Raw genomic sequence first — 71,826 nt, forward strand, 5'->3', positions numbered from 1 at the left:
GGGGGCTGGGCTCTCCAAGCTAGAGTAGAGGGATCTAAAATGTTTTTCCCATGCTTCAGGTAGAATAGTATTATTGAACGCCATAGTGGAATTGGTTAAACGGCTCGAGGTCAAGGACCAAAATAAAGATGAGTTTTTATCCCTTATTGCTTGAGTTAGCTGTTGCCAAGCTAACTCCATTGACTCCTTTTTTTTCTTACAGATGAGGGCTTTATAATGAGACTTCAAGCTCTTCATTACCCCCATCAAGGCCTCATTCTCAGTACATCGATATTTAATATAGGTGGCACTAAGGGCCCTCTTGGCTTCCCTGCATTCACTGTCAAACCAGGTTTTGGAGTGTACATTTATCCTCTTTTTACGTATATAGTTAGGCTTAGTGATCACTTTGTATATTTCATCCGTTATCTGTTCATAGCATTCTAGCTGTGTGTCAATGATTTCATCACCTAGTAATCTCTGGGCTAAGGCATTTAGAGGACCTGATTGAAGGAGTTCTTTAATACTTTTATCAGTTCTATCATTCCACCTGACTCTACAGTGTTTTCTCTCGTAAGTAAGGGTCTCTTTGTGTGTGTCTATAATGCGCAGGTTAATATCTGGGGATTCAAACATCATGATAAGTGGTAAGTGATCACTATCATAAAAAGAGGACACCTCAAAGGATTCAACAGCTTGGACAAAGTTGTCAGATACCATAATGTAATCTATAACACTCTTCCTAGTTCCTGAACAATAAGTAAATTCCGCCGGATGGTCGTTAGGGTATGAGCCATTTAGAATTAAAAATTTACAGCTGTTTGCCATCTGTGTCATCCTGTATCCGGCATAATTTGATTTTAAATCTTTGGAGGATCTAGGAAATGGAAGAACTGGATTCCTAATTTCGGGAAAGCAAACCTTGTATTTCATGTGTAAACTATTGTCATCCCTTCCCACTCTGGCATTAAAGTCCCCGCCGATGATCACATAAGTTGTCGAATTGATCTTTATAAGATGTCCTATGTAAGCCTCAAGCCCCGCCCATACAGTCTCAATTTGAGATTTAGTTTTAAAAGGGGGACAGTATATATTGATAATTAAATAAGATATCTGCTTATAAAATATGACCACAGCCATAGCAAGCTTCAAGTAAGGAGCTAAAACTTCAACTCTAATATTCAGGGCTGTGGAAACTAAAATCCCCAGACCCCCTTTTGCTCTACCATGAGGGGAGGGATCAGCTGCTAAATCGTATGATTTAAAACCATTAAGTATTGGAGTATGTAAACACCAGGTCTCTTGTACAAGTATAAAATCAAGTTTAGTTAAAAAATTATATGTATCCTGATCCCTAATCCTTGCCTCCCAACCCATAACATTCCAGGAGGCCAATGAAAGAGTCTGTGGTGCAGTTCCAGAGTTCAGTAGTAATGCCCCATCCAGTCAGTCCGCAGATATCATATCCAGTTGTCCAGACGAGTCTATGTATATTGAACCATTTTTACCAACACACCAGTTCATAACAGCATTTATGGGATGTATCGAAGGTAATTCAATTTCATCCCTCTGCTGAGGCTCAATACATGCCTTTCCCTTATTAAAATGCGGGGAGATGATTGGGAGCACTGGTCGGTAGGAGCACTGCAGGATGTCCTCAGTTGAGTGGAGATCAGTCTGGTTCACAGGCACATCCCCTATTTCCATTAAATTACTCCTAAACTCATCCAGCCCGTTAATGATATCCTCTTGATCAACTCTTGAGAGAGAGGGAAAGATATTGAGTATTTCCTCTTCCATCATGTTGTTAAGCTCCTTACAATCCAGACTGGTATGAGATACTGGTGATTTCTCTTCAATAGAGTTTTTATCCATCTCTGCATGGGTAGTGTGGTTTCTCTCAGCTGGAATAGACACCAAGGCCAAATCTTGCTGAAGCATTCCCATCTCAAAATCCCATTTCTTTCTCCCACAAACAGTCTGCTGGTTTGGGAGGAGGGGAGTAATCAGTAAGTTAGAAAAGGCTCTTACTGGAAAAATTCCTTTACTATTCAGCATATCCTTTTGTCTCAGCAACATTGAGGGAATTCTTGAACTCTTGAAGGTCAGCATAATTCTCTGGGCCTGATTCCAGTTGCTTACAGTTTCAGCCCGAGTAATGTCTATATTGGGGCCACTCATACTGAGCAACTCACTCAGATGTTTGGTGGCCAAGTATTTAGAATTCCATGGTGGCAAGTACCCTCTGTATCTGTAAACTGTTAAGCAAATCTTATGAGGTTGAAGAATCAGTAGTTGTTGGCAATTTTTGCATTGCTGTTTCCTCTCAATTTCTCTCTTTGCTGACTCTTCAGGAGCCCTACTTACAGTTGCTGAGGTAAGGGGTGAAAGCCAAGGATAATTAGAGTGTTCCTTATGTTTTGATAGAGTCTGCATCTTATCAGTTAGAGATTGTACCATTTGCATAAGCTTTTTTAAATCAGCTGTGATGTTACCAAGATGGGCAAAAATAATATCAACTGTTTTAGCAGTTAATTCAGAAAGTTTCAGAATAACTTCGGCCTGTTCCATCTGCTCTTCATTCTTATCTGAATCCTTAAAGGGAACAGCTGAGTTATTTACATCTTCATCTACACCAACACTGTCCTCCTCATTTATGTTGACTTCCAGGGGAGTAAACCGATTCGCAGTAGGCACATTAAAAACTGTAACGTTCCTTGAGGGAAAGTAGTCAGCTATTGTTGTCTGTTTGCTGGCAGGAGGAGAGGATATTTCCTCCTGTTCCCTTGGGCGTTTTCCACCTCCCATATTAAACTCGATAAGAGTTTAAGTCCGTCCAACCAGAACACAAATGCAGAAGCTGTCTAACTCTCCCAGCAGTGTTATGCAGAAATAGTCCAGGTGGCATGAATAGGGATAAGGAGAAAGAAAATATTGTTGTACTTGCGGAGCATAAGACTGCAGCTACTATCCGGTCGCCATCTTGGCTCCTCCTCCCCCTACTGGAATCAAAGTTTGTTCTGCTACTACAGACTGGCATGGTTGCCCACATCAAAATATCTTCCTCTTGTTATTCTCACCATTTTCTTTCCTAACCTTTGTGAGTTTTTAGATTTTAAACTCCTAGGAGCTGGGATCACCACTACTATGATTATTTTAATTGGTAATTTATTAAACAATACAATGGAAACAATGTGTGTGTGTAAAGTGCCGTCAAGTCGCAGCCGACTTATGGCAACCCCTTTTTTGGGGTTTTCATGGCAGGAGACTAACAGAGGTGGTTTGCCAGTGCCTTCCTCTGCACAGAAACCCTGGCATTCCTTGGTGGTCTCCTATCCAAATACTAACCAGGGCTGACCCTGCTTAGCTTCTGAGATCTGATGAGATCAGGCTAGCCTGGGCCATCCAGGTCAGGGCAGAAACAATGTACAACAAAATAAATGTAACAAAAACAACATGTGTAAAATACAGCAAGAACTGGGCCCCAAGATTAGAGAATGCATTGGGAAAACTAAACCAGAACTACAAAACTGAAGCGTAACACAATGAAATGGTACAATCCATAGAATGGGAGTGCTACTACTATTTGTACTACTATTATTTTTTACTATTATTTTTCACTCTGTAAATATGGCACTCTGTAAAATGGCTGGATGGGGGTAGGGAGGAGGAGAAGGAATAGGAAGAAGAATTGGTTTTTATATCATGCTTTTCTCTACCAAAAAGAGTCTCAAAGCAGCTTACAATCACCTTCCCTTTCCCACCCCCCCACCCCCAAATACAGGCTTGGGTCTTTGGGTCAGGAGGGTTTGGGAGCACCAGTCTCTACCAGGCAAGGAGCAGCAACAAGGGAATACACATATGCACCTTCACTAAGACCAGTTCTGCCAACTCCCCACTTGCTAGATGGGGAGAGGCATCCATGTGTCCAACTGGAGCTATGAGTTCAAATCCCACCAAGAGGGATGCTGACACAAAGGCAGAGTTCACTTTTTGGCCAGCTGCAGGCTGATCAGCAGCAACAAATGCTTGGAAGCAGTCCCCTAAACACACACCCAAATGAGCACAAAGGAAGATGACATCATGGAGGATATCAGGATCCCTCCCGCCAACCTGGCATCAATATCAGCCATATATACCAGAAAGACCACGGCTGGCAACAGAGAATGGTATAGTGCAGTGGGGAGACACAAGCACAGCATACTCAAAGCCATAGGTTCAAGTCTCACATGTGCCTAGAAAGAAAGACACAGCCAAACCACTGACATGTCAAATAGGATGGGCCGCTCATGCTAATTGGCTGCACGACATAGACATCATTTTGGCAAACAAGCACCCATGCACCCTCTCTCTCTGCTGCACTTCAGGGGCTCAGAGCTTCCACCTGCTACTGCTCACCTCAGCAAACTTCTATACTTCGTTTCTCCCTGTGCAACCTGCATGGCATCAGATGCTAGCAGTGATTTGGGAGAGCATGCAGCCTTGGGATCCTTCATCTTGCCCTTGTAAGAGCACAGCCGTGTGCACTCTGGATCAGCCTCCCAGTGTGAACTGCATGTTAAAGACAGCTGAAGCCAGCAAGTGGCTAGCTATCAAATCCGAAGAGGAATACTGGTGTACAGCAATGCACACATCTATTGAACACCATCAGGAATACTTTAAACAAGCCAGATGAACAGGGCTGCCCACTCTGCTGTTCCGAAAAGGGTCCTTGAAGGCTGCACTGACAGACCTCAGGACCACAAGTAGAACTGTCCCTATCACTGCACGCTCATGAGAGGGATAACTTTGCTGGCCATACAATTGTCTGTTATGCAACTTGCAACGGTGCAAGAGCTAGGGAACAACAAACGAACTGGCAACCCCACAGCAGGACAGCAGGAAACCTGTTGGTCATGTTCTAGGCTTGCAAGGTAGCTATAAAGATATGTCAGGGTTTCTGGTTCTGGAACCAGGGGTGTGCCCAGGGATGGAAAGGCTAAGGAAGCTAACTAACACTATGAGCATCTTGAGTATTGCCCTTTATAACTCCATAAGGAAAAGGCTACAAGCTTACTTTTTAAAATGAACAAGTGCTAGTAGTTCATGACAATCATTATAATGGTATAAATCTATAGTGGTCTATCAATTCCTGATTTAAAAAAAGATAGAAAAAGCTCTACATGGTGTATAGTATATGTGTATATAGGGAAATGACAGCTACAGGATCCAAGGTAAACAAAATGGTATAGATGTGGTTGGGACCGGAAATAATGCAAACCTTCCCACCCATATGACATTTCATGGCAGGATGAAAAGATGTGTTAAGTTCTCTGAAAAGAGACTGCACCACGGGAATAAAAACAAGTTTATTGTAGCTCCATAAATCAACAACCTTCCAAACAGCAGCAGATGCCTGCAAAAAGGGAAAGAACTCAGGAACCAAAAGTGAGATGGGGAGCACAATGCCCCTTCTTTAAAAGGATAAGCTCTCACACAATTAGGTACAGCAAGCCAGGGAGGCCAATGCATTATAGATGATGCTCCTGAAAACAGTACCGCTGTAAGGCCACTAAGGTAGAGCAAAGCATCCACCTGGGAACAGTCCCGAATTTAGATTGTTGTCCAATCCCAGGGCCCTCATTCCAGGCCACAGCATTAATTCTTCCGTGGGGGGCATAATTCCAGTCCCAGGGGCCATCCCTCCACTCCCACAGACCTAAAGCACTGATGCTATACAAAGGGACCTTATCCTGCATCTGAGGTCCCTTGTTTCTTTTGATCCATTTCCTCATTTCAAACAGGAGAACCTAAGAAAGGCCCTGCTGGGTCAGACCCAGGCCCACCAAGTCCAGCAGTCTGTTCACACAGTGGCCAACCAGGTGCCTCTAGGAAGCCCCCAAACAAGACGCCTGCAGCAGCACCATCCTGCCTGTGTTCCACACCACCCAATTTAATAGGCATGCTCCTCTGATCCTGGAGAGAATCTGCACCGTTGCCATATTTCCGTGGATTTCCAGACAAGTCTTTCCTGCCTCCCATTATACCCGATGAGCATTCTTGTCATTCCTTATAGTACATCCCCCCTTTTAAGGAGCCCTTGTGCAACGGTGTAGTAGTAGGCCACAGACAATAAGGCCCAGAGTCCTTGTTATTGTGCAGGAGCTCTCGAGCACCCAAGAGCTAAGCCGACTGCCTCGGAAGCCCGGGAAATCGGAGCGAAGCCTGGACGGGCGCTGGCGAAAAGGCCCCGCTGCTCCGCAACCGCAGCATCCCGTTATTCCCCGGGCTGCGTCGGCGCGATCCCTCCTCCGCCGACGCTCCTCCGTCCCCTCCCGGGCGCGCCCTGGCCACGCCGCCTCGGCATTGGCGGCGCTCCCTTCGCGCGAGCGGCCCGCCCTGGCGCGCGGGTGCCACCCGCTCCGCCCATCCCCGGCTGGTGGGGGGGAGGGCGGAGGCGAGGCGGGCGAGGGCTGGACGGCGGCTCAGTCACGTCGCTGCGCCCGGCGGGGAGCTCCTCCGCCCGCCCGCCTGACTCGCCAGCGCCGGGCTTGCCGGCGCGCGCTCCCTCGCTCCCTCGCTCGCGCGCGATGCTGGCCTCGGCGCCGGGAAGGTCCGCCCCGCCCGCTGTCACTCACCAGAAGCCCTGCTGCAGCCACGGCAAGGGCCGGGAGAGCGAGGTAAGGCGCGGCGACTCGAGGCGGCCCTTCTCCCCCCACCCCCCGCCGCGACCAGCGAAGGCGGGCGGCTGGAGAGGAAGGGAGCCCGGGGAGAGGGGGGGGGGCTTGGAAGGATGCCAGGGGGCGGCCACGGGGCCCATCCAGCCTCCCCTGCGCCGTGAGACGACTGCAGCAGCAAGGGGGTGGGATGCCGGGCAGAGGCGAGGAGGCGCGGGCTTGCCCTCCAGGGGCGACCTTTGGCGGGCGGCCCTTTCGACTTCAAGGCCGCGCGCGCTGCCTGAGCGGCGCGCCGGAGGGCCCCGGGGCTGCCCGCCCGCCCGCCTCCGTCGGCCACGAGGCCGGGCAGAAGGGAAGCAGCGCCTTCGCGCGTGGCCCCGTCTGGGCGCTGCTTCCTGCAGCCCGGCGTGCCGTCGCCTCTCCCGGGAGGGTTCCCTCCCTCGTTGGCCGCTGGGCACCTATTTTTAGCAGCGCCATCTGTTTGCCTGTCCGTCCCCGCGGGGAAGGGGGGGGCGGCTTTTCCCGGTGGGACCCGCCGCTTCCTTTCCCCGGCCTTCACCTCCACGGAGCTCTCGCCTAAGACCATTTCTGCAGGGGAGGTTCGGCCTTGGGTCTGCCGCTCTCTAGATGCACGTTGTCCCCATCCGAATCCTCAAAACCAAACCATCAGCCCCCGGGCAAGTGCATCTGGAGAGTGGCAGATCCAAGGCAAAAAACCCCCATGAATAAATGGCCTAAGTGACCTTCTCTAAGGGCGAAGCGGGCTTCTTCCTGCCTTCCTTGCGCTCCACGTGCTCCTTCACAGAGGAGGCTTCAAGTGGAGTAGGTACTCTCCTTATGGCTGGCACCCCAACCAAAACCAGCAGGCACAAGGTCGTGCAACCGTGTAGGAATGGGAAGTAGGCCATGGTCTAGGTTCAGCGTGTTGCTTGCTTCCCTACTCCAGTCGCTGGTTATATGTTAGGCTGTAACACACTTCCCCCCCAGCTAATTTCCTTCAGCTTCCTTTGCCCTCCAAATGCCCTTGCTTGTCCTTATATCTCTTAGAAAGAAACCAGTGGTCGAATGGCCAGGCATTGGGACATTTCCCCCACCTAATGTCTGTGGCTTTGTGCATGTTCAGATTGAGCTAGAGAGTTCTGTGGTAAAAGCTATCTGGAAACAAAATACAGAATCCGGGTTTTCAATTAAAATCTAAGAGCATGATCTAGGAAATTGTTCCATTGATTCAAATGGGAGACTTATTTCCCTCTGAAATCATTGGGACTTAGTTTGCTTGGTTTGCTTTGAATTATGCTCTTTTGGTGGTGGACAGTGCTGTCAAGTTATAGTTGATTCATAGCAACCACATAGGGTTTTTTAGGCAAGAGAGGAACAGAGATGGTTTGCCATTGTCTGTCTCTGCAAGTCTAGGTTTCCTTAGTGGTCTCCCATCCAACTATTAATCGGGTCCAACCCTGCTTAGCTTCCAAAATCTGACAACAGCAGGCTAGCCATGGCCATCTAGGTCAGGCCCTTTCAGCTAGGTTGTTTTAAACAGCTGTGTTTCTTCAAGATGCAAGAGACACAACCAATCCAAAGCTAAGTTCTGTTAAGTTCCCTGTGAGTTTAAGATTTTAAGCATGTGGGATGTAAAACTTTGGCTGGATCACACATCTAATGGTCTCTGTTCATACATACATTTTAGACTTTCCGGATGTGATGTGCTTTGTATTAAAATTGTGTGAACAAGAACCATATAGCTGGGACAGTTCAGATGGTGGTGTTGGGGAGTCTCCAGACTCTCCCCACACAGATGACCAATCAATGAAGGATTTCCAGGTTAATGGCATACAAACCATAGTCTGTCATTGCATCCAAACTACAAAGGATGGCCTGCTGTCTCTTCTACAAACCAAGATTCTAAACCATGGCTTAATTATACAAAAGAAGGATGTAAACTATAACTAATAAATATTCCTGCAAATGACTGTGTTGGCTCTCAGTACAAATGAACATAAGAACATAAGAAAGGCCCTGCTGGATCAGACCAAGGCCCATCAAGTCCAGCAGTCTGTTCACACAGTGGCCAACCAGGTGCCTCCAGGAAGCCACAAACAAGACGAGTGCAGCAGTACCATCCTGCCTGCGCTCCACCGCACCCAAAACAATAGGCATGCTCCTCTGATACTAGAGAGAATAGGTATGCAGCATGACTAGTATCTATTCTAACTAATAGCCATGAATACCCCTCTCCTCCATGAATATGTCCACTCCCCTCTTAAAGCCCTCCAAGCTGGCAGCCATCACCACATCCTGGGGCAGGGAGTTCCAAATTTAACTATGTGTTGTGTGAAAAAATACTTCCTTTTATCTGTTTTGAATCTCTCACCCTCCAGCTTTAGCAGATGACCTCGTGTTCTAGTATTATGTGAGAAAAACCTCTCCCTGTCCACTCTCTCCAAACCATGCATAATTTTATAGACCTCTATCATGTCTCCCCTCAGCCGCCTTCTTTCCAAGCTAAACAGCCCTAAGCATCTTAACCCCATAGGACAGTTGCTTTAGTCCCCTAATCATTTTGGTTGCTCTTTTCTGCACCTTCTCAAGCTCTGTAATATCTTTTTTTAGGTGTGGTGACCAGAACCGTACACAGTATTCCAAGTGTGGTCTCACCATAGATTTGTACAAGGGCAGTATGATATCAGCAGTTTTATTCTCTATTCCTCGTCTAATTAAGGCCAGCATGGAATTTGCCTTTTTTACAGCAGCTGCACACTGGGTTGACATCTTCATTGAGCTATCCACTACCACCCCAAGATCCCTTTCTTGGTCTGTTGCTGCCAGCACAGATCCCATCAGTGTATATGTGAAGTTGGGATTTTTTGCCCCAATATGCATCACTGTACACTTACTCACATTGAATCTCATTTGCCATTTTAATGCCCATTCTTCCAGTATGCAGAGATCCTTCTAGAGCTCTTCATAGTCCGATTTTGTTTTAACCACCCTAAATAATTTGGTGTCATCTGCAAACTTGGCTACTTAACTGTTTAACCCCAACTCCAGGTCATTGATGAACAGGTTGAAAAGCACCGGTCCCAACACAGATCCCTGAGGCACCCCACTGCTCACATCCCGCCATTGTGAGAACTGACCATTGATTCCTACTCTGTTTCCTATTTTTCAGCCAGCTCTCAATCCATAAGAGGACTTGTCCTCTTATCCCACGACTATGAAGTTTGGTGGGGGACTTTGTCAAAAGCTTTTTGGAAATCCAAATACACAATATCCACAGGCTCATTCCTGTCCACATGCTTATTGACACTTTCAAAAAACTCGAATAGGTTAGTGAGACAGGACCTACCCTTACAGAAGCCTTGTTGGGTTTTGCCTCGCAGACCTTGCCCTTCTATATGCTTGACAATTCTATCTTGAATAATGCTTTCCACTAATTTACCCGGAACAGACGTTAAGCTAACTGGCCTGTAATTTCCTGGGTCCCCCCTGGAACCTTTTTTATAAATGGTGTTACATTGGCCATTCTCCAGTCCTCTGGTACAGAGGCTGATCGAAGGGACATATTACATATCTTTGTTAGAAATTCAGCAATTTCCCATTTGAGTTCTTGAAGAACTCTAGGATGAATACCGTCTGGTCCCTGTGACTTGTTAGTTTGCTAGACGTTCTAGGACTTCCTGCCTTGTTACCACCATTTGCCTCAGTTCCTCATTTTCCCCTCTCCAAAATCTCTGTTCAGGAGAAGGAATCTGCCCTGTATGTTCAACAGTGAAGACAGATGAGAAGAATTCATTTAGTTTTTCAGCAATCGCTTTATCTTCCCTTAGAGTTCCTTTACTCCCATTGTCATCCAGTGGTCCAACCGCTTCCCTTGCTGGTTTCCTATTCCTAATATACTTATTGTTTGTTTTGATGTGTTTAGGAATATGCCCCTTAAAATCTTTTTTTGCAATCTGAAGCAATTTTCCCTTTGCCGTATGCACTGAGTTTGGCCGAACCGGATGCTTCTCAGCGCCTGTCGGCTTTCCCTCCAGGTTGTTTAAAAGCTGCTCTGCCACCTTTTTTATATTACGCGCCAGCAGTCTGGTTCCATCCTGGTTCAAGTGGAGCCCATCCCTTTTGTATAGGCCCGGCTTGTCCCAAAATGTTGCCCAGTTCCTTATAAATCTAAAGCCTTCTTCCCTGCACCACCGTCTCATCCACGCATTGAGACTCACCAACTGTGCTTGCCTAGCTCGTCCTGCACATAGAACAGGTAGCATTTCTGAGAAAGCTACCTTGGAGGTCCTGGCTTTTAGTCTCCTGCCTAGCAACCTAAATTTGGATTCCAAGACCTCCGGACTACATTTCCCCACATCGTTGGTGCCAATATGCACCACAACCACTGGCTCCTCCCCAGCACTATCTGCCAGACTACCTATATGACAGGTAATGTCCGCAACCTTCGCACCAGGCAGGCAAGTCACCATGTAGTCCATGCATCCGTCAGAAACCCAGCTGTCTACATTCGTAAGGATTGAATCCCCCACTACAAGAAGCCCCCCTCCCCTCTGAGGCATATCCTCGGTACGAGAGGATATCTGTTCATCCACCAAGGAAGAGGTCCCTTCTAAGGTACCACATCCCCCTCCCTCAGTGAGATGGCCTCCTTCCCCAAGGGCTCCATCATCCGTGACTGGCAGGCTGCCGTCACCTTGGGACTGGGATGTGACTATTTCAACCTCGGAGTCCTTAGTCACCTCTCTCTCTGCCTGCCTCAGCTCATCCAGTTGAACTACCTTGGCCTCAAGGAAGTGAACTCGCTTCCTGAAAGCCAGGAGCTCCCTGCACTGAGCACACACCCACGACTTCTGTCCAGCAGGCAGATAATCATACATGTGACACTCCGTGCAGCACATTGGATAGCCCCCCAACCCCTGCTGGCTTTCTACCTTCATAACTGGTATTTTATTAATTAATTATTATATTATTCTTTGGTGTTGTAACCCTGCCCTTTACTCTCTTGCACTCTTCATGTACCAAATAAGAACTGAGTGCCAAAATTCCTTGCCCTGCAGCTATCTGCTGCTAAGTCACATAGATATTCAAGTTGCTCGGTACTCCAACTAGATGGAGAGAGTTACTCTGCCAAGATAATAAGATTTTATACTCACCCTACAGATCCACAGGCTAAGAGCCACAGGGCTTACACCTCTGGTGAGCAGGAGCCTTGGAATTTAAATTCTCACAGCCTCCACCTCTCACACACAAGCTCCAATAACAACAACCCCACTTAAAAGGTAACAATCAAGCTTTCAGGCAGCAATCAACCTTAATCACCCACTGGCAAAACAATCACAACACTCTCCCAGCAAACCTCAATTAAATTCTCAGTTTAGTTAGGCTTCCCAGCGTTTTAAAAAAGGCAAAGTTTAAACTCATCCCTGCCTGTAGTCCCCAGCTCAGCTGAATCAAAATGCAAAATGACGATTCCTAGATGCTTCTCAGAACCAAAATAAACTTATGTGGCAAATCATATATGGTCTTCAAGACACAGCTATTGATTTCTGTGTGAAGTGGCACTGAGGCCTTTGCTGTTCCATCAGGTGTAGCACTGGTGGTAATGATGTGTTTTTGGTGACTGACCATGCAATCCTCTTTATCAGAATCTGCTCCAGAAGGCCTTTGTTAATGCAGATGGCCTTTAAAATGCACCCAAGTAGATCTAGAATCATAGCATTGGAAGGTGACTTATAGGCCATCTACAGAGACCCCCAAATGGTGAGCTTTACCTTTTCCCTAGCTTGGTAAAGTGGAAATATTTAGAATATTACATAATATAAAGGAAGCTGTGGGGTTTATAAGCTCTCTAGAAGCAAATAAGGAGTATTCTAATATAATCTAAACTTTTTAAACCTGGTTAATAAGCCTGTCTTGAAAGAAGAGCCATTCCTTGTGTCCTTCCAATGTGGTCCACTTACAAACGTAAATTCTAGGTGCTCTGTAGAACATGATAATGTCAAGATTCTTGCCCAGTACAGAAGAAGGTGATTTAGGGGATGTTAGGAAAGGTTGTACAAGAGGGAAATCTTAAAGTGAGTGTGGGGGACATGCAAAGGGGCTTGATGGATATGCTCCAGGCATATAATACAATGCAGCTGAATGGGACATCTGCATTTCAGATGGCTGAATGAAACCACATATATTTGAGGAGATAATTTGAGCCACTGCATAAGTCGCTGTCCTTGCATATCATTATGCTCACATTTATGTGTTTTTCAAAAAAGAGACAGGATTTCCTGGGGAAGAAATCCAGCAAATTATTAAACGTTTATCTTGTCATGCTGAGCATTAGAAAGTACTAAGCATATGGATACAATTAGTCAGTATATATTAAGCCAACATATGGAAACCATGTCCCTGAGTGGGACTTATGTAATTTCAGAGCTTCAAAACTGGCCTTAGCAGAATTATGAGGAAGTCCTTCATGCATGTTGATCTGCATGGACAGGGCTTGCACCATGAAAAGCATCAGTCAATATGATCGAGCTGACTGTGTGCACACCAAATGTGGAGCTCCAGTGGACCAGAAAATAACAACAGTTTTTGGTCTCCTGAATCCCATTTGTCTTCATATAGAATCATGGAATCGTATCATAGAGTTGGAAGGGGCCATTCAGGCCATCTTGTCCAACCCCCTGCTTAATGCAGGATCAGCCTAGAGCATCCCTGACAAGTGCTTGTCCAGCCTCTGCTTAAAGACTGCCAGTGAGGGGGAGCTCACCACCCTCCCTAGGTACCTGATTCCACATCTTAAGACGTCTTAACTAATATGCGTGTACAAAGCAGACTGGGCTGTGATCATGAGAACTCTGTGGGCTGCATGACTTAATCTGCATTGCTTTCTATATCTGTTCATCATAGATATAGCTGAATAAGGAACTATTTCAAGTATGTAAACTTCCTGTAAAAGGAGCTGATAACAAAAATGGCAGCGTTATGTACTTTCAGTGGCTGTTTTTCAATAAGCATGACCTCTCTTGTTATGGAAGATCCGCACTTAATTCTTTTAGACAGTTGTATATTCAGGTTGATGGCCATACGGGAAAAGGTTGCAATTAGATTACTGTTTGATCTGGCCATTGGTGGGAATAAACTAGCCTCTTGCTAGCTTGGTAGTAAAGGAAGTTAAATTCTGTAAAGGCGGATGCAGAATTGAACACATGAAGCTGCCTTATACTGAATCAGACCCTTGGTCCATCAAAGTCAGTATTGTCTACTCAGACCGGCAGCGACTTTCCAGGGTCTCAGGCAGAGGTTTATTCACATCACCTACTTGCCTAGTCCCTTTAACTGGAGATGCCGGGGATTGAACCTGGGACCTTCTGTATGCTAAGCAGATGCTCTACCACTGAGCCACAGCCCCTTTCTGTGAAGAAAGTCTTCACATGTGAAAAGTTGTTGTGTGAATGCCCTAAATTCTCAAAATCCTAGTGACTATATTTTATCTTTCTTAAAAGAAACTTGGTTATAGTGAGCAAGTTTTGCAGGTGCTGCCAACCTCCTGGAGAAAAAAGTCCTTCCCTTTAATGAGGATTAATGTGTGGAGATAGGCAGGTGAAACTTGCCATGGCATGGAAGTGAGTAACATCACCTAATCAATAATGTCCCATGAAGGCTGTATTAAAGGGACAGGACACCTTTTCCTAGACCCTATGTGAGAAAATGGCCAGAATGCTTTTATGCATTTTGCCTGCAACTCTCTTATGGGCAGGATCCCAGAACCCATTGTAACTTTTCCATATACTCCATTGTGTTACCTTTTTAATTAAAAAACAACCACCCTGAACATCAAACATTATGGCCAAATCATTCTTGTACTATTTACATTCCTTGGTTACTCACAGTTATAAATTATGATACAGTTATCAGGCTTCTGAGATCAGACTCCTGTGTACTTTGTTGCTCTTAACTTCTTGTTGTATGTGATATAGCATAGCTGCTTGATACGTAATAACCTTCACTTACTCAATGTTCTATATCCTTATGCTAACTATATCGAACTGTAGACATTTCCCTGTACAGTAAGGGGGATATACAGAGCTGTTTTTACAAGTCTAAATAGCATTTTTTAAAAATTAAATGATCGGGCTTCAAGTACTAGTTTTAAGATATGCCTCTGTAGCTGTGCAGTTTCATCTTTATTTTAAAGGGAACTCCTTAAGCCTTTGCATCTTCAAAGCCAAGCTATGTATAGATGACCTTTTCTTATTCAGGGACTTCTAATAGACTGTGAATGGATGAGTAGGTCAGAATTCCTTCAGTTGAGATCACATTGTGTATTTTATCACCTGCTTTGATAAGACAAGATGGTCTAAGATAGGCTTAGACTTTGACTTAGATAACTGTGAAGCTACACATTTTCTGAAATTAATTTCAAGCTAGGTTTTTCCCCCCAACCTTGTTCATGCACTGGACTCTTCTGAGAACAGTCTTGGCTCTTGAATTATGCCTTTAGGCTTTGTCTGCATAGGGGTTCATATTTTTATTCTAATAGTTCCATCTTTGCAAACGTCGTATCCTTTGTAAGTTAGAAAAAATATAGCCATTGCCAAATGGGGGATGGTGAGAGATCCTTGTAGATTACGGTATTCTTTTTAGTGGCAGCATTTACATGTCAGTCACATTAAGGACTGTTTCACATGTTACCCATGGTGAAAACTAGGTTTCCCTCCAAGAGCATACTCAAGGAAGAAACACAGCTAATTCTGGCTCCTCATTCAGTGTGCTTACATTACAGATGTGTTTGTATGATACTGTGATCTATGCACCTATTACATTTTACCTGTACACTTGTCTTCTTAAATTCATACCAAAGGAAATTAAGTTGTGAAGTGGTCTTATGTTTATTTTTATTAGTGGTTTGGACTAAGAGTTCTTTCAGAGTATCAGCGATACTGAGCTATCATACAATCCATCCTATGGACTGAAAACTGCAGCAATGCTAATAGGAAAATGTCAGGGCCCATATTTGCATGCTTTATGCTTCTGTGATCATTTAAAATCTTTACATGGATTTCAGAATCATGAGAGTATACAAGGCTCAGTGAAGCTCTCCATCAGAGTTTACTGTTGCTGTGGCCGGAGCTCTTAGCCCTGACTTGCATTTTGTCCTTCTGTTTCAGTCTTGGTCATCCTTGAACAGGTATTGAGTCATGTGATAGGTTTATCATCTACAAGGCTTGGACGAGGCATTAACATTCAGTTTCACTTGTGACCCAGACAGAGTTCACATCCTGAGTTCACTTGCTTTAGACTCTTCACTTCTGCCCTATTAAAGGCCATTGCATATATTGTTCTTTCAGTTTGAGAAGGCCAGTGGATTTTAGTTTTAGTATTTTTGGGGGCCTAAAGGTGATTGACCAGCACGTGCAAGTAGATTCACATATTTTCTGGGTAATCCATATCAACTAAAGAAAACCAATCACATTTTGCACTGTGCTTTTGAGACTTCTTGATTTCAAGCATTTGGTCTTGGATGATGTTAAGAGAGTTGCCTTTGGACTAGATTCCTGATGAACACTGGCTTGGCTTTTAATGGCTTTCCCCCTAGTTACAGGCATTGCACAAGATGAGATTTAGACATCTGTCATTGTTCAATGTTGCTTATAGTTCAGACTGCTGCATTTATGAGGCATGTCATGGTTGGTTCATCATTCCTCAGCAGCTGAAGTTTCCATGCCATGATAGTTTGCTTGCTAAACATCAGTGCTGAAACTGGAGATTTGGCTTACTTCAGTTCTGTGTGATTTTAGATAGGTTTTACAATTGATTGGATATAACACAGAGTGACTGACTAACTAGCCATAGCAGCAGAGAGGCATTGTTAACAGAGTAAAATGTCTGAGTGGGTGGCTGGCATATAATGCTGGCCTAGAAAAACTAGAGTCTGATTTATATAATCTTTTCTCCGTCTTGCACAAGTCTTCTTTTCTTGCTTCAAGGACATCAGATCAGAAGAGTGGCTGCTCTCAAGTCATCTTGTATGAACTGGAGCTTTTGGTTTCAAAGCACACACAGTTTATCGAAGCTGATGTGTAGTGTTCCGAGTATCCCATCCTCCAATATTATAACAATGTACTTGCAGAAAGATTGCTCATGTGAGTGCTTCACTGCTCCTGGTTAACTTTCAAACATAATTCATAAAGTTACTTTTAGCCTTTCAATCAGGTATGTGTTACTGCTGCAGTTGCAGACTGTAGGATTCTTGGAAAGTCAAAGATAATCCTCCTAGGTGAATGGGTTTGCTTGGCACTTTAGTCAACTCCTTGTCCAATCTGTCCCTTCCTAAAAGAACTGATTAGTTGACAGCATCCATTGTAACCTTACAGAGTGGAGTGAAGCTGATCAGAATGAATACTGTGAAAGAAATAGCCACTGAACAGTCAGTATCTTTGGGTTGTGTCTATCATCTTATGTAGCATCAGGAGCCTTAACTCTGACAGTACCCTAATTTGCTTCTTTGTAGCATGGTTTATATGTCTGCTTGAAGTGAAATTTCAGTCCAAGCCAGGAGTTCTTTACTTAACTCAAAAGCATATACACTGTTTTGTCATTTGGTTGGTCCTAATTAAAGGTATTAAGTGGATTGTGTTATGGTTTATCTAGCTTATCTAACAGTCACATCCAGCTCTGGTATGCAGCTTCTCATTCTAAGTAGTGCTTCAGGCTAGAAATAGTTGTTGGCATCCATGCACTGGTACCTTTAGTGCAGGTGTCCCCAGCATGGTGTCCATGGATGTCATAGTGCCCGCCAACTCCTTTCCTGGTGCCCACCAAGTGTTTTAGGAAGTGGGTGAGGCCAGGTGGGGGTTTTGCCCAGCAAGGCTTCTGATTGGCCATTGGCCATTTGATTGGCTGTGTAGATTTTTTAAAATGTTGCTTTGGCAGCAGCTGTCACTACATTATAAGGATCTTCACTGTGTGACTGAAGGTAAGCAGTGGTGGCTATTTTGTGGCTGGCTGTACCTCCTGTAGAAAGCTATTTTGTGGTAGCCATTTTGTGGCTGTGACCACCACGCTGTGTCAGAATCCCAAAGGTGCCCACAGGCTCAAACAGGTTGGGGCCCCTTGCTTTAGTGTAAGAATAAATTGTGTTCCAGTCTGCAACCAAAACAAGTAGCAATTTAATCACTGATGTTCTCTCCAAAGAGTTTCAGGGTTGCTCAGCACTGAGGTATTGCTATCTGGGTTGCATTTGTTTTGTGAATTAGACATACTTACTTTTAATTTATGGTAATTCATGTCATGAATCAGAAGGCTTCTGGAACCCTCAGCATCTGTTGTGCAAATGGGAGAACAACTTTGGCATAAGAAGGTGTTGTATAAAATGTCTGGCCCACAGGATGGATTTGGTGGACCAACTAGTAGATTTCATGGTCCATGATATAAATTAGGGTGAAATGTTCAGTACTGATCAGTTATCTTGCATTATGTATAATGAACAAGATAAGCTGGTAAGGACCTGTTTCATATTAATTTATCTAAGAAGGGGACTCTGTATGGGGATCTGAGTTGGCCCTTTTCTGCTATTGCATCCCATCTTTAGAACTCATGCCTGTTCCCTCCAATTTTTTTTTGTTCTTTCCCCCCCTGGCAGCTTGGTTCCTGTGGAAGAGCTGGTGATGTTAGCATATAGCCATAAATCAAAGCCACAGAACATTTTATCTCATTTTTTTCCCTTTGGTATTTTCTAATAGTTGCTTTTGATCCAATATTACTAATAATGCCTTTGGCCACAATTCAGCATGGCCGAGTAAGCTTGAGGCCTTTGATTTCAGGTGATTTAAGCAAGCTGAACTCTGTGTTGGATTGTGGGATTTGTCAGTGATATAATATTAAAATATTGTTTTATCCTACTCTGAAGTTAATTGATTGCTGGATTTCTGGCGTTAGGCTTATTGGCAAAAGAAATAATTTGAATGTTTTTCGTTTGGCAGAAAATGGCTGTTCCTCCTGCTTATGCTGACCTAGGAAAATCTGCCCGAGACATCTTTACTAAGGGATATGGTAATTATTGCTGAAGGGAAAGAGATATCTTTCACCTGGGCCTTTGATTTCTAAGATTTTACACAACCGTTACTGTACCTTCTGGGTGTGCTACATACTTTCAATATCTATAGGTCAAACTGTGCCCTTAGAAATAGGTCTTTTTTTTTTTTTTTGCTTGTTGGGCAACACAGTGCTGGTAGCATCTTGCTGAACCTGTATTTAGGATTACAGTCTCAGTGGTAGTTGTTAGGTTCTGAAAACCAGAGCCCAAGACTGCTCCAGAAGTATATCTAATGTCAGACTTAAAAAAAAAATGCTCTCAGAGACAAGAACAAGGAGCATGGAATGATGCATAGTTTTAGGAAGCAATTAATCAGTGTATTACCCCATTTTAAGAGATCCTGTTTAAATTATCAATTTATTTCAGGCTAACAGCCTGAATAAGCAGCCCAGCAACTCACTCTTCATCCTGTGACAGAGAAGAAACATAGGCTACAATCCAGCAAGGCTGTAACTTGTGTACTAGTGATTGTGCTGTGCGTTTGGGATTTTCGTTTTGGATTGTTGCTTCAGCACTGTATTCCCTGCTTCCGTCATGAAAAAACTCTTTACCTGTCTTTCTCTGTTGCATTGATTTAGTATGGGATTCAGCTGTTGTTCATTCATAGAAGAGGGTCTTGATCCTGCTAATAGGGTGAACCTTATCTGGATTCTACCACTCCACTGAGCAAAGTTCATTTATTAAAATACTTATACCTCACCTTACATTTTGGCTCAAGTTTGAAGTCTTCCTCCAGTCTAAGGAGTCTTCCTCTAAATTAAGTAGTTCTTCCATTGGATCCACCCCAGTGACTGCAGATAACTCAATTCATGGGAAGCTTTGTACGTGACTTCCTTGCTTCCATGCTTTAACCCCCACCCCTAATTCACTAAGGCTACAATATCCTAAGAACAATTTCCTGGGAGGAAACACCACGGAGTAAAGTGGGACTTCTGTGTAAACCTACTTAGGCTTGCTCCCTTAGTTTAAGAAGTTAGTTCTAGTGCTTCCTCTTTGTAAGCTTTCTGTAGAGTCATACCTACCTGCCAGTCTTTCACTGCTGTCTGTTTCTTAAGCTTAGACCATGCAGTAAGGAAATTTTCAAACAAGCTAGCATCCTATGTGAGTAAAGGGATGATCTGGTTCCCTTTTAAAAATGCAATAGAAATTTATGTAATTTCCTAAATATAGCCACTATTATCTCTTGAATATTCGCAGAAGACCCAAGTTTATAAAAGAGAAATCAGCTACAGTTGTTTCCCACCCCCCTTGATACTAACAATTCTGTCTTTGTTTTTAATTTCTTAGGATTTGGGTTAGTCAAGTTGGATTTGAAAACGAAATCTGAAAATGGATTGGTAAGTAGACGAAGAACTAGTATGATTTTTCAGCAGTCATTTTCATTGTCACGTCTAGTAATGTAAGGATCTTATTTGTTTTACTGTTTTGAATTGGAACTCAAGAAACCTGTAAGATTTACTGTAGTTATGGCATCTGACTTGCCAAAAAGCCTATCTTCCCTTGTGCTTTACTACCTCCTCTGTCAACAGTATACATGCTGGGGTCCTTGGGCTTTGTGGAGTATCCCTTCAGCTACCTCTCATTAGTCCCTCATTTTTTCCTGCTCTTCTTATATTATTTGTTCTTCTCCCTTTAGCTGCCTCCCTTGCATCATAGCATCCATCTTCTTAGTTTCCTGAATTCCTCGGAAAGCTTGCTATTGAAACTTTCCAGCTTTCAGGGTACCACTCTGACCATTCAGTCCCTAGGGCTGCCAGAGGAACATTTTACTTCAGCTCAAAAAACTAGATGTGAACATTCTGTGGCTGACAACTTTGCTTATCAGATGGAAGGTTCACAACTTTTTCAAGACATTATGTTTGCCCAGCTAATGGAATCTAAAAGTATCAATCCTGCTATAACCACTACAAATGCCACTAAATCCTTTCGTGCACATTATAATACAAGCACTGTCTGCAATTATTTAACAAAGACATTTGGATTTGTATATAAGGGGATCCTTGTATCCAAGGGGATCCTTATATAGGGTCTTTTCTTTACTAAATCAGGTAAAAGTTGAAATACCTGTGTGTAGGTGTGTTATGCTCTGACCTGGATGGCCCAGGCTAGCCTGATCTCGTCAGATCTCAGAAGCTAAGCAGGGTCAGCCCTGGTTAGTATTTGGATGGGAGACCACCAAGGCATACCAGGGTTGCTGTGCAGAGGAAGGCACCTCTGTTAATCTCTTGCCATGAAAACCCCAAAAGGGGTCGCCATAAGTTGGCTGCGACTGGACAGCACTTTACACACACGCAGGTGTGTTATATATGTCATGCTCACTTCATTTCTATCAGTTTCAAAATTAGCAGAACAGGCATGTAAACTTTTGTAGGTGTGCAAACAGGATTTAATATACATATGTACATATTCATATATTTTTTCTTTTAGGAATTTACCAGCTCAGGTTCAGCAAACACGGAAACAAGTAAAGTTACTGGAAGTCTGGAAACCAAGTACAGATGGACAGAATATGGCTTGACTTTCACAGAGAAATGGAATACTGACAACACCCTAGGGACAGAGATAACTGTAGAAGATCAGGTAAGCATTGGGTAAAAAGACTGTAATTTATTAATTGTGAGCAGTCTCCTCTTTAAAACTGTGAATACAACTGGTGAATTTCTTTTTCAGCTTGCACGTGGACTGAAGCTGACCTTTGACTCCTCATTTTCTCCTAACACTGGGTAAGGAGTGAATCACTTTGGATAGTAATCACTTTTTTATTAATTTTCTAGAATGCTATGTAATGCACTTATCCTTTGGAATCTTGAGATATTGTTAGTAGTATTCTTTGCACGTGATCAAATAACGTCCCCTCTAAGGCCTTTGTTTGTTGAGTAAATCAAGTAAAGGCTTTACAGGTAATGCTATTTAGAGTACTCAACATTTGAGCTTGTTTTGTAGTTGTTGCTAATTTTGGCTTGAGCTGCATACACAGCTCTTAAAAGGCCAAAATAGAAATATATGCAGTCTGCAGTGTGTAAGTGCTACTTGTCAGTTAACATTATGCTCTGATGGCTAAGTTGGGCTGTTTTGAATTTCATTTACTTCAAACAAGATTTCTTCTATAAATTATTTCAGGCTGTAACCTGAAATTGGGATTGGTTGGATGTTCCTCTGATAGTTTTCAGCTTTTTACTTGGTGTGGTTTTAAAATACAACTGGGGAGCCAGTGTGGTGTCATGGTTACAGTGTCAAACTAGGATCTGACAGACCTGGGTTCAGATCTCCACTCTACCGTGGAAGCTTGTTGGGTGACCTTGGGCCAGTCACACAGTCCCAGCCTAATTTATCTCTTAGGATTGTTGGGTGGGTAAAATGGTGGAGAGGAGAACAGGGTATGCTGCTCTGGGTCCCCACTGAGGAGAAAGGCAGGATGTAAATGAAGTAAATAAATAAAATTTGAACATTTAGGAGTGTGATCTTCTAATGTAAGAATGCTGTAGTTGGGTTTCAAAACAGTTTAGCTACTGACACAGTACAAAGGCTGATATCTGTAATGATAGCAGGGTGTAGATGCATGAGGTATTTCTCCTTTGTCACTTGAGTAGTAGGGAGGAGAATGTTTGTGCCACCTAAACTGCAGAGATAAATGCTTCCTCCAGGAGTGCTTCTTTGACACCATTTGATCATTCTGTTTAGAAGATATAACATTTCTTTCTTTGGCTGGAATAGATGTCACAAAGGAAAAATGGTACTTCCAAAACAATGCAGGAACAGGCGAGAATCATCTGGCAAGAGCGTACAACCCTATCCCTTCCTCTGATTCCCCCTTTCAGATTCTTTCCCCTCAACCTTTTAAAACACCTTTCCCTTGAGCTGAACTTTAAAACTAGGGTGGGGTAGGGATGGCATGGGAGAGGCACTTGCAGGGGAGAATGTGGGGACACACGAGAGATTAAGCTCCCTTTCCCTCCTACCATTTTTGTCCTGAAAGTGCTACCTTCTTCCACATTATTATTGTTCCTGAAAATGTGGATTTCTTAGCAAATGTTTAGTTCTGCCCAAAAATATCTGAAATATACATAAGCTTCTTAAAAGCTCTGTTCAGTAGCCAGAATGGTTTAGTTGGGTCAGATAAACACACCCTCTTGTTTAATCGCAGGGAAATGGGAGGTAAGCCAACAACCCTTCAATTAAATATGAGGTTAAGTGACATCTTTCACTTACATGGAGTAGTGAGAGTGTTGCTTGATTAGAACTGATAGGGCACACTGTGTGTTACTGATAGCACTTCTGGGTGATGACTTTTGTACTTGGATTTCCGAAGACCGCTCTTAAAGTTTGTCTCTTTTCCAGACTTTTTTTTTTTTTATAAATTTTTTTATTATTTTCATAATAAACACACAAAAATAAAAAATAAAAAATAAAATAAAAATTACATGTACATAAAAAGAAAAACAAAAGTTACATAATCAGGACACAATTTATCCATTATTACAATATTCAAATCATTTTATAAAACATGTGCCCCGAATACAAAACCCCTCCGCCCACCAGTGCCCTCCACCATTGGACTTCCGATGAAGTGTTATGGCATATAAAAAGAAAAAGCTATTATTATATCATATTAAAAATCATCTTATACTATAATTCGTTAACTATACTTTTAAAATCCGTTTTTGCCACTTTATCCCAATATGCGGTGGCCTTTGCCCACGTAGATTTAAATTCCTCCATATCTTTATCATATAGAAATGCTGTAATTTTGGCCATCCGCATATACATCCATAATTTTTCTCGCCACTCTTTAATTGAAGGTTTATTTAACTGCTTCCATTTTTTAGCAATTATAATTCTTGCTGCAGCAAAACTATATTGGCATATGACTCTGTCACCTTTATCCAAATCTTTTTTTGGTATTCCCAATAGACAAAAGGCGGGGTCTTTCCTAATTTTTATTTTAATCAAATCATTCGTTTCGTTCAAAACTAATCTCCAAAACCTCCTTATTTTTTTGCAAAACCACCAAACATGCATAAATGTACCTGTTTCTGTACCACATTTCCAACATATATTTTCCTCATCTTTCTTCATTTTACTTAATAATACAGGAGTTATATGCTCTTTTCCAGACTTGAAGGTGCAACACAGGCTAGTGAGAGGAGGATGTTTCTGTCCTTTTTAGTGTAGATTACTGTAATAATTACCCTTCTGGGCTGAATGTTGCATTGAAATACCAGCTATAATACTAGTGGTTTATATTCTTTACTGTGTTCTTTCTGACTTCAGTCACCTTTGGTCTGGAGATCTTGATCTTTAAAACTTATTTTTTAAAAACAAAATAAGGCTGAAAGAATAAATAAAATGAACAATGTGGTTAATTAGTCACAGATGTAAAGTTTGGAACTTTGACAGTATGTAACTTTTGCAGGGGGAGTGGAAACTGTCCAAGCAATGGTATCACTACTGCACATATTAGTAGAAGCCTGCAGCCCAATAATGACTTGAGTGTTTCCAGTCAATAAGCAAAAGTCAGTATTTCATCATACTTCTGCCTCAAGCATATCAGTTTGCAATGCATGCTGTGATGGTAGAAGTGGTAGAAGGCATAATTTGCATTCCTATGCACTGCTGGAAGGCACAGGGGGTCTCTCAGTTTCCGGCTCTAGACTCCCACGACTGCCTAGCCCACATTCCCCAAAGGCTTTTCCCTTAGCCTTCTGACTCTTCATTCTAACTTGCCCTCAGGCCTAACCAGACGTAGCAGTTTCAACATGAACACTCAGAGAGTAACTCATAAATACAGTATCTGTCCAGTTATTGACTGCTTCCCTCCCGAGTAAGGCAGGTGCCATCGGTTGTGCTGTATGGGCTGCCAGGAAGAAACAAGAGCCATTATTTCCTCGGTGAGGCGATTTTGCTGGTGGAGAAAACCAGCTGTGTGGAGGGGCTTGGAATGTGTGGGCCTGTTGTAGGGAGGCGGGTGAAATTGTGGGGGGGGGGGGTGGAACCGATTTCAGGAGGGTGCAGCTGCTCTGCTTCCATTCACAGGGTGGCCCTGCTGTCATTGTTTCTGCTTCAGCCACCTTGAAGACCCACCATTTTCCTTTCTCCTCAGCACTCAGTGCCATCTGCAGCCCACTGGCTCTTGCAGTTGCCTAGCATTATGTCTTTGCATCACTCTGAAGGGAATCAAACAATTAACCAGACCTAAAAGACACTAGACTTAAGAGTTACCTATAAGTGTACACATGGAAAGTGTAACGTCTGTTTAGGTCCTTAGTCTAGTATAATTTACTCACTTGGTTACCTTTCCCCCTTCAGCTGGGCTCTCAGTTTCGTCCTGGTTTTCCGCTTGTTGATGAAGATTCAAAAACAGTGTAAACCAGGTTCTGGAAAGGCTGACTGATGTGTCCTGGGCCAAACTAGACATAACACTTTGCTTGAATAAGTGAAATTCAGCCACTGGAGGCTACAGAATGACAGGGGGAGGTGCTAAAACCTTTTCCCACAGGCAGTTTTTCTGATAAACTGCCACTCCCATCTGCTTTCCCACACACGAGAGACAAATGCACTGTAGTTTCTTCTCTAATGTTCCTAATTTCTTAACTGTAGTTGCATTTATTTCAAGGATGTGTTTGTTCCACGTGGCAACTGCATTCTACCCGTGGCCTAAAGCAGAATTTAGAACAAAGGGGGTGAAGGGTTTTAAAATGTCAGACCTGCCATAGGAAGGGGTTTCCTGAATTAATGAAATAGAGAATGATGCTGTAGGAATTAGGGTGGAGTTTTTCTCAGTGGGCATAGGAAGCTGTTCGAGGAGGAAAAGGCATGGTTGAAACTGAGAAAGACTTAAGACAGATAATAGCGGGTATGTAGGATTCTGTTTGAGAGTCAAGAATGGAGTGTTGGAAACAAGCTGCACAGGAAACATATTTTGGCTGTGGGGTGGTAGAGTTACTATGTTTAGGGTGCAATGGACATTGCCAATGGGCACTGACAGCAGTATGTATTGGCATCTGGTAAGTGACAGAGCACCATCTATCCATTTACCATCAGTTGTGCTAGTAAAAAAAAGTTTATCTCATCTTTTACAATTGCAGTGTTTTTAAAACAAACAACAGAAGCAGGTGTGCCCTTAAGAGCTGAATGACAACAGATTCAGTTTTCCCCCCGTCATGATTACTATGCCTTGGTGGAAACTGCACCAGTTGAATTTTTTAAACTGACCTGCAGCTGGTAAAGACGCAAGCCTCTGGCAGGAAATTTTTTTTAATACAGGACAGGGAAAAGTAAATTTCTGATTGAAGTAAAGCCTTGTTTTCTTTTTTAGAAAGAAGAATGCTAAAGTTAAGTCTGGATACAAGCGGGAACATATCAACTTGGGATGCGACATGGATTTTGATATTGCAGGTCCATCAATACGTGGTGCCTTTGTCTTGGGCTATGAAGGTTGGCTGGCTGGCTACCAAATGACTTTTGAAACAGCTAAATCCAGAATAACTCAGAGCAACTTTGCCGTAGGCTATAAAACTGATGAATTTCAGCTTCACACCAATGTGTAAGTATTTGTGCTTGAAAATACAGATCTAGCAAGTGTGTGGTTGTGTGTTAAGTGCTGTCAAGTTCCTTCCAACGTACGGCAACCCTATGAATTAATGACCTCCAAAACATCCTATCATTAACGGTCTTGCTCAGATCTTGCAAACTGATGGCCATGGCTTCCTTTATAGTCAATCTATCTTACATTGGATCTTCCTTCCTCATTTCCTGCTGCCTTCAACTTTTCCTAACCTTATTGTCTTTTCCAGTGACTTGTCTTCTCATAATGTATCCAAAGTACAATAGCCTCAATTTAGTCATTTTAGCTTCTAGGGAGACTTCAGACTTGATTTGATCTAGAGCACTCATATTTGTCTTTTGGCAGTCCATAGTATCCATAAAACTCCCCCCCCCAAAAAAAGAACACTACATTTCAAATTAATCAACTTTCTTCCTGACAGCTTTCTTCATTTTTCAACTTTCACACCCATGCATAGTGATAAGGAATACTATGGCATGAATTATCTTGATCGTGGTTGTCAGTGACGCATCATTACACTTAAAAAACTTTTCTAGCTCCTTCGTGGCTGCCCTTCCCAGTCTCAATCTCCTTCTGATTTCTTGGTTGAGGTCTCCCTTTGGTTGATGATGGAGCCAAGGCATAGAAAATCTTCAGTTGCAATTTCAGTAGCAAACATAAAAGACTATTAGAGTAGTGAAAAAAAGAAGGGAAACTATTGAAACCATGAAGTGGTTGGCTTAAATATCAGTATGTGGTTTGTCTTTTGTCCTTGCCCACTGTAACAAGATCTGTATATTCACAGGAACAGATGGGGTTCCTGTGATATACATCTTGAAGGAGCAGGCTTGCATCATGGGAGCGCAGCCTTGCTACCTGAGTCCCCAGTGGCCATGTGTCTTCACTGGTGCTCTCCAGCAGGTACTAATTGTAATAGATCATCCAGAAGCTTCTTCAGTAAGATTCTCGTAAAATGTAACCATTTGTTATCTTTGCAGGAATGATGGTACAGAATTTGGTGGTTCTATTTATCAGAAGGTGAATGATCAATTGGAAACTGCTGTCAATCTCGCTTGGACAGCTGGAAATAGCAACACTCGCTTTGGAATAGCAGCCAAATATCAAATTGACGCAGATGCATCTTTCTCTGTGAGTAATATGTGGATATGTTTTATTAAGAGTAATCCTGTAACTGAAAATGACTTCCTGAACTATGCTCAGTACTTACTCTGCTTGAATTTCAAATTCTGGATTATTTAAAAATACTGATTCTTAGGATATTAACTTGTGGTAATGTACATGCAGGCAGTAACTAATCAGAAAATTGGTACAAATGTGGTTTTTGTTGATATTATAAAATTAATTTGAATTAAAAATTAACATTGTCAGCATTAACAACTCATTTTATTATTGTGGCTTGCTTCTGGTTGAGAGATCAGAAAGGAAGAATAGGAGAGATTTTATTGTGCAGGATAGACTGGGGCTTCTGCCAGCTTGGCCAAGCCTAGACAAGATAGGCAAGGAGTTGATAAAGGCCCCCTCGCCGCCGGCCCCCCCCCCCCAATTCTCTTGGTGCCTCAGATGTTCCATCTGACACATCAGAACTTGTGCATCTTGGTGTACCCTGTGAAATGCAGCCCCAGGATGTCTGGCAGAAAATCCAAAGTGTTGGTGCAGGGGTGGAGAGATTCTTTGCCTGTACTGAAAAAGCTCATTCTGGAATCCGTGTTAGTTTTTAAGGTGCTACTGGACTTTTGTTTTACTTCACTACAGACTAATATGGCTACCCCTCTGGAGCAAACTTACACCCTAGGCTTACCTCTGCTTGTTGTATTTGGACTGCAAGTACAATTACCATTGATGCAGTTATCCTGGAGTAAGCTTACAGGATACTGCTTAGCAGAACCAGGGGAGAAGTAAGAGCTTGGCGAGGATTTCATCCCCAAACTCATGAAGTCAGTGTATTAGATGCCTTTATCTTTTAGAAATCTTTCTATTCTGATGAAGGTGCTTAAATGTCATTAAGGCAGCAAGCATTGCTTGAACTAAGCCTCGCTGAACTCGGTGGATTTTGTTTTGTAAACAAATGTGCACAGGGTCACTCTATACTCTCTGTTTCCTCCCCTACCAAATTAACTGGCAATTCTTTTCGTGCTAAGCAATAAGAATTTTGAAGCATTAATTTTGAAATCTGTTAACTGTTTTGCAGGCTAAAGTGAATAATTCCAGCCTGATTGGTTTAGGATATACTCAGACTTTGAAGCCAGGTAAGTACAGATATCAAGTGAATCAAACAAGATTTTCTTTAAAAATCCAAACATTATTCCCCTCCCACCCCCCACCGTGATTAAATAAGTTGCTTGTGTGCCATGTTGTATGGGAAGCTGATTATTTTCAAGCCTAGTGACCAGCTCTTTCAGGTTTTGATACCTCTAGTTTTGGTAATATATGTTAAAACAAACAAAACTTCAGCTGAGCGCCAGCGTGGCATAGTGATCTCTGTCAGACTAAGGCAAGGGCTCAAATCCTCATTCAGCAATGAAGTGTACTGAGTGAATCTGGACAAGTCACTTACCTCTTGGCCTAACCTACCTCACGGGGTTATTAATGATGATAACATGGAAGAATCATGTTTGCTGCCCTGAGCTCTTTGAAGAGTGTGCAGGTAAAGCATAATGCCACATCACTTAGCATGTTGCGGTGTTACTTGACACCACTGTTGGTACATGGAGGGCTTGCCTCGTATTGAGCAGTCCTAATTGCGCGGATTCCTGACAGATGCTTTGTGTGACTCCACCTTCTGAAGGCCAAAAGGGGCAGCGTGTTTTCTGCAGTGGCACCTCTTCTCTGGAAGCCCCTCCCTGCAGAAATTCAACTAGTGCCTACAGATCTGAGCACTAGGTGAAGACCACACTCCCGGACCTTTAGGACAATTAGTGTTTAACTGGTGTTTTGTTCATTAACAGCTGCTTTTAATGTTCTGGCATTTTAACATTTTAGCTTGTTTATTGCAGTTTATTACCATTTTATTCATGGTTAGAGCTTTATTAATACATATTTTTGTATGACAGATTTTGTCTGTGAACTGCCTGGCAAGTTTACTGAAGTGGCAGTTTATCATTTAAATGTTTCTAATGTTAAATGGTAAATTAACACTTTGTTGATCATCAGTATTCTTTTGATAGTCTTAATGAAATTGTGGGACCCTCTGCATATATCAAGGAAAAATGAATGCCATCTTGAAGGGGGTATGTGAACAAACTGAATTATCCAGCCCCAGCGTCTATCTGCTTTGTAAATAATCATAAGCAAGCTAAATCAATCCAAAAATCTCAAAGTTGTTCATGTCCAAATTGCATAAATTATGTTTGCATTCCTATGAATACTTACCCCCTTTTCTCCTCCTGTTATCTGTACAGGTATCAAATTGACATTGTCTGCTTTGTTGGATGGGAAGAACGTCAATGCAGGTGGCCACAAACTAGGTCTAGGACTGGAATTTGAAGCATAAAAGAAGGAATTGTACCATTGCTAATTCTGAGATGCTTTACAGCATAGATACCTACTGAATTTAGTGTACTTTTCAATGTTTTATGTCTGGGATGCAATTATTGCCATGTGTCAGTCATGTTGAACCTGGTTAAAGATGGCAAAGTCTAAAAATGTGTGTTTCCAGGAAAGGATAATATGTTTTCTGTGGTTCCAGACCTCTTGGGAGTATTTATTGGATATAACTGTTATATGAAGGTTTGCTTCTGTCTTTAACCTTTTCTAAGGATAACAGCTACTATAAAGGAAGACAGTTCGTGCTATGAAAATGTCAATCCACTGCAGCGTCCAGGAAATGCACGTTCCTGACACAGAATGATCAGGCTTTTGTTCTGTAATAGAGAGTGCAAACTGGTTTGAAAAGGGACTGCTTAGGCTGATGCATCATACACTGTTTAAGTCTTACTTAGTTCTCCTTCTTACACCTACAACTCTTTCTACACCAACAGCTTGTCCTTGGAGTGCTTTAGAGTGTTCACTTCGTATAACTTTGGCGTGTAGAAAGTTTGATGTGATTCAGCCAATAAAATTCACATCCTGTGTTGTGGTTCCTTTCCCTTGTAATAATTATGGAAAAGCTTGAACAACAGAGCCAAGAGCAAGGAAGAGTCTTTGTACTGGTAATCACCTAGTGAAATTGCATTAAACAAAATTGACGTTATTTTATCTTTTTTTTAGCAGTAATGAGTACATTTCAGTCTTCCATTTTGTGTGTGTGTGGAACTAGAACCCCCTCCCCCACATGCTGTACTGGACACCACTTAAAACGGAAAAACCCAACTTGAATAAAACATTGAAACTTCATATCTAATTGTGTCTATATTGTTAAATAGCTTAGCCTGCCTGAGTGGGCCCTTATAAAAATACTGTTGGGATATTTTTCTTGGTTATGTGTAGGTTTGGTATTTCCATTTGATTGAAAATTGAACAAGACCAGTTAAAAGATGGATAAACTTTACTGTTGTGGGGCTAGGGGGTATCCAGATGTCATCCCTGGCCCGAGACCCTGTTAAGACTTCAAGGCCTGAGATATGAAGAGGCAAGGGGTTCTTGTCTCAGGATTTGTCTCCTTAGCCTGTATCCTGCAAAGTGTGGAGAGAACTGCTACTGCTCTCCTCACTGGCCCCATAGGAGAAACGGATGAGGCAGCCACACATGCCTAGGTACCACAGGAAGGAAGACAGCAAGAGGGAGGAAAAGGAGGCTAAATGCCATGAGATGTCTGAGCCCCTTTGTGTTCAGATTTTCTTCTCTGTGATGGCCTGTCTGCTTTAGAGGTCTTTCCTGTGCAATACAGTCACAGTGTATAAACTACCTGCATATGACAAAACCTCTTTTATACTCTTATCAGGCAGATTTTTTAAACTTTGAAGGCATTTGCCATTGCTTAACATTACGTACATATAATCTGTCAAGGTTATATTACTGTGATCTGCTCTCTTTGCTGTTTTGCATTTGCCAATATGATTAATATGGTAATCTATGTCCAGATCTTGATTACTGAAAAGAACAGGAATGTTTTGTTCGAATAAGGAAGAAATAGTGATGCATTCAGTATGCACTGTATATTGTGCCATCTCTTTATAAATATGTACATATATTTAAGAATTTCCTTTGGATCATCCTTATCTTTCCTGGTTAATTTTTAGAAGCATAGGTGGTGAAGAAAAAAGGGTTATAGGGGGAGCCTAAAGCACCCCCAATTGGATGGGGGAGAGAGACTTAAGTGATTTGAGTTTGCCATGAGGAGTAATCCCCTCCATGTGAAAAATAAGCAGGTGAGACCTCTTACTTTGAAAAATGTATTAGACCCTTATATCTACTTGTAGGATTAAGGGGCCTGCTCTATATGGCCAAAACCCTAACATCTGGGATGGGCCAACTCAAAAGTATGATGTGTGTTTTGCATGTAGCAGGTCCTAGTGCAAGTCACTCTAAATAATTTTCTTCTGATGGCTGGAATCCATACCAATGTGCCTCCTAGTGAGGGATCATTTAGTTTGGTCTGTCTTACTATTCATGGCATTGATTGGATTAAAAAAGCTAATTCTATTAACCTGTGATACTAAACCTATGTAAGCCACTGGCACAATTACCCCTGAGTGACCTGTCCTGTCATTCAAGGTGGTTTTAAAACATGGTTAATAAATAGGACATTAAAACTGCTTTTCAATTTAAATAATCAGAATCCTTTAAAAGCATAACCAGGCTTAAAATTAATGACTTCTTAATGCAAAGATGTCACCACCTATAAATTTATAGCCTCTTCAAACTGATTAATGACTATCACTGAGTTACAGCCTGCTTTTCCATGTGAAAACTGAATATAGGGATATACTGTACCTGCTTTCTGAGTTTTTTTTTATTTTTCAAAAGAAAACATACAGACTGAGTTAAGCACTACAAGTGGCAATAACTCATGCACTGATGCATTAGATCTGGGGACTAGCAAGCACTCATAGATGTTTCTGTTCTATCTTTTTCATCTATCTGAGCTCTACAATTTGTTCAGTTCCTAAATTAAGAAACTGCATGAATTTTCCATCTCATGAAGAAGCACTTTCTCCCCCCCTTTTTTTTGCTAATGGAAAATTTTAAACAGAATGATCCTACACATACTTACTTGGAATCAATTCCACTTTTTTTCAATGGGGCTTCAGCAAGCGATATTTCTTAATACAGTACTTCTCAAACCAAGGGTCTCTTGTGATTTGTGAGGGTACTGGGCAGAGGAGACCATGGGTCTTTTGTAAGGGTAAACCCCTCTCATGCCTATCTGGATAATACAAAATAACAGGTGTGGCACCAAAATTGTGGAACCCCTTCCCCTGGGATATTTCTCTCTATATATCATGGTCTCCCAACAGAGGATTAAGACTTTTGTTTAATCTGGCACTCCTTCAATGATCCTTCATAGAAAGTATGCTATTTTAATTGCCTTGGTGGCCCGGATTAGGCAGAAAGTAAGGGTATAAACGGTATAGCCTATTCCTGAGCCTTTTTGGCAGCCAGGGATGGCGTGGCCAAGGTGACGCGGCCACGCCTACAAAGTGGACACTGCCATGCTCCCTTTTGCCACCAATCCTGTGTCAAAGCTGCCACTGGGCAAAGTTGATATGCCTGTAGTCCTCCTTGCTGTACTCTGTAGGATGAAGCTGAGTGCTGCCATAACCCCCCTCGGCGGACAGCAAAGTCCAGCAGTGCAACGCGTGTGCTTCTCCATCCTGGCTGCACTGCATCCGAATCCGTACAGGATAAGGGCGGGCCTCTCTGTGCACCTCCTCACTGGCCACACCCACACCACACCTGGATCAGCACAAAGTGAAGCCAGCCACAACCCAAGCTTCTCCTGGCTGCCAGGCCTTCCGGGACAGCAGCAGCCGTTGCCATGTCACCCAGTAAAATAAACAAGACAACCCATACCTGGAGTCACCGCATCATTCCTGTATCTTCAAGCGCTCACCCAGAACTGATCATGCCGGTGAGGCAAATTTCAGGGGATGTTCTAAAACAAAAGGACTGGATTGCTCATTGGGAACCATGGGAGAGCCTTGAAGGACCATTGGGTATAATGGGAGCTAGGGATGTCAAGTGACTTGCACGGGCTCCAATGAAAGGCAGCGCGCGCACACAAAGCGTGAGGTCTTTCGCCCTCTCCAGTGGTCCAGTTCGTGATCCCAGCGACCGGCCCCGCATCCTTAGCGTTCATAGTACTAAACGGGAAGATTCCGGGTCTTACAGCGCCCCCATGCGGCGCTTCTCACCGCCAACGCGAAACCCCCGACTCACCCAGGCGTCGCCGTAGCCGGAGTCCGCCCAGCGCCAAGTGGAAAAGCGGAAGGGGACGCCCCGGTCTTGTCCTACGGAACGTCGTCGCCTAGCAACGGCCGGAGGAGGGTGGGTGGGTGGAGGCGAGGCCACGTCCTCAGCCGCTGTCGCTTGTCAGCAAACATGGCTGCCGCCGGGCGAAGGGGAAGGGGGGCCGCGGCGGGACCGGCGTCGCCGTTATCGATCAGGCGGGCGTCCCTCTTTCTTTTTTTCGTGCTGTTGGACGTGGCCCGACCGTCTTGGGGCCGGGGTGGGAACGGTGAGGACGGAGAGGGGCTGGCTGGTGAAGGGGAGGGGGGCGAGAGCAGGGCGGGGCTCCGGGGCCCCGTAGAGTCGCCTTGGCGGGCTTGAAGGGTTTGCTTTGCTTGCCAGAGGAGCGGCTGGGTTTGGCGGGCGCTCCTCGTGATGTCTTTCACTCTCCCCCGCGCTCTGTGCTGCCAGGCGGCTGGCAGCTTTCCTCCTCCCTTGTCCAGGTGCCCTCTCGAGAATCCCTTGTATAGTTTGTGCGTGTGAGTGTGTGCAGTGCCGCCAAGTGGTTTCCGACTCATGGCGACCCTTTGAATGAAAGTCCTCCAAAACGTCCTGTCTTTGACAGCCTCGCTCAGATCTTGCAAACTGAAGGCTGTGGCTTCCTTTATGGAGTCCATCCATCTCTTCTTGGGTCTTCCTCTTTTCCTGCTGCCCTCAACTTTTCCTAGCCTGACTGTCTTTTCCAGTGACTCTTGTCGTCTCATGACATGTACAGTTTAGGAAGTACTTTTCACGCAGCTCCTGGGCCTAACTCCCCTCCTCTCCCGACCTTAAGACACATACCGCTATTTCTCAAAATTCAGGAGTTTCACCCCCCCCCCCGCATACACACACAGTATGTGGAACTCGTATGCTCCTTGATTCAAATGTGCTCACGTTTCCGTCAAAGCGAGTCAAACAGGAAAAAAAAAATACTCAAGCTGAGTCCTGTATGACTTTTGAAAGAGTTTATGATCCTCTTTACAACCCTACATGTATAATTAGTTCTTCATAATGTTGCACCTGCATATTGAACAACTGTCTTCCTGAGCTGTAGCATGTTGTTTCTGTCCATTTAGAGCAGAGAGGCAGAAATGTTCTTCAACTTGAAAGTTTTTGTGGACCTTCATAGCACAGCGGTCATGAGGAAGCAAAGACTTCCCTTTGCTATACACTTGTTGCTTGATGGCGTAGTTTGTAAAAGAAAAAAATATTATAGTTTCTGTATTTGCACTGAACATGTTTCAGCAACTTAAAAGTATCAGAATAATTTCAGTAAACACAACTAGCTCAGCAATTTTATTTGAGCAATATAGTATGTAACAGAAGGGTTTGACCTATGTGGTGCATGTCTGGATAACCACTCGTTTAGACCACAGTGGTATATTTTGTGTGGGTATGTCTTTGAATGTGGTTTAGAAGGTACAATTCAGAATGTGGCCGGTCCTGGTCCCAGAGTCTGTGTTAGGATGTACATCATTGTGGGTGAAAAGTTGTAGGAGGCTGTCCATGGGCAAGAAAGATTTGCCCCCCAATGCCTGTGTGAGAGCGGTATCATAGTTCAGCATAGATTGCAAGTCATTAAAGATCCATTGAACTGGTTTGAGCCGAGAGCTGTATGTGACCACCACCGGTGATCTGTTGGTGATCTGTTTCTTTACTGCATCAGGTGGGTATTGTAATTCCAGAGATGCCTGTTTAGATCTCACAGGTGAGAATCTCTGTCATAGGGGTCGGAACAGATGTAGCTGTAGCGTAGAGCTTGGCTGTAGACAGTTGACTGTTTGTGTTTAGGGTGGTGACTCCATCTACATTCCTCCAGTCATCATCATATTTTCTGTTTCCTTTGTTTACGTATTATGAATATAGACATGTTTATTTTTTGGCTTCATTAGTCCTCCAATTTATGTTGCCAAACTTGTCATTGAGCCTATGAGTCTCCTTTCTTAGTTCACCCTTTCTTAGTTCACCCTTAGTTCTTCTTCCCACTACCTGGCCTCACAACTTGTTTACAAAAGAGTTGTGGCCCATTTTTCCCCAGTCTCAGCCTACAGTATGAAAACCACTGCCCAAATCAGTAGTTAAAATAACTACTCGGTGTACTTATTAAAGGGTGTTTTTCAGGTTGAAGTCTAGATTTCTGATAGAAACTTATTTTGGGATCTGGGAAATTATATTACATTTTGGTAAATCAAACTAGATGTATCTTGGATTTTGTTTTAAATTCTAAAGTCTGTTTAATCTAGGGTTGCCTGAGGAGGGCATGGTTTGAGGAGGGAAGTTCAACGACATAGAGTCCAATTGCCAAAGCGGCTATTTTTTCCAAGTGAACTGATCTCTGTCAGTTGGAGATCAGTTGTAATAGCGGGATATCTCCAGCTACTACCTGAAGGTTGGCAACCCTATTTTAATCTGCTGCATAAACAAGGAATAGTCTTTTAGGCTGTTACTTTCTTCTTTGTGGCCACAACTCTTATAAATGGCATGACTGATTCCAAGCTCATTTAAAAAAATTTTTATATTCCACGAGTAATTGGAATCAAATGAATGGTTCTCGGTGTACCACACCCAGGTATTTTGAGTATCTGCCTTCATCATTTTTTAGTGTGAGATTTTTCTTCCTATCAGTACTGTGTAGAGCTGATATCAGTTGTGGTTAAATTAGCTCATTTTTACATCATATTTTGGTACATCAAATATTGTCCACTTTTACACTGATTTCATTTTGAATTGTATATTGAAAAGAGTCTCTTAAATTTGATGCTGAAGTTTTATTTTGTTACTGTCATCACAAATTGATCAGCTGGGCCAAAGTTGTGAAAAAGAAGATCCTATAATTTCTGCTCATACTGTATTGCGTTCTTCTGGCTTTTTTTTGGCTCTGATTTTATAATTCATCTAAGCAGTCCTTCTAATCATGATGCCCTATTTCCCTTATATTATCCTTATGTACTATTGCTAAATTGGATTGCCACATTGCTGCCTGGAGTGGAGAACCTCTCATAAGAGTAAAAGCCAGCACCAGCCTTTTAAGTGGTAGTTGGGGATAAAGCTGAAACAAAAATTCTAGCTTCCAACATCAATTGTTTTTAAGAATGTATGCAATCTCTTGAGAGTTCTGTTCATGTAATGATTGCTTCTATTTCCCTCAAAGTCTGTATGTTACTGCTTCCTAGATAGATTTGGATGCAATGTATCACAAGGGGAGGTCAGCAAGAAGAATAGATTTTTTCCTCCTACTCACTCTGAAAACAACCTCAGTGACTTCTTGTTGAGACAAACTGAAATATGTATATTAACTCCCAAGCTCACTGTTATTGGGACTCAAGAACTCCATATTTGATTCTCTTTGCATGTGCACAGCTGACTTACAGAAGCCTGTATTGAAGGCTATGTAATAGTTCTATATTGGAAGACCATGGTAACCAGGTTTATTTTTCATGTGTCCTGCTGGCCATGTGATAGATACATAAAATACTTAAAATGCATTGCCATGTTAAATGGAAGCATGTAAATGGTGATATAGCTTTCATTACAGGATATATATTATTCTGGATAAATTATTATTAATGCATACATATAATTATTAAATTATTAAATTATTTATAATTATTAAAATAAATATAATTATCCTGGATAAATTATTTATCCTGTAATATTACAGGACAAATCTTATAATTTATCTCGATGCCAGGTGCAAAAATCAGACTTGACCACTCAAATATATTGCCTGGTACAGCAATTGTTTCTCATCTCACAAAGTTTGTGCTGCTGCTTGCAACATCTTTTATTATCGCTGCCTTTATTGCCACTTAAAAAATCTTTAAACTTCAGAAATGTAGAATATCTGAATATTGTGCTTGATGCAGTTCATCATTTTCAAAATCTGCTTTTTAAAACAAACATTCTTATTTATTATTATAGCATACTTTCAGTGTGCTTGGTGCTTTACATGCTACGCAAGACTGGTCCCAGTTTTTAGTCTGATAGTTTATCCATAAAATTTCTGTACTGTTTAATTCTGACAAGTTGGTGCTATTCTTTTAGAATATTTAATGTTCAGATTCATAGACTGAATATTAACATGTCCCTACTGGTCACTAAAATTCTGCTAATTTCAAAATCAGTATACCTAATAGTCAACATGACGATCTGAGTGCACTTAAAAACACGGATTGGGGCCATGTACAGACTAAGGATATTTTCCAGCAAACTCCTGGGGAATCCCCAGATTAGCAGAAAAATGTGAAAATGAAAGAAGGGTTAAATCCCCCCAAATGGAGGAACATTGTTTGTGCTTTCCAGACAGCATTCATTTACTGTAAGATGGCAGAGAAGGAGCAGCCAGCCAAGCCTGTACCCAGATACAGCTGAGGTGCTAGCTCAGGCACTGTCATCTCTCTGGTCAAGATGGGTGGGGAGAGGGAAAACCAGAGCTGCCATTGCCTTCCAGATAACTCTGCTGCAGGCAGGAGGGGAAGGACCAAGGAGGCAGGTGGGGTAATGAGAGCTGGCGCTTCTCCCTGACTGAAAGTGAGCGGGCCGAGGAGGAGGAGTACCATGACAGAAGCACCACTGCTGGAGCCAGGTGGGCAAGTCAAGGAGAGGGTGTAGATTCCACCATGTTTCCCTTCCACTGTGTCCTGAATGGAGGATGTAGCCAGGCAGGCGGGCTGGCATGTAGACTGCTCCATCTGCCAAGCGAGTGGAGGGGGGAGCTGATTGACAGGGAAGTAAGAGAGACAGAGGAAAACCGCAATGGGGGGAGAGAAAAAGAGAGAGAGAGGCACTAAGAAGAGGGAGGGAGGAAAAGAGAGTGAGAAAAAGGTTGGGGGAAGAGCCAAAGTGGGGGGAATGGGATGACCCCCTGTTCCTCTTTGAGTTCTCATGGGTCCCCACTTGTAATGAATAATAGCCAAAATGTCTAAAATTTCAAGAAATAATAGTTTTCGTTGTCCCCAGAATGACTTTGAGCTGTCAGTATTATCTGTTGAATCCTTTTTAAATAACCATTTTGGTGGGTCATGTTTTCAAGGTAGTGATACTGCGTTTGGTCTGCTACTGATTTTGCCATTGGTATTAAACACCCCCCTGAGCACTCTGGCGACAGGCAGTGTACATTGTTTTAAAATAAGCAAATATTATTGCTCTCTGTATAAAATCAGTATCATGAGAATGAATGTTTGTTTCAAACTTTAGATGAGTGTGGTTTTAATTGTCTTCTAGATACCGCCCATGAGACAGAGTCATCTCAGAAAGACACTGATTTGCCACTCAACACCAGTTCACCACCCACAATTTCAGCAGTCAGTCAGATCAGTACAAAGAATTCAGCAAAAGGGGAAATGCGCTCATCAACTTTGGAAGTTGATCCTTCTGTTGTACCTGACCTGACAGTAGAAGATAAATCAGCCACATCTCCAACAACAGTTTCTGTGTCTCTTGGGTCTAATTCTGATATTGGTGATGACACAGATGACAATGATGATGATGAGGACGATGACATTGGAGATGGTTTAATGACAAATTCACTATCAACAGCAAAAGAAACTGTGGATCCTGGTGATTCTCAAGAAGATGACAATCAAATTGAAGAGACATTAGATTTCCAAGATGAAGAAGAGCAGTGGGCAAGCACACACAGCTATGGAAATAAGCCATTTGCTGATGAGATGAAGGACTCTGTTTCAGGATTAGAAGAAGATAGCCATTTCTTTTTTCATCTGGTGGTCGTTGCCTTTTTGGTAGCTGTGGTTTACATCACGTATCATAATAAAAGGAAGGTAAGTTGAGTTTTCATTGAAACACTTGAGAGCTACATGTGCTTAATACATTTCCCCCTTTCATTGCACATTGGTGCTTGAATTGTGTCTTGTATCAGACCATATGCAAAGTTATGAATTTGTACAGCGTAAGAAATGTGTTTTTAAAATTAATAATTAACAGAAGACTAAGAGAGCTGAATTATGAAATGTACGATTGCAGAGATTAGAAGATCTCTGATTAATATGAGCATCAGGCTCATATTAAGAGTGTCACACACTCTTCAAACAGCCTCCTGCTTATGGTGCCCTCCCTTAGGACTGTCCACACAGCTTTAGCAAGATCACAGGCCTAGTCCTTTGGAGTGGCCTGTTAGAGTGGGTAAGGAGGGTATCTTACCTTGCTACATTTTGCAGATCAGGAAGTGAATTTACTTGTCCTGTGTATTGTAACTCTTGGGCGTATTGTCTGAATGCTTTTAAATTGGTAAATTGTGTATTTTACTGTTTTAATTTTGGTTGCTATATTGTGCACTGCTTTGAATTCAGGAATATAAAGTGGGACAGAAATGTTTTAAATAAATAAATAATACAAACAATTGAGTTAGTATCTGGAATGTGTGAATCTGCCCTCCAAAACCCAGCCCCTTATATCATTAATTAGGTTGGATCCACCTCCCCCAGTTGCAAGTAAAAGAGTATTTCTGCTTATCTAAGAGGAGGATTAATTTCTGTCAATTCCCCCTGCAATCTCCTACACCAATAGGGTTGCCAGGTTCCCCCTCTTGATCGATGGGAGGTTTTAGGGGGCGGGGCTGGGGAGGCCGTGTGTGTGCACGGCTGCACACATGTGATAATGGCACTTCCGGGTTCACTTCCGGAAGCGCCACATCGCTGCGGACAATTTATCACAACCTCCCAAATTGTGGAAGTTTGAGTGCTAAAGCAGCCATGGTGATGCGCTTCTGGGGGGAAACCCAGAAGTGATGACATCATGGCTGCGCGTGCACATATCGCCGGTCTGGAGCAGCTGGGTGGATTGGCAGGCAATTGCCCGCTGAAACCACCCACCTGGCAACCCTATACACCAGGGGTGTCAAGCTCAATGGTTACAAGGGCTGAATATGACATAAATGTCACTTGGTCGGGCTGGGCCATGCCTCGCCAGCCCAAATCGAGAGTGGGGTGGTGGTGGCTGGCTCACAGGACAGATAAGAGCTTTCAAGGGGCCAGATCCGGCCTGCGGGCCTTATGTTTGACACCTCTGTCCTACACCATTCCCAAGGGTCACTGATCGTTAGGAGAACCTTTGGTGTGTGTGTGTGTGGGCGGGGGAGGTGCAGCAGGCAGTTTGTAGGAAATATCTGTTTCATGAATGGAGCTCTGCTTGTGGCTCTTTAGATCTAACTCATTGTTAATCAGCAATTGGGGCATGTGTGCAAAGGGAAAGAAGATTTGACAATGTAAATAAGCTGAAAAGAATGAAGTAAGACTGGACAAACAACTTAAGGGAGTAGTTGTGCAAGAACACTATGATATAGGGTGCAGTTAGACAAAAATGTCTTCGCTTTTTTCATTTTAGCTAAATGTTCTGAGAAATGTAAACATCGTTGTTCCATCTCTTCTTTGCGCATGTGTTTTATTTTCTGTTAAGTTACTATTTTTCTTTTCTCCCGGTCTATTTGGGGCAAGTTGTAAAATATGTGTCTTGCACATCATTCTGAAAACAGATCCCATGTCCAAATCCAGTACTCCATCCCATGGATCAGGTTTTGGCCTGTTTGGAACAACGGGCCACAGTTGTTTGAATCAGCACATGTAAAGGAGACTTCTCTGCAAGACTGTTAACTTGAGATCATGATGGCATAGCACAAGCACGGCCAATTCCGGGTTCGGAAATACCTGGAGATTTGAGGGTGGAGCCTGGGAGAATGGGGTATAGGGAGGAGCTGGATTGCAGTAGGGTATAATGCCAGACACTCCACCTTCCAAAGCAGCCATTTTCTCCAGGAGTAAGGGAATAAATGTTTTAAGTAAATAAATAATAAGTGATCTATGTAGTCTGGAGATCAGTTTTTAATTCTGAGAGATCTCTAGCCACCACCTTGAGGATGGCAGCCATACAGAGCACAACTTTAAAATGGTCTATACTTGATTTGTTTATTATTTAAAGTGTTCATGTCGGAAAACTGGAAATTGTCCAGTAGCTACAGCTCTGTTATATGAACTAATAGTTTCATAGCACCAACATTTTAAAAACTTCAAAAGCTTGATCAGCAAACAACTTGAGTTGGTTTTCCTCTGCAGTGCCCTATCTACTCCTTTAGGAGTGAAATGAATGCACAACATTTTGCTTGTTGGAGCAGCAGGGTCTTGCCATGTTGCGGGTAGGGATAAGGCTTTTAAAAAGAGTAATCTCAACTGGCTATGTTATGGCTTTGTTAGATTTTCTCATTGCATTTACCTTCAGGGAGGTCAATCAGTCTTAAGGTAAAGTCTATATTTGTGTAGTAGAGGCAAGGAGGAAAATGTGGCAATGTTTCAGCTTCGTTAGATTCTCTCATTGCATTTACCTTCAGAGAGGCCAGTCAGTCATAAGTTAAATTCTATATATGAACAGTAGAAGCAAATAGGGAAATGTGGCAAAGATTGTATGATAGTTGGGGTGGGGGGAGCCTGACAGAACAGGAAATTTATGTGGAAGATTGTAACTACTTTTAACGTCATTGGTATTGCTTTATACTGAGCTATATCTTTTCTTTTTTTCCTTTTTAGATCATCCTGTTGGTTCAGGGAAGAAGGTGGCGAGATGGACTTTGCTCTAGAACAGTTGGATATCATCGTTTAGATCAAAATGTTAATGAGGCAATGCCTTCATTAAAAATTACCAATGATTACGTTTTTTAAAAGTGGTGTGAACTGAATTTGCCAAACTAATTTTTTGCTTGTGCAGGTGTTGCCACATGCAACGAGGTGTGTGCACTCTTTTGCCTTTCAGTTTTTAACCTTATATGAGGACATGTAAGGTCAGTATTTACTTTTGGTGACAGACAAACTTCAGAATCAGTGTACAATAATGCCATTTTTTATTCACTTTTCCCTCTATTGTATTTCCTTCTGCCTGGAGCAGTTAATTGTCCTTGTTCAGCATATAGCCATATAATAGTCCAGACTCACTAGTGAATCCAGAACCAGTGAGTTAGCACTAAAAGGAACTTTATGGTGGTTGCCTGTTTGAATCATGTGCTTATTTCCCCCCTCCCCTTAATACAGATAATATAAAGTGTCCATCTGTGTAAAGCTGGGCCAATTTTAGCCAAATTGCTTGTATCGTTTTCCATAGCCTTTGTATAGAAAAAGAATATTTTGTGAACATTACTAAAGTATTGGTCTGCATAGTTCACAAATACCAGTTTGAATTTTTGCTGATTCAGAGCCCAGTTTTCAGCAATTCTGTTGTAGAAATTTTGCTTTCAAAAATCCAGAGTTAAGGTAAATTGTTTAGGCTGGAAATTGAGATGCAAACAAATATAAGTAAACCCATTGCCCTGTGTATTTTAAGTAGGGTTTTGTTGCATTACAAGCATGGAAGGCGTGTAGGCTTGAGAGGGATTTACTTCAGGTATTGGTCTGAGTGAGGTAACTGGCTGTATAGAAATGGCATGGGCTAAAGTTGCCCATCTTCAGCAAACAGTGATCTCTCTCCTTTAATTTTGACAGAAGAGAAACCCCTTCCATATGGGTTATACAGCTAATTCTTGGTACGTTAAGTTTTTAAAATTTTGTGTAATTTTGCTATTTATGTTCATTTCTACAAGTTGTACAGTTTCATAGAGTTACATTTATGAACATCCTGTTTATGACTGATTCTCATTAGGACTGGAACATATGTAAATAATGAACTGAAATCATAATGAATGACTTTATATGCAAGTATAGTGTACTGTTCTGAAAACTCTCATACCTCTGGCATGAAAAGAGTTGCAGTGGGCATGGTCTTTAGAAGAGAAGCAGTTGAGCTTCTAGATCTCTGTTTAGTGTTTCTGAATGCAAGAAGGAAGACAAACACAAGCAAGACATGCCAGAACTGTTTCCCGCAGCAATTTTTGTTGTATCTCATGATAAAATTTTCAAATAAAACACCAAGAATATAATGTTATTGTAATTGTAGCTTCATTTGTACAGTTGTATGTTTACAATAAAGTGAATTCTTTTTGATGAAGACTACACATAGTATTTAACAGTGTAGGAATTTGGTTCATTTTTCAATGTGAATTGCATTGGTGTGAGAGTACCCATTCATACCATTTCAAATGGTGCTAAATGATATATAGCCAAATAATATTTTCATACAAGATCTTGTATTATGTATAAACCTCTACTTATGGTACACAAAAGAGGATTCACCTTGGTCTTGTGAACCCACCAGTTTTGTACTGAATTTGTATTGGGCTCTGAATCCATAGTATGCTCCCTGATAGATTTGTGTGATTTCACTTTATGTTCTTTATTTACTTTCAGGCTCTTTCACCATCCATTTCCCCTTTCTTCCCATTTTCTTGTGAGCCCCCAAACAGGAGACTCTTGTTCTGGGTTGGTGAGAACCCTGAAATGGAGCACTTCTCTAAGGGATGAGAACATACTGCAACATTTTGTTGTGAGTCCCCACTAGGATTTAAAAACAAAATAAAACAAAATCTGTGAACAAGTTTCCTAATTTTTCTATCATGTTCTCTCTGTTACATGATTTGTCATAATTCTAGATAGTACTGTTCATTTAAGCCTAGTGGCAGTGTTTTAAGTGTATTTAGTTAGCAAAAACGTTTAGTAATTCCCCCCACCCCATAATTACTTGTGAGTTTTGAATTTGCATAGGACATTCTTTACATTTATTTTTAATTACAAGGTCTATTAGCTTGTTGAACTATAAACACTGAACTGTTACTTAACTTGTTATATTGTCTCTTTTATTAAGTGGAAAGTCTAAGATCATATTATTCTGGCCTATGTACCCTCATATTAGATTTAGATTAAATACTTCATATGAATGCTTAGTAGTAATAACCCTGTTAAAAAGCAGTTCTGCAATCAAGCTGGAATTTTTTTCAAATGATAAAGGCTAACATTTTTTAACTTCATTTATAGAAAAATGTTTGCAGTATGTGAAGTGAATATGTTTGATGGGAGAACAAAGGGGAAATGAACAAGAAAACAAGAAATGAAAAAGTGGATGGGGGACCATACCTTTGATGTATGTGATGCAGAAAGGGAATTAGACAGTCCACTGATGGTGGTTTTTTTAAAAAAAGAAATCTTAATTATTTGAATGTTATTTACCTTATTGAAAGCAACCATTCACCCTGCCTCAGGGGCTGTTTAAGGGACTTCTTTTGCACAAGTTGCAGCTGTTGTTACACACTGAACTGATTACGATCAATGACTGACTGACCACTATCTATTTGATGATGAGTTGCAACACAGAAATGGCTCACCACATAATAACTGCCTGCCCATGTGATAGTGGGCATGACATTATAGCCCCTAGACTTGATCTGGTGGAACAGAATGCTGGGAAGGAAGAGGAGTCTGTCTGGGGAGGAAGAAAGTTCCAGAAAGGGGAAAGAAAATTCAAACAAAGCTTTGAGAAAACAGCATGGTGAATGTTTGATTTTTTTTTTTTTGCCCTCAAGTCACAGTTGACTTATTGCGACCCCAAAGGGTTTTCAAGGAAAGAGATGTTCAGAGGTGGTTTGCCATTACCTCCCTCTGCATCATGACCCTGGGATTCTTTGGAGGTCTCCCATCCAAATGCTAGCCAGGGCCAGACCCTGCTTAGCTTCTGAGATCAGGCTTGCCTGGGGCTATTCAGGTCACCACTGATGAATGTTATAGAGGAATAGGAATGAAGCTGGGGCATCAAGAATGTCATGGGGCAGATCAGAATGAGAAACTAATAGAATAGTGGAGTGAGGGGAAGGCTTGATATACTGTTTCTTCCTCCTATGTGACACCCTATATAGAGTCAGATGATGGTCCAAATAAGGGTTTTTCCTGTAAGTATTTTCTTGCCTCTTTTCCAATTATGGTTAAGTGAACAATAGGCAGTCATAATCCCATTACTTGAAGGCAAGCTCATTGGGGTTCATTAATCTGCAACATCAACCTTTTGAAGGCAAGAGATGTCTGGAGATGTTTGCCAGTGCCTTCCGCTGAATAGCAAAGCTGGTATTCCTTGGGGGCCTCATATCCAAATACTAACCAGGGCCAACCCTGCTTAGCTTTTGAGATCTGATGAGATTGGGCTGGCCAGGTCAGGGCCAATGTAATCTTTTACAGATCTATGGTGAGACCACACTTGGAATACTGTGTACAGTTCTGGTCACCACACCTAAAAAAGGATATTGCAGAGCATGAGAAGGTGCAGAAAAGAGCAACCAAAATGATCAGGGGGCTAGAGCAACTGCCCTACGTGGAGTGGTTAAAATGTTTAGGGCTGTTTAGCTTGGAAAGAAGGCGGTTAAGGGGAGATATGATAGAGGTCTATAAAATTACGCATGGTATGGAGACATTGGTCAGGGAGAAGCTTTTCTCCCTCATAATACTAGAACGCAGGGTCATCTGCTAAGCTGGAGGGTAAGCGATTCTAAAAAGCATCCCCCCCAACACAACACATAGTTAATTGTGGAACTCCCTGCCCCAGGTTGTGGTGGTGGCTGACAACATGGAAGGCTTTAAGAGGGGAGTGGACATGTTAATGGAGGAGAGGGGTATTCATGGCTACTAGTTAAAATGGATACTAGTCATGATGCATACGTATTAACTGCAGGATCAGAGGAGCATGCCTATTATATTAGATGCTGTGCAACACAGGAAGGATGGTGCTGCAGTTGTTTGTGGGCTTCCTAGAGGCACCTGGTTGGCCACTGTGTGAACAGACTGTTGGACTTGATTGACCTTGGTCTGATCCAGCATGGCTTTTCTTATGTTTTAGATGAGAACTAAAGTTCAATTCAGATGACATTAAGATGCTGTGGCTTGATGCCACTGATGTTTTTACACCAGTATTTGTTTATTTATTTCAAAAATGTCTATGCCACCTTTCCATCCAAATAAGGTTCCCAAGGTGGTACTACTTCCTAAATGTTATTGATGTGCATACTTTTGGTTCATCTCAAGGTTGTAGTCCTACATACTATGTAGTCTTCTACTATGGTTGTAGTAGTCTCATACTACAAGCCTTAGATGAACCAAAAGTATGCAAATCAATAAATAACATTTACTAAGTAGTACCTATGTACAGCTGACAAGGTACTTACATTTTTCAGTCAAATCCCATGAGTGGGGGTCCCTGCTTACTAAGAAAAGAACCTAGGCAGGCCCAGGACACTTCTGGGGACTTCAGTAGTGTAGTGTTCCCTTTCACAATTTGTGCTACCCCCACTTCCAGCATGGTTTGGAGTGGTGGACTCCGGAGAACCGGGCTTGATTCCCCACTCATAGAATCATAGAGTTGGAAGGGACCACCAGGGTCATCTACTCCAACCCCTTGCAGAATGCAGGAAATTCCGAACTACCTCCCCCCACACCCCCAGTGACCCATTCTTCATGCCCAGAAGATAGCCAAGGTGCCTTCCCCCTCATGATTTGCCCAAGGTAATAGAATCAGCATTGCTGACAGATGGCCATCTAGCCTCTTCTTAAAAACATCTAGGGAAGGAGAGCTTACCCCTTCCCGAGGAAGCCTGTTCCACTGAGGAACCGCTCTGTTAGAAAATTCTTCCCAATGTCTAGACAGAAACTCTTGATTTAATTTCTACCTGTTGGTTCTGGTCAGACCTTCTGGAGCAACAGAAAACAACTCGGCACCTTCCTCTATATGACAGCCCTTCAAGTACTTGAAGATGGTTATTATATCCCCTTCTCAGTCTTCTCCTCTTCAGGCTAAACATACTCAGCTCCTGCAGCCTTTCCTCATAGGACTTGGTCTCCAGACCCCTCACCATCTTGGTTGCCCTCCTCTGGACCCCTTCCAGCTTGTCTACATCTTTCTTAAATTGTGGCGCCCAAAACTGAACACAGTACTCTAGGTGAGGTCTAACCAGAGCAAAGTGATACCATCACTTTGCGTGAGGTGGACACTATACTTCTGTTGATACAGCCCAAGATCGCAGTTGCCTTTTTAGCTACCGGATCACACTGCTGAGTCATGTTCAGTGTTTGGTCTACTAAGACCCCAAGATCCTTTTCGCACACACTACTACCATAATTATGCATTTGATTTTTCCTACCCCTCCCAATTCAGTATCATCTGGTTTGATTCCCAACTCCTACACATGAAGCCAGCAGGGTGACCTTGGGCTGCTCAGAGCTCTCTTAGAGCTCTCTCAGCCCCACCTACCACACAGGGTGTCTGTTGTGGGGAAGGGAAAGTGATTGTAAGCCGGTGATTCTTCCTTAAGTGGTAGAGAAAATTGGCATATAAAATCCAACTACTACTACTTCCTCCTCCTCCATTACTGAGCCATCACTGACAGGTAACTGGTTAATAACAAAAGCTACAAGTACTTTAGAAGAATCTGGAGAATGTGGTAAGCCATGAAATAACAAACACAAGCCCATTTTACAACACCAGCAACCTCAGATTGTATGGAAACCAGGCAATAAAAGCCTCTTGTTGCCTGCAGGAAAGAAAGCATCCTCATTTATAGCAATAGATGGGGAGACCATTTGCCGTACTGCCAAGAAGAAACAAGAGGTGTTACTTTTGATATCCTGTCTGGAAGTGCCCTCACAGCCAAAGGAGCTCCACAACCATCATGAGATAAATGCTATTTGGTGGGGAATGTGGGGACTCAGCCTCTATTTCAGGATAGGTCAAACTGAACCCCTCCCAGCCAGGGAGAAAAGGGTTAAAAGATTCCTCTTACTCACTGCAAGCTGTAGAATCTATGGGGACAAGAACTGACTCAAAAGCTGAATGAAATAACCATCCTCTGTTTTTATAAGTTTCAGCTGCCATGTGCCCATTTCTCAGGAAGAAAGGCCAAGGTAAAATCAGTGATCAGAGAAATCTAGCTAATGCTTCGTTTTTGGTTCTTTTCCTAGTATTTGTAGCTTTATTCAGTTATGTATTTTATTTCCTTTGTGTTCTTAGATAGGAGTATTTTCTAGTTGAATAAATATTTTTTCTCCTTTTAAATATCTTAAACTGGGCATAAACTGTTCACCCATGGACCTAACCATTCATCTGCACAGAGATCAAACATGTGGCTGGGCTAGGGGGTTAGCAGGCAGGGAAGGAGGGGGGGAATTACATGCTCACATGCACACATCACCCCACTCTGAGTGAGCCAGGCCACTGCGAGGGACTTTGGGGTTGGGTGGGGATAGTCCGGATGGTGGCAGCACATTTATCGGGATAAAAGGGCGAAGGTCTAGAGTTTACTTGAAATTAGGCTTTAGCCCCTTACCTGCACACTGACCCTCTGCCTCTTGGAGGCTTGTAGCCTAGGAAGGCAGGCAAGGAGGGGAGGTGAATCAGGATACTGAGCACTAGTATACCACACATGTCTTACTATTCTTCTTAAGCAGTGATTCATATTCTGAAGAAAAAAAGGATGAAAAACATGTGTGGGCAATGTGTGTATGTGTGCTAAAGTCTGCAGGCTCCCTTCTCCTTTGCAATATTTTCTAGAATGTCATTTCCCAAGCACCACTGAATATGCAGCAGGGGGCACTGTGACTACATGGTACAGAGAGATCTTAACAACCTGAAAAATAGGAACAACTTTCGTTTCAAAACAAATGCTGAAAACCCTTCAGACAAAAGCTGACATTGTAAGGCAGCCTGCTTGAGAAAGTAAAGCACCTCCTTTTGTTCTAGGTTGTTCGCTTAGTCAAAAAGGTGCACTTCTGGCAAATAGAGCACAAAGTTCTGAAAGCCTTCTATAATCAGCATTGATCAGTTTTGCTGCTATGCATTTGCCCTAGTTTGTTGAATGGATGATTTGTGTCTGTCAATGCCTAGATCAATCAGTGCCAGTTAAGTAAGATATAAAATGGCATGCTCAAAGCATGCTCAATGATGATCACTTTGTAATTGCCTTAGGGGAGTTGTTCAAGCTTCTGTGTAAGTCTGTGAGACAAGATAGTGGTCAAGGATTCCTCCCCCCCTCCTAACAGAGAAATAAAGCCCCATATTGATCCTAGAAAATAGTGGTTTATTAGTTTGAAGATTGACCAGTGGCCTTCAGAAACAGTATTTTTCAGGGGCAAGGGATCTCATAGGAGGGCCCACCTCTTAAAGTACCTCATTCTAGGGCTGTCGATTCGGTTCGGCCCGAACGGAAAAACAGCCGAATTTCCCCTGATTCGGCGGTTTTTAGTTCGGGACGAACCGAACTCAAAAATGGCAGGAAACTGGGGGAGCCGAATTCAGCGAGTTCGGGAGTTCACTAATAAATCCGTCAAATTCAGGGCCATCAGTAAGCAGCATTCTCCTCCCCCGGCCAATCGGTAGCCAAGGTGGGTCTTCTGGCCAATCAGTCAGGATTGAGTACTGGAGGAATCAGCTGATGCATTGCCGGGCCGGGGAGAGAGAGAGAGAGAGAGAGAGAGAGAGAGAGAGAGAGAGAAATCCTCGTGTGTGTGTGTGTGTGTGTGGGTGGGTGCTTGTGCACATTTGCTCCTTTCCGTGGCTGCAGGGGGCGCATTTATGGGGGTAAAGACCCCAAACGTTCAGTGGAGCTTCAGACAAGGCTTAAGAGACCCCCCAAGTTTTGTAAACATTGGGTCAGGGGGTCCCGAGATATGGGCTCCCCCCTTTTCTCTTTCTGTGGCTGCAGGGGGTGCATTTTTAGGGGTACAGACCCCAAACTTTCAGCGGAGCTTTAGACAAGCCTTCTTAAGAGACCCCCAAAGTTTTGTAGACTTTGGGTCAGAGGGTCCCGAGATATGGGCTCCACCCCTTTTCCCTCCCCCCGTTTCCATTTTTGTGGCTGCAGGGTGCGCTTTTTTGGGGGTGCAGCCCCCAAACCTTCAGGATATCTTCAGACGAGCCTTCTTAAGAGACTCCCCAAGTTTTGTAAAGATGGGTTCAGTGGGGGCAGAAATATTGGCTCCCCCTTTTCTCTTTCCGTGGCTGCAGCGGGCGCATTTTTGGGGGTACAGACCCCAAACTTTCAGTGGAGCTTCAGACAAGCCTTCTTAAGAGACCCCCCAAGTTTTGTAAACATTGGGTCAGGGGGTCCCGAGATATGGGCTTTCCCCTTTTCCCTTTTCCCTATTGGGATGAATGGATCACCCGATCCTGTATGCATCTCTAGAGCAAAACGTCCCGTGCTTAAATGGAATCGTCTTGGATTACCCAGTCCTCCTCCCACCCCTCCTGATGGAACAGAAGACAGCCACAGTAAGACCCCTTTGGGGGCTTTAATCAATACTTTTTCTCCTGTGTGTGTGTGGGAAAGCAGAGTCTGTGTGTGTGGGGGGAGGGAGCAGTTTCTGTGGGTGGGGGGGAAGCCAAAGGGGGCTTTCCCCCATTCTGCCTGGGGTGTGTGTGCCCCCTCGAGTCTCTCTCTCCCTGGTTTGAGGGGGGGGGGCTTCAGTGTGTCCTCAGGTTTTCCCTCATTCATAAGATCGGTTAGGTCTATTTTGATACTTGTTCAAAACTGGTTTTCAAATGGTGACTTAAAGAATGCATTTGCCTGGTCCCAGTCCGATGCAAAAGGAGAAATTCCACCCCTCCTGCTCCTTATGCATAGCTAGCTGCCTCTTCCCTTTCCATGCTTTGCACGGTTGCAAAGGTGTTGCTTTGCAGGGTTGTGTTGCTTTGCAGTTGTGTTGCTTTGCAGTTGTGTTGCTTTGCAAACTTCTTAGCACCTGCCCTGCCCTTTGCATGTTTGCAAAGGTGTTGCTTTGCAGTTGTGTTGCTTTGCAAACTTCTTAGCACCTGCCCCGCCCTTTGCATGTTTGCAAAGGTGTTGCTTTGGAGTTGTGTTGCTTTGCAGTGTTGCTTTGGAGTTGTGTTGCTTTGCAGTGTTGCTTTGCAGTTGTGTTGCTTTGCAAACTTCTTAGCACCTGCCCCGCCCTTGCTCTCATCAGCTGTTTGTCGGGGCTGGGAGCTTTGTGTATGTGCGGCAAGCTCTGCTCAGAGATCCACATTAAGGGTGTGGGGGCCCCTTTCGGGGCCCATATCTCAGCCCCCCCGACCCAATCTTTACAAAACTTGGGGGGTCTGGCAAGAAGGGTCCTTTGAAGCTCCGTTGAAAGTTTGGGACCTTTACCCCCAAAAATGCCCCCCCAGAGCCGCGGAAAGGCGCAGTTGTGTTTTTAATGGCTTTATTTGGTCGGATTTTTTTCCCGAACTTTGAATTCCCGCCGAATTGCACGGACCCAAAGTTGGGGAGTTCAGACTTTGGCATATCCCGAATCTAAACAGGCCGAATTCAGCCAAATCCGAACTATACCGAATTTTTTCTAATTCAACAGCCTTACCTCATTCAAGAAATATTTTGCCTGATCTAGGTGTTCCCTCTCTATAACATGTATTGGACACAAACAGTAGGGCTGAACTGAAATGGGGCTTGCTTTTATGATACTTTCCCCTATGTCGCACAACCATCTTCTTTTGGCTGTTTTTGGGTTTTGTGTGTATGGGTGTCTGTAACAGGAAAAAATGTTTGTGGTGTAGTTCCTCCTTGCCCCTCAGTCAGAGAGAGGGCAATGCTTCCTGCCCTTACTCTGCATTGGCTTCATATCACCATATATGTGACTGGATACATGGCAATGTCACAAAGATAATTCACAGTGAGGGAAGGAAACATTACAAAATGGTTCACAAACTTACTTGGATAAATGATTAGTGACTGTGGTCTATAATGCTGTGTATAGCTTCCTATACATATAGGGTTGCCAGCTTCCAGGTACTAGCTGGAGATCTCCTGCTATTACAACTGATCTTCAGCCATCAGAGATCAGTTCATCTGGAGAAAATGGCCGCTTTGGCAATTGGACTCTATGGCATTGAAGTCTCTCCCCTCCCCAAACCACACCCTCCTCAGGCTTCACCCCAACCCCCCCCCCCCGCCGGTAGTGAAGAGGGGCCTGGCAATCCTATATACGTATTATGTATTTGTTTTGTAATTGTTTTGCACCTCTTAATGTATCATGTTAATTCATATGCTATACTTCAGTTATTTCTGGTTGGTTCCAGACTTCTACAATCCTAATGCATGATTTATTGAATGTCTCATTTTATTGACTGTATTGATTCACTAGGTATAATCCGCCTTGAATCCCTATGAGAAAAGATAAATAATGTAAATAAATTTAAATAATGTATATAATAATGTAAATAAATAATGTAAATAAGTAAATAAATAAATTCTGAATTGGCTTTGAGACATCGTTATTACATTCATACTATGATGCCCAGTTGGCGAGATCACTGTCCAAGAGGCAACAAAGGAAAAAAATGGCACCTGAGTAGCAGCTGAGGTAGATTTGCAGCACACATATTAAAGACTTTTAGGCACTAACTCTTTAAAATAGTGATTAATTTTCAGCAGATCAATCATAATGGTTCTGTTGCTTATCTTAACTCTTAGAAAAGCTTCACTGTAATGCAGAACTTGATTATTTATTGGGTTTGCCAAAGGTCAGACTATGGTTCTCTCAGATTGCCAAGTCTGAGTTAAATTAGGTCCTGCAACACCGTTTAGACAGCTTTCTTTGTCTCTTTAATCTAATTTTTTCCACTTCTTGTCTTTTCTAGTTCAGTTGCTATATTTTTACAGAGGGCCAACTGTTCTCCAAGCCACTCCAGACTTGCCATAGGGAGAAACATGATCTCAATCTAAGTGAAGTTCTCTTGCACCAGTCTTCATTATTTTACAGTATAGGAATCGGTGAATGATTGAATATTGCTCATAACAGCATGATGAATTTGCCCAATGCCAGCCAACATTTTCCAAATAATTGCTGGGTCCTGGAACAAATATGGATTTAGGGAGACTTTGCTAAAATTTCTATAGTTAATTAATTCACTCTGCTGCAGTCCAATCAATTATTTTCTGCAGTTTTATTGAACTACTCCTGAAAATGGGTTATTTTGTGTTTGTAAACAGTTCATTTGGCTAATTACTTGGCTGGCAACAGATCTTTTCAATTAAGTTGCAATATGCAGTTACTGTAAATTTCTGTTGATGGACAGATAGGTCAATCTAGGCCACATAGACTCACAGTGATAATAATAATAAGAGTTGTTTTTTATATGCTGACTTTCTCTACCACTTAAGGGAGACTCAAACCAGCTTACAATCACCTTCCCTTCCCCTCCCCACAACAGACACCCTGTGAGGTAGGTGGGGCTGAGAGAGCTCTAACAGAGCTGTGACTAGCCCAAGGTCACCCAGCTGGCTTCGTGTGTAGGAGTGGGGAAACAAATCCAGTTCACCAGATTAGCCTCTGCCACTCATGTAGAGGAGTGGGGAATTGAACCCGGTTCTCCAGATCAGAGTCCACTGCTCTGTTAAGAAGAGGAAAAATAGAGGGGCACCTACCACTAACAGTTAGCACAAGTGAGATACTGCAGTTATCTGCATTGCCTTGATAGGTATGCAAGAGGAGAGGAAGTTAGAAGTTTGCCTTCAGATCCAGCTTAAAAAAACAAAACAAAAACCACACTGAGAGGGGACTGTAACAGAACTCAGTCGTCACAAGCATTGGTGTTATCTGTTTGGTACTTGCATGACATCAAGAGCTACTGCTATGCATAAGTGTTACTTCAACAGTACAGAGTATAGAGTAGTGTGTACCCATGCCACTATACATTAGCAAGTGGGGAACATCAAATGGATCCTGTTCACGTCCAGGAAATGTATTTCCTCTGTCGGCCCCCCCACCCTGTATGTCTTTCCTTCTCTTCCTGTCCTCTCTAGAAAAACTATTTTATGTATTTATTTATTAAGACATTTATATCCTTCCTTTTCTCTTGGTTCAAGGTGGCTTACAATAATAGTTCAAACATCTCTAGCTAAAATCAAAGATAAAATAACAAGCCCCAAATCTCCCCCCCTTAAAAGATGCCTGCTATTAAACTTCCCCAAAAGCTCTTGCAAACTGGCAGCCCTTGCAGCACCTCTTCAGGAAGCCCACTCCACTAGGGCTGTTGAAAATTCGGTAAAATCCAGTTTCGGCAAAATCCGGCCCGTTTTGATCCGGGAAATGCCGAAGTCTGAACTCCCCCCCCCCCTTCGGATCTGTGGAATTCGACGCGAGATTTGAGTTCGGGGAAAAAATTCGGCCGAATAAAGCCATAAAACCCACATTCGCACCTTTTTGCGGCTACGGGGGGCATTTTTGGGGGTAGAGCCGCCAAACTTTCAGCGTAGCTTGAGGGGACCCTTCTTGCAAGAACCCCCAAGTTTTGTAAATATTGGATCGGGGGAGCGACTTATGGGGCCCGGAAGGGGTCCCCCCTTAATATGCATCTTTATTCCATTTACAGCACACTCGCAACTTTCCGCGGCTTGGGGGTATTTTGGGGGGTAGAGCCCCCAAACGTTCAGCATAGCCTAAGGGGACCCTTCTTGCAAGAACCCCCAAGTTTGGTTAAGATTGGATCAGGGCCCCCCGACTTATGGGGTCCCTACCTTTTCCCTATTGGGATGAATGGGATCAGCCGATCCTGTGTGCATCTACAGAGCGGCAAATCCAGGGCAAAACCTCCCGTGCTAACCATTGCAATGCAAAGCAACACACGACCTTTGGAGTGTGCAATTGAAATTTGCAAACTCCAAGGCAGAGCCACTCTGGCTATGCATTGCATATGGCAGTGATGGCGAACCTTTTAGAGACCGAGTGCCCAAACTGCAACCCAAAACCCACTTATTTATCACCAAGTGCCAACACGGAAATTTAACTTGAATACTGAGGCTTTAGTTTAGAAAAAACAACTCATACATTAAAATCTTTTGTCTTAAAAGAAAAACACAATAACAGAGCTTTATATGTTTTGCACACTCCTTTGCACACTTTTACCACATGCATTTGGAAAGGCAAACCTTTTTTTGGGGGGAGAGGGATAAAAACCAATACTAAACAGACTTTGGGCCAAGGAAGCATCTTTAAAAGTCTCAGCAAACGCTTTTGCACACTTATACCACATGCCTTTGAAAAGCAAACCTTTTCTTTTTTTGGGGGGGGGGGAGAGATAAAAACCAACACTAAACAGATATAAAAACCAACATTACACAGTTTTTGGGCCAAGGAGGCATCCTTATGGGTCAGAGCAAACCCCTTTGCACACTCACATGCATTTCAAAAACCAAACTTGGGGTGTATGTGGAAGAGATTAAAATCACCACGTCTAAAAAAGGTGCGGGGAAGGCATCAGGCTCAGTGGGCTGGTTAACAGTGAGAGTCATTAGGCAAGAATGCAAACAGGAGCAGCGTGCGCCCCAAGAGCAACCCAGGGATTTGAGATTGCCTTTTTGCCTCTCTCCTTTCTCCTGCTGCAGCTTGGACAAGTCACCTGCACTCTGCCCACGTTCGCTGCCCAAGCAGGGGAGAAAAGAGCCAGAAGGGGTGGGGTGGGAGGAGAGCTGCTTGTTCAGCGGGCCCTTTAAGAGTGGGAAGGGCACACAGACAGGAACCTCTCTCCTTTCTCCTACTGCAGCCAGGACAAGTCGCTTGCACTCTCCCCACATTTGCAGAGCAGAACTCTGTGCTGGGGCGATGGCGCGCATGCCCACAGAGAGGGCTCGGAGTGTCCAATCCGGCATGCATGCCATAGGTTTGCCACCACGGGCATATGGTATTAATTAACTCAGCAAAAAGGGGAAAAGGAGCAGGTGATTTGGGAGACCGTACAAATCTATTTTGAAAGTCACATTTTGCAAAAACAGTTTTGAGCGAGCGGCAAAACAGACCGTGCTAAAAAAAACCCAGAGTTTGTATTTTCTGCCCTGCTCCTTCTTCTCATGGTGGAGGGATGCTCCCCCCTTATGCAAACGACCCCACCAAACTCAAGCAAGTCTCACCAGCACCACCCCCACCTCTCCAACCAATACGGCGCCGCGCTGCACCCCCCAAACGGGGAAAAAATCCAAGGCACAGGGGATCTCACGTAAGCCACACCGTTGCACTCAACCCCAGGCTAGGGGCAAAAACGGGAAAAAACACCAAGGAGGAGGAGGCCCGGCACGGGTGCTGAGCGGAGAGAGACTCGCTAGCCGCCGCACAGACTCAACTTTAAACTTTAAAAGCAGAACACACACTCCCGCAGAGACAAGCGGGCACACTCCCCTCGGCAGAACGGGTGAAAGCCTCCTTTGGCTCCCCCCCCACAGAAACTGCCCCCCACAGACTCTGCTTCCCCCCCCCACACAGGGGGAAATTATAGAGAAAAGCCCCAAAAGGGGTCTTACTGTGGATGCCTTCTGTTCCATCTGGGAGGACTGAGTAATCCAATACGATTCCATTTAAGCACGGGAGGTTTTGCCTTGGATTTTCCGCTCTGTAGATGCACACAGGATTGGCTGATCCCATTCATCCCAATAGGGAAAAAGGTGGGGACCCCATAATTCGGGGGGGCCTGATCCAATCTTAACCAAACTTGGGGGTTCTTGCAAGAAGGGTCCCCTCAAGCTATGCTGAAAGTTTGGGGGCTCTACCCCCCAAAATGCCCCCCAAGCCGCGTAAAGCTGTGAGTGTGCACACGCACCCCCCCCCCACAGGGATCTCTCTCTCTCTCACAAACTCTTTCTCTTCCCGGGCCGTGCAGCAGCTGGGCTCATGCACTCAACTGTGACTGATTGGCCAGGAGAAGACCCAGCTTGGCCACCATTGGCCCCGGGAGAATGCTGCTTGCTAAGTGATGGTTATGCTGCTGCTTTGGAGCACCCGGATTCGCCGAATTTATCCGGCAATCGCGCCGAACTCGCCGAATTTGGTGAGTTGTTTTCCCGCCTTTTTTGAGTTCGGTTGCATCCGAACTGAAAACCCCCGAATCGGGGGAAATTCGGCTGTTTTTTCAGTTCGGACGAACCGAATCAACAGCCCTACACGCCACAGAACCAGAGCCACGATGGAAAAGACCTGGGCTCTAGTCGATGCCAGACGGGCCACCCTAAGTGGTGGGATAGCCAATAGATGGATGCCTGATGACCATAGGTAGTTTACAGGAACATATGGAAAGAGACAATCCTTCAGATATGTGGGCCCTAGGTTGTGAAGGGCTTTGAGGGACATAACCACCACAACCAGGACCATGTCCGCACTTCGCGTTTGCAGCTCCGATTTGTACGGGGTTTCCTTGCATGTTCGCACTTCATCTCTTCTGAAGGATTCCGGAGATGTCTTCACAGCACAATTTCTCCACATTAAGAGGATCCGCTTATACGGCCAATTATTGAAAAGAAACGTTTTCCTCACGCGGAGCTTTGAAGTACGAACATGCAATCAGTGTTCAATCCACTTTCTGCTGCCAGCCCACCATCCACTCCCCCCGCCTAACTGCCCATGCTGGACCAATCGCCATCCTTGTTCACCCCACTCCCCCTGCCTCACTGCCCATGCTGGACCAATCGCTGTCCTTGTTTCAAGCACCGAGTGGGCATGCGCGGCAGGCTACCACCTCAGCCAATCACAATGCTTGTTCGAGCTGGTGCGTGAATGCTGCCGCAAGGGGAAAACATATGGATTTTATCTAATACAGCGGAGGAAGGTGTCGCAGTGGGAACAGAAATTTTAAGTCGTGTTGGGAGAGTCATCAACAGGGTGGGGGCGCTTGAGATCTATTGACTTATCTCCTGTTTCCTGTCCTTGGGCCAACAGAGAAATCTCTAAAAATGAATGTGGGATTTTTGTAGCCCCCAAATGGAACACATTTTTGTATAAGCACACTGGTTAAAGGTGTTTTGTCTTCATCTTCCAGAAGCACCCACACACAAGAGAGTAATTGACTCAAGTTTGCTGCTTGATAACCCAAGGCTATAAAACCCACCTCACTATTCAGCCTCCTCTGGTAATTCTACCCTGAACCCAGGAAAACGTCATCAAGCTGCTGCTCAGCCTTTGTTGGACCAGCCCAAGCTGGTCCCCTGTGCTGGTATAACCCAACCACTCCATCTAAATCATCCTATGGTCCAGCTTCCTTCATCCTTCCCCAAACCCACAAACAGGACATCTGCAGCCCCTCCTACTTTGTAGTTAGTTTTTCACTCAATTGGTAGTTGGGCTCCTTCTTCAATTTTGCAGTGGCCTTATTTCCTATATCTTCCCCTTTCACTGAATCCCTCACCTTGCACCTCCGATTTCATAGTTGTTTTTGGTTTGGATTTTTCTTTCCTTCACTCTGAACCAGCTTTTCTTTCTGTTGTCCCCAAACCTCACAGCACCATGCACTCTTCTCTTTAAGATAAGAAAATATATGTTTTTCCTTTCACCCTTCATTTCCCCTTAGACTTTCTATTCACCCCCAATTAGGCAACAACCAAGATCATCATTACTAGGCTTGTGTTTTGTTGTTTTTGCCCTCAAATCACAGCTGACCTTTGGTGACCCCATAGAGCAGGGGTGGGGAATGTCAGGCCCGGGGGTCGTTTAAGGCCAGTGAAATCATTTGGTCTGGCCCTTTGTGGGTCCTGGCAGATCTCTAGCTCAGAAGGATCTAAGACTGGTGATCCGCCCCCTCCTGCGTACAGGAATAGCCTCTATTCAAGGCGGATGTGAGTTTATTTTGCCGAGAAAAGGAATCTCCCCCCCTTTGCAGAAGAATCATTAGCTATGGAACTGCTAGGACCGCCCAAAAATCTGTGTTAACCCTTTCCCACCCAGGCCATGGCGAAACGTATTCCCTCTGAACTAAAATAGGGCTGGGGGCGGAAGTGGTGACAGTGGAGGGGTTAAAGGGGGCAGGGCCAGAATGCACGTGAGGGGGGAGTTCTTAGCCAGTGTGTCCTCATTTCATCCATGCAGGCAGAGGTAGCAGGAGCCAGCTGTAGAATCCAGCCCTGACCATGCGGAGCAGGAGCAACTCCGGCATGCAGCTGGATGGCTACACCTGGCAATTATAGTTTATAGTACAGGTATTTGGTCAAATTGAGTATGTGCATATTTTATATCTATATTTCCCTTTCTTTGTACACACACAGAGAATCTATTTATCATCTATCTGTCTTTCTAGTTCTCTGCAGCATGGCCTTTCTGAAGATATATGCTCACTAAACTTTATTCTGCCAGGAGGAAGTAATTTGCTACATTACATTCACAAGCCTGAAGAGTAGTGCGTCTGTTTTCCTTTCTATCAAATATTTTCTGGATAAATGGACTTTCCCTAGGGCTTCACAGTACTGTATTGATGCTATTTTCAGCATACAACAGATCTGAGAGCTGAAGGATCTCATTTCTCCAGGAATATAGATATTTAATCCCAGTCTGCCCAAAGTAAACCTCTGTACTGGGGATTCTTTTTTCTTGAACAGAGCTCCATTTAAGGTTGCTTAAAATCATTTGTACTTTCAAAACAGAAAGCTTTCAAAAGGAGAGCATTGTTCAAGTTCAAAGCCAGCTAGTACCTGCCCCTGAAGCATGGCAGCAATCCTTATATTAGCTATATGCAGGAAGAAAGGGGGGGGGAAGCCCCATACTAATCCTTTTCTCTGTTGTATATGCTAGTTGAAGGTCTTCCAATGCAGGGTGCCTTGAGTGTTTTTGAACCCCCTGCCTTAACATTCTGCCCTTTTCTGCCTGTTCTGTCAGCTTGCCCTATTTTAACTAGATCTCATACTGCTGAAGTCTACAGAATGGAGCCGGAAGAGCCTTGGTTTTACAAAGGGATCATTCAAAATTATTCTGTTTGATTATTGTTCACAGAGAAGTGATAAATGGCCTCTGAAGGAACTACATCACCTTCCTTGTGCTTTGGATCTTGTCATGTTAGTTCTTAAAGCCTTGACAATATGAAATGGCCTTACTGAGCAACCTAGAGCAGTAGTGGCTGCTCTGAGTCGCAGCGGATCTTTAGCCCTTTCTGAGTCCTGCTGCCTGTCATCCTTACTGAAAACAGTGGGGATTGCTCCTGAGGCTTTCTACATGAAAGCATATGCTCTGCCAAGCCATGGCTATCTCTAAACTTGACCAGCTGTTCCAATTCACGTGGGGACTGCAACAGGCAGTAATTCTGACTGATGTCACCCTTGGTCATTGTTACTTTTGCAGCTGAGGCAGTTGGCAACCTTTAGGTTGGGACTTGGAGCGTCTCCTAGAATGACAACTGTAATGTATTTAGTTGGTGCAAGGTCGATGCAAACTATTGACCCATTGAACTGCTGAACTCGGCTGGGCTGAGCTGTGTTGCGCTTGAGGCCCTGCTCCAGGCTCCGTCATCTGTTGTTCCTTTTGGACTGTGGACTTTGCGCCATCCAACCACGGACTTGCCGGTGTGGCTCGGGGTGGTTGGGAATTGTATATGAGTTGGATTGTTTTGCAGTTAGCTAGTCCCCCCCCCCCCATTCCCTGTTAGTTGAATAAAGTGGTTGATGTCTCCGGCTGTGTGTATGACTTACGCATACATAACAACAACCTAAAGAAAAATGGCTGATTTGGAGAACGGATTCAATGGCATTACACCACACTGAGAGTCCTCTGCTCACCAAACCCCACCCTCCCCAGGCTCAATACCCAAATCTCCAGGAAGTTCCCAACCCAGAGCTGGCAAAATGGTGGCCTGTGTCCTTTGGCTTTTATGTGTTTGGATACTCGGATGTCACAGCCTGTGAAGTAAGAGAGAGCTGTGCAGGTAGGTCTCGGGTCATACTGCTGGTAAGTTTGGGTCAGTGACTTTTTGATTTTGTATTCCAAGATCCATGGACAACTATACCAGAGTGTATTTCTACTAAGGACATTTGCACACGACACCTTTGCTTGGGCATATGGCGCTTCAGAGGACAACGACCCAGTTTAGACATAGCCTCTTGAGTCCGCAAGACAATTTTTCCAGGGAGACATCTTATTGCTGGCCACTAGATGTCATTGTAGGCCTGAAAGTGTCTCTATTTGCCTGTTGTCATCTAAAAAATGCAGGAAAGGTAGGGGGAAACAGTCTGAGTCACACAACTTTCCATCCTGACCAAGGAGGTTTTAACCCAAGAAGGAGGACTAATTGCTGGCTTCACTCTCCTCTCTTCAGGTTTCTGCGCTGCTGAAATGTCATGCGTGATTTGGTGGATGTAAGGACAGTGGTGCTTTAGCCAAGGCGAAACTGAAGCTGCCCTGGTCTTCAGAGTAGAACTGCTGAGATGGTAGGCCTGGGGGTTCTCCCCCGATTACAACTGATCTCCAGACTACAGAGATCAGTTTCCCTGGTGGAAATGGCCGCTTTGGAGGGTAGACTCTTACGATTTCACACCCCCACTAACCTCCCTCACTACCCTCAAATCTCTGGCAACTCTATGAGATGAGGGGACCAGGAGGAGAACAAATTCTGCCCTTGGACAAAATCTGGACAAATCATACGGTTTGTTTTCATATGATGCTTCAGTTGAGTCTGTGTGTTGGTGGTGGGGTAGAAGGAATCAGTCTCCGGGAGTCCATTGTAGCTCTTGACAGGGCCGGCTTCAGAAGAACTGAGCCGTCTCCTGCTCAGCCTGATCTCTCTGCTCTTTTCCTTCTCAGCCCCTGCTCTATTTCTAGGGATGAGGTGCTGTTCCATTACTTCCTGCCATCATGTCCCCACTACCTCCAACCCGGTTGTGGCGGTTTCTGGTAGAATCACTTGGAGCAGGAAGGTTCTGGGGAGGGACTGTGGCTCAGTGGTAGAGCATCTGCTTGGCATGCAGAAAGTCCCAGGTTCAATCCCCGGCATCTTATGTTAAAGGGACTAGGCAAGTAGGTGATGTGACAGACCTCCACCTGAGACCCTGGAGAGCCGCTGCCAGTCTGAGTAGACAATACTGACCAGCGCAGGGCCTTCATGCTAGCTAGATTAAATATATTCCCATCTGCTATAGTTTCTGGCAGATACAGGGGCATACCCTGGAATAAAAGAATTTGTACCTGCCAGATGGCAAAACCAGAATCAGTTGAACATATTCTTCTGCATTGTCCCCTGTACCATAATTATCGTCTAGAATTAATAAATCCCCATATTACACCTTCAGAAAATACAATGCATGATATCGTTAAATTTTTACTTGAGGACAAGATTCCTGCTGTCACTGAACATGTGGCAGAGTTTCTGATGGCTGTCATCAAAACAAAACAAAAGAATAATGACTAAGTAAGTGGTATAAAATTAACCTAGGTTATTTGAAAGCACGGGGCTTCATCATCAGATAGAGGGCCGGGGTCTATTGTAGCTCATAGTCACCTGTTGGATATATGTATTGTAATGTTTGTAGGATGGAGTGTTTATTATATATCTTTGTACCATTGTTATTTTTATATCAGTGTCCTTTCTATGCCAATAAAGGTGTCTGAATCTGAATCTGAATCTGAGTAGACAATACTGACTTGGATGGACCAAGGGTATGATTCAGTATAAGGCAGCTTCATGTGTTCATGTGTTCATTGTCTCAGCACTTGCAGCTTCTCACATAGCAGATAAATTAAGTAATCTGGAAGCAGTTGCCAGAAAGAAGAAAATAAGCTTCTCTTGCTGCTAGAGCAAGTGTTTCACTGTCAAATGTTATGGTGGTAATCTGCTTAATGCCATGGATATAAATTACATTGTTTTCAATGGGAAGGGAGACATTGCTTTGGAAGGCACTCAGCCACAGTGGGAGAGGCTGAAAAAGGCTTCAAGTGCCACTGGTTCAAACCTGGCCCTTACTAGCTAGCCTTAGGCAAGCCACTATCTCTCAGTCTCACCCTACTGTACTCTGGAATAGAGGGATCAGTATATCAATTCACTTTACAGAGGAGTTTTAAGGATTACTGGAATAATATGTAAACAGGGCATTGAACTCACTCCTAGCTATGCCAGCAAATCTTTGAGCTAAGCCAACAATAAATTTTTTAAATGGAAGGTGAAAAGATTAGGATTTGAGTCTCTCAATTTTCTCTTGCCACAGTAATCTATATACTAATAGCCAAGTCAGTGAAATCTGAAACTTCAGTTTCTTGGCTTCAAATGTGAAATACCTCAGACCATTTTCTCCTGATTCTACCTACACCAGCCCTCACCCAGAAGACATTGTCCCTAAATTCCAACTTGTCCATCATCCTTTCTGATTGCCAGCCAGTGAACGTCTGCAGAAGAAAAATCTCAAGCAAACTGCTTGAACAAACAACTGAAGCAACCTCTTCACTATGTTTCCCCAGCAAGCCAAGTGTTCCATCCCTTCTCCTCTTCTGCCATCATAAATGGAAGAGAGGTGAATGGTTGAACAGAAACGGAAAGCCTTCGTTGTCACTGTTTGGCCAGCCATTCCCAGCGCTTCCCTTCCTCCCCCTTCAGTTTTGTTGCAATTGGAAGGGATGGGAATGGCTGAGCAAAACAAAGAGGTATTTCTATTTTTACTGGTCTGTTTTCCTCCCTTCTAACCATGACTGAAATGAGGTGGATGTAGGGTTGCCAGGTCCCTCTTCACCACCAGTGGGAGGTTTTTGGGACAGAGCCTGAGGAGGGCAGGGTTTGGGGAGGGGAGGGACTTCAATGCCATAGAGTACAGTTGCCAAAGCGGCCATTTTCTCCGGGTGAACTTATCTTTATCGGCTGGAGATCAGTTGTAATAACAGGAGATCTCCAGCTAGTACCTGGAGGCTGGCAACCATAGGTGGATGGGGATGCAACAGGAAAGACAGAGCAGGACAAGAAGAAAGGTTTTCTACATCTCACTGGAGTAGAGTGGCCCCAGGTGAAGATGCAGGATGCCAGACTGACAGTTCCCCAATGGAAAGGGAAGGACCAACATACCAAAGGCCCATTTCTGCCAATAGCAATGGCAACTCCCATTATGCCACCCCACCCAGATGGGGCTTGGAGATTGTCGTGAGGAGCTAGCGGATTAGATTAGAGTCCTCAGGATACAATCCAGACACGCCAAGCTACAAAAAGCTAGTGTTTGTTTATTTACAGTGCATAGATTATTTACAGCAATCTCTTACACTCTCGACTTCCACCAAAATCTCCCCACACCCAGTCACAGGATAATAGACATTTATACATTTCACAGGCATCAGGATCCAATCAGCTTACAGCTGAGTCATTGCTTAGCCATTGCTCCTATTTCACCTTATTTCATCAGCCATGGCTAACACCTGTTCTAACCACCTCAAGGCAGTCTCCCAGGAGGCAATGTGTTCCTGAGCTTTCAGTTTCTGATATGCCATGACTTGCATTTCTTGACAGAGATATCCTGGAATTACAACTGATCTCCAGACAGCAGAGTTTAATTCCCCAGGAGAAAACAGCTGCTTTGGAGGTTCAAATGTTATAGTATTATATCCTGCTGAGGCGCCTCATGTCCTCAAACACTGCCCTCTTAAGGTTGCCAGCTCTGGGTTAGGAAATATCTGGAGATTTTCGAGGTGAAGCCTGTGGAGGGTGGGGTTTGGGGAGGGGAGGGACTTCAATGCCATAGAGCAGGGGTCTGCAAACTGTGGCTCCCGAGCCGCATGCGGCTCTTTGGCCCGTTGAATGCGGCTCTCCGAACTTGGTTCGGAGCCCCTGCTCTTGCGCCCGCTCGCGCCAGCAGCCGTCTGCGGAGCCGGCGCGTCTGAGAGCGAGTGCGAGAGAGCAGGCGAGCGGGCGCGCTGTCTCCCCCCTCCCCGCCGTGGAGAATGGCCGGGTCCCCCTTTCCCTTGCCCTCAATGGTTGGGAGGCTAAAGCCTCCCCTCCCGCCACGCGATTGCTGGGCGGGTGGCTTGGCGGTTCCTGCCCCCCCCCGCCTATCAGCTGTTGGGCAGGGTGGGCTTCCTTTGGTAGACCTGGCCTCCGGCTGAGTCCCATTGGGAGACCATGTCTACCCACTGGCTTTCTTGGCGGTAGAGCTGGACTCCGAGGAGGGGAAAAAGTCCCCCTTCAGAGGCTAGGTCTACCAGTTGGCTTCTATGGGCCTCCGGAGGCCAGGTCTACTGCCAAGAAAGCCAGTGAGTAGACCTGGCCTCCCAATGGGACTCAGCCGGAGGCCAGGTCTACCAATAGGCTTTTATGGTGGTAGACCAGGCCTATAGACGGGGAGGGGGAAATGGCAGGGACTTACAATTTAATTTTTATCAATAAATAAGATCACTATTAAGTATGATATCAAGTTTTATTCAGTGTACTTATAATTTAATTAAGTCTTAAAACTTTAATTAAGGTTTATTAAGTTAAACAGTGTACCTACCTATATAGTTTAAGAAATTTGGCACTCAAAAGAAATCTCAATCGTTGTACTGGCTCTTTTGGCTCTTTTGACTAATGAGTTTGCCGACCCCTGCCATAGAGTCTAGTTGCCAAAGTGGCCATGTTCTCCAGGTGAACTGATCTCTATAGGCTGGAGATCAGTTGTAATAGCTGGAGATCTCCAGCTAGTACCTGGAGGTTGGCAACCCTATGCCCTCCCCAGGGTCACATCCCAAATCTCCAGGAATTTCCCTACCAGGAGCTGGCAACCCTAGCTGCTTGCATTGTTTGTGCAAACAACCTGTCCTGAGATAAGTAGTGATTGTCATAACATTGTGAACTATTTACTTGCCCGAACACTTCAGCAAAAGGACAAGATGCATTTCTTAATGTGGCTATAATTAAGTTAAAATGAGTAGATATCTTTAGTAATAAGGATCCCTGTAACTGGAAAGGTAACCTATTGGAGCACTCCCAAATCTAGGGCAGTATTAACTAAAAAATTTAGTAAATTATTGTCACCTACTATAACTTTGAACTGAACTGCAAGCCCTTCCCTCTTTCTTCCTCTTGCTCATATCTGAATCTCTCTCTTTTTTTCTTTAAAGAAATTGAGGGGGGGGGGAAATCGAAGGGACTGCAGCATTATAGAAGAGGGGCATCATCAAGTTGCTGATGTGGTCCAATCTGTCTCCTTGTAGGTTTGAAGCTCTCAACAAGAGGAAAGTTTTAACTCTCCTTTGGATTTTGAAGTATCTGCCCCCCCCCCATCAGATAGGGAGGAAGGAGGCACAGTAGGATGTCAAGAAGAGGACTCTTTCCATCACATGGGGAAATTGGCCTTGTTTCCATCCTGCCTTCCTGCTGGGAAGGTCAGTGGGAACTAGGCCAAAGCCAGTGCTTGCCAGTGTAAGGGGAATTTGTTGTTATTCTTTTCCTTCTCTGAACTGATTCACAAACCTTGGAGGGAATAGAGAAAAGGAATGGGTGGCTGGAGTTAGGGAGGTCATACTCCTCATGGGTCTGGACTGAGAACATATAGTGCCAGTACTCCTTTACTTGCTCTCTGTCATTACAGCTGTTTTGAGACTTCTGGTCTCTTTCCAGCTTGTGTTAAGCCGGGTACACGAGAGTGATGGTAGGACAACAAGGTTCTGTCACCCCAAGGTCAGGGGAGAAGGGAGAAAAACATTCTTTGTAAAACAATCAGAGGAAGCATGATTGATAGGGTTGCCAACCTCCAGGTGGTGGCAGGAGATCTCCCACTATTGCAACTGATCTCCAGGTGACAGATCAGTTCACCTGGAGAAAATGGCTGCTTTGGAAGGTGGGCTCAATGGCATTCTACCCCACTGATGTCTCTCCACTCCCCAAACCACACCCTCCTCAGGCTCCACCCCTAAAATCTCCAGCTATTTCCCAACCCGGACCTGCCAACCCTAATGATTGAATATATAGATATAGATATAGATATAGACATAGATAGATAGATAGATAGATAGATATACACATTCCCTTTCTTTCTCTTTCTACCTTCTTTCTTGCTCCAGCTTATTTACGTTGCCATTTTTTGAGCTCTTTTATATTGGGGGTTCCTTAATGCTCTGGCAACCCTTTGGAAGAGAATACAAATGAAGGATTCCATTTATCCTCCTAATGTTCAATTTTGCTATGTTGTGAAAGGAACTGAGGAAAAGATGCCAGCGATGATTTGTTGTGGCCATGGTTTGCTCTTCTGTTCATGAAACTTGTGTTAAATGGCCAGCAAGCTTTATGGAAAAGCTGGCTGTGTTTTCCTTTTAAACAAGGAAGGTTTCTTTAGGGCATTAATATTATTTGTATTCTAGACACACCTTGGCCAGTTAGCTCCTACACAAACAAAATGTGTGAGCAGTGGGGACTTGCAACTGCTTAATGCTATATGGGAAAGCTTATGTAGCTGAGCGAAAAGAGTATTTGGAGGTCATGACCAGGATGCCTCCAAAGCCCTGTAAAAGAAGAGTGTTGTGGTTTTTATGGGTAAAGTGGGATGTTCTTAGTAGTCCCTGTTTGGGGGGAAGAACAGAAATGTTAATTTTGAGATGCTGTAACTGGCCAGCTTTCACAGGGATTTCGGTTTAGGTTGGTTTTTGTATGCCGATTCTGATGAGTGGTGACAGGTTAAAGCCCCAGTCCTTCAGGTATTGGAGTGGGTTGAACATCTGTGAAGGAAGGCTATTAAGGTTGCCAACTGGCTTGGAGAAAAATGTTCTGCCCCTTTAATAGAGGCTATCCCATTAAGCTTCTGCTAAAGGGACTGAGAAAAGGAGCCCCGTGGTGCAGAGTGGTAAGCTGCAGTACTGCAGTCAAAAGCTCTGCTCACGACCTGAGTTTGATCCCAATGGAAGTCGGTTTTAGGTAGCCGGCTCAAGGTTGACTCAGCCTTCCATCCTTCCGAGGTCGGTAAAATGAGGACCCAGCTTGCTGGGGAAAGGGAAGATGACTGGGGAAGGCACTGGCAAACCACCCCGTAAACAAAGTCTGCCTAGTAAATGTCTGATGTGACGTCACCCCATGGGTCAGGAATGACCCGGTGCTTGCACAGGGGACCTTTACCTTTACCTACGCCCTGACCTGGATGGCCTAAGCTAGCCTGATCTTGTCAGATCTCAGAAGCTAAGCAGGGTCATTCCTGATTAGTATTTGGGTGGGAGACCACCAAGGAATACTAGGGTTGCTGTGCAGAGGAAGGCACTGGCAAACCACCTCTGTTAAGTCTCTTGCGATGAACCCCCCCCCCCAAAGGGGTCGCCATAAGTCGGCTGCGACTTGATGGCACTTTATATACACACACAAAGGGACTGAACATTTTTTTCCTCCAGGAAGTTGGCAATCCTATACTAATAAAGCACCAGTTTGTAATCTTTGCAGAAAACAGTGGTAAGTGACTGCTGCGTTTTGACATACAACTGCATTCCGTGATCATCAGGTTACTCATAAGGTTTACTAACACTCAACACATTTGGGCTACCTTTTTAGTTCACAGATTCAAAGGCAATTTTTTTTTTAGTTTTCCAAAATTGGGATTTTATTCCTTGATAGTGAAAGCTCGCCAGCTTTAATCCAAAATAAGGCAACCTGTATAGTTATGAAGACATTCTCATGAACTTGCACAGAAATAATGAAATATTACATGACTATGTGAAGAAAAACGTGATTACAGCAAGTTAAACACTTCAGTGTTAAGCAGGTTTCAGACAAGTCCAGCTCTACAGCATGGTTGCTTACATTTGTGTTAGTGACTGCAAGTAGATAACTTTCTTCTTTTTGCCATCAAATCACAGCCAGTTTATGGTGACCCCTCATGGAGTTTTCAAGGGAAGAGACAAACAGAAGTGGTTTGCCATTGCCTTCCTCTGCAGAGCAATCCTGGACTTCCTCGGTGGTCTACCACTTCAGTACTAAGCATGGCTGACCCTGCTTAGCTTCCAAGAGCTGATGAGACAGGGCTATCCAGGCCAGTGCAGAGAACTAGAAGATAATATTTAATCTAGATTTGGAGATCTGGAAGCTGCAGTTTGTACATATTACGCGCCTGATAGTAAGAGAAAAAAATCACCCTGTGCAGCTTGATATATACTATACTTTCTTTTCATATGGCTATTAAAGAGTGCCCACTTGTGCTGCTAAAGTTAATTAGTCTGCACTGTAATTACCACTAACCTTTACATTCCTAGCTGGGGTTCCTATACCTTGCTTACATTTCCTAATCTGGATGTCTGACAGACACCGAAAGGCTGGTATATTTAAAACTCCTTCATGTGGGTTAAGTTACAAAATCGGACTGTGAAGAGCTCCAGAAGGATCTCTGCATACTGGAAGAATGGGCATTAAATGGCAAATGAGATTCAATGTGAGTAAGTGTAAAGTGATGCATATTGGGACAAAAAATCCCAACTTCACATATACACTGATGGGATCTGTGCTGGCAGCAACAGACCAAGAAAGGGATCTTGGGGTGGTAGTGGATAGCTCAATGAAGATGTCAACCCAGTGTGCAGCTGCTGTAAAAAAGGCAAATTCCATGCTGGCCATAATTAGACAAGGAATAGAAAATTGCTGATATCATACTGCCCTTGTACAAATCTATGGTGAGACCACACTTGGAATACTGTGTACAGTTCTGGTCACCACACCTAAAAAAGGATATTACAGAGCTTGAGAAGGTGCAGAAAAGAGCAACCAAAATGATTAGGGGGCTAGAGCAACTGTCCTATGGGGAGCGGTTAAGACGCTTAGGGCTGTTTAGCTTGGAAAGAAGGCGGCTGAGGGGAGACATGATAGAGGTCTATAAAATTACACATGGTTTGGAGAGAGTGGACAGGGAGACGTTTTTCTCCCATAATACTAGAACACGGGGTCATCTGCTAAAGCTGGAGGATGAGAGATTCAAAACAGATAAAAGGAAGTATTTTTTCACACAACACATAGTTAAATTGTGGAACTCCCTGCCCCAGGATGTGGTGATGGCTGCCAGCTTGGAGGGCTTTAAGAGGGGAGTGGACATATTCATGGAGGAGAGGGGTATTCATGGCTGTTAGTTAGAATGGATACTAGTCATGTTGCATACCTATTCTCTCTAGTATCAGAGGAGCATGCCTATTATTTTGGGTGCGGTGGAACACAGGCAGGATGGTGCTGCTGCACTCGCCTTGTTAGTGGCTTCCTAGAGGCACCTGGTTGGCCACTGTGTGAACAGACTGCTGGACTTGATGGGCCTTGGTCTGATTCAGCAGGGCCTTTCTTATGTTCTTATGTTCTTATGAGATGTAACTTAGCTTAAAGATACTGTCCCTGTTAAATTTCTGCCTACACTTATATTAGCAATCTTACCATTTAATTCAGTGATACTGGAGACAATATAAAAAGCAAAATATTGCATTTGTATTCAGAAAAAAATCCATGGGAGACAAGGCAAAACGCAAGTGCTCAGATCAAAGTATGTGTCTGATTTCATTGGTCATTGTGCTGTTTAGAGATAATTAACCCCTTCCAAAGGTTTTGACCATCATATTCAGGCTTTTTATGCAAGGACATTTCCCCGCGGTGACCTGCTTTGGGGTTTCCTTTTGATTATGCATGCCTTTTGCGCCCATCACCAGAGGTTGCCTCACTCTCCCCGTACATTTTGCCCGCATTTTCCAGATTCTGGCTGAAACAGCATCTGGAAAACACCGGCAAAATCCTGGGGACAGCCAGGCCACCTCTGACAGGTAGAAAAGGCATGCATAATCAAAAGGAAGCCCCAAAGCAGTTGGTGGGGATGGCCACAGGGAAACATCCCTGCATAAAAGGCCTTAGTGACATAAAACAACTTTATTAAGTACAGAGCTAATACCTAAAAACAAGGACATACAAAACTGAGAAATTCCTCCTCTGCCCTCATTGGCCACTATATCTTAATTTTAACTAGGGTTGCCAGGTGTCTGATGGTGGTGGGCAAACCCCAGACAATTTGCCCCTTTGCTCGCCGACCACCTGAGGGTTGGCGGGCAAACATGCACGCATGTGCTGCCTTGCGTGCGTGTCACTTCCGGTTTACAACCTCTTAGGTTTACAACCGGAAGTACCGCCTCGTGAGGGGCCTTTTCCTCTTAGTTTGAGTGGTAAAGGGCTGCTTTACCACTCAAACTAAGAGGAGAAGACCCCTTGTGAGGCGTGGCACGCGCGCATGCATGCACACATTGCAACCGCAGCCCGGTAGCATCCCGCCAGAGGACAGAGGGGACCTAGCAGCCCTAATTTTAACTCAATGTGCTCCAATATGAGATTATAAAAGACTTCATGGATATAGTGACCTGATGTAAAGGGCTCCTGTACTCTTCATAGAAATTTCAGGAGATGCTTTTCTCATTTCTAGCTGAGGTTACTGAAATGCCCTCTGCTATACGACCATGAAAAATACAGGCATACCATTCTTTGCTTCTAGTTGCCATATTCAAAATTCATGCACTTGCAGGACTAGATCTAGATGCTTTGCATTTTGCCTTTGCAAGCAGAACACAGAAACTTATCCAGTTTCCCTAATCTGTATTATG

At 43.7% G+C, this 71,826-nt stretch overlaps 2 protein-coding genes across 2 annotated transcripts; both read left to right on the plus strand.

Moving 5' to 3' along the window:
• Nucleotides 1-6,602: 6,602 nt before the first annotated feature.
• On the plus strand, nucleotides 6,603-30,026 carry VDAC1 (voltage dependent anion channel 1). Its single transcript, XM_056853815.1, has 9 exons — nucleotides 6,603-6,638; nucleotides 18,614-18,683; nucleotides 20,014-20,063; nucleotides 21,154-21,306; nucleotides 21,397-21,449; nucleotides 26,042-26,269; nucleotides 27,268-27,418; nucleotides 28,479-28,536; nucleotides 29,689-30,026. The coding sequence occupies exons 2-9, from the start codon at nucleotides 18,617-18,619 to the stop codon at nucleotides 29,778-29,780; spliced, it is 852 nt and encodes a 283-aa protein (XP_056709793.1). The 5' UTR covers nucleotides 6,603-6,638; nucleotides 18,614-18,616; the 3' UTR covers nucleotides 29,781-30,026.
• A 3,707-nt stretch (nucleotides 30,027-33,733) lies between these two features.
• On the plus strand, nucleotides 33,734-42,360 carry C1H5orf15 (chromosome 1 C5orf15 homolog). The gene is made up of 3 exons (XM_056853826.1): nucleotides 33,734-33,905; nucleotides 38,882-39,438; nucleotides 42,193-42,360. The coding sequence occupies exons 1-3, from the start codon at nucleotides 33,770-33,772 to the stop codon at nucleotides 42,322-42,324; spliced, it is 825 nt and encodes a 274-aa protein (XP_056709804.1). The 5' UTR covers nucleotides 33,734-33,769; the 3' UTR covers nucleotides 42,325-42,360.
• Nucleotides 42,361-71,826: the final 29,466 nt, after the last annotated feature.

Source organism: Euleptes europaea, chromosome 1 (assembly GCF_029931775.1).
Source record: "Euleptes europaea isolate rEulEur1 chromosome 1, rEulEur1.hap1, whole genome shotgun sequence".
Taxonomy (NCBI): domain Eukaryota; kingdom Metazoa; phylum Chordata; class Lepidosauria; order Squamata; family Sphaerodactylidae; genus Euleptes; species Euleptes europaea.

Bases quoted from the DNA above. Each gene is read 5' to 3' on its own strand.
- VDAC1 (XM_056853815.1), top strand. From the start codon at position 18,617: ATGGCTGTTCCTCCTGCTTATGCTGACCTAGGAAAATCTGCCCGAGAC. The intron at 20,064-21,153 runs GTAAGTAGACGA...TTTTTCTTTTAG, and splicing joins CGAAATCTGAAAATGGATTG to GAATTTACCAGCTCAGGTTC. The intron at 26,270-27,267 runs GTAAGTATTTGT...TTATCTTTGCAG, and splicing joins TTTCAGCTTCACACCAATGT to GAATGATGGTACAGAATTTG.
- C1H5orf15 (XM_056853826.1), top strand. From the start codon at position 33,770: ATGGCTGCCGCCGGGCGAAGGGGAAGGGGGGCCGCGGCGGGACCGGCG. The intron at 33,906-38,881 runs GTGAGGACGGAG...ATTGTCTTCTAG, and splicing joins TTGGGGCCGGGGTGGGAACG to ATACCGCCCATGAGACAGAG. The intron at 39,439-42,192 runs GTAAGTTGAGTT...TTTCCTTTTTAG, and splicing joins CGTATCATAATAAAAGGAAG to ATCATCCTGTTGGTTCAGGG.